The sequence below is a fragment of the Thalia democratica genome, chromosome 7 (assembly GCF_965202585.1).
Source record: "Thalia democratica chromosome 7, ktThaDemo2.hap1.1, whole genome shotgun sequence".
In the NCBI taxonomy this organism is placed as follows: domain Eukaryota; kingdom Metazoa; phylum Chordata; class Thaliacea; order Salpida; family Salpidae; genus Thalia; species Thalia democratica.
The window spans coordinates 7,502,003-7,562,950 of record NC_139171.1 but is presented as its reverse complement, the minus strand read 5'-3'; the positions used below and the strand labels follow the sequence as shown (position 1 = coordinate 7,562,950).

The following is a 60,948-nucleotide window of genomic DNA, read 5'->3' as shown; positions in this document are numbered from 1 at the left end:
AATGCTTTTTTTTATTTTTGTTGAAGTGAAAAATTTATATTAAAAATGATATTTTCAAGGTCCAACGCTTTTTATGTTGAAGCCTACCCATATCTGTAAAGCTTTCAGAAAATTTAATTTATTTTTATTTGAAAACTGTTAAGATTTTAAATAAACAAAAAATTAAATGGTCGGTGATTGTGAACAAAACACGTATAAAACTTGAGCCAAACAAATAAACTTGTAAACAAACTTTAACAAAAATAGTTTGTTGTTAACCAAAATATTTACTAAAAGCTCGATTAAACAGTTATGTTGATTGAACTCAATTTGTTAGTAACCTGATAGGTTAGCGTAAACAACGCTTTTTTGTATTTTCTTTATACATTTGATCTCTTTAGAAAGTTAACAACTTTCGATAGATGTTTTGGTAAACAAACTTTTAAAAATAATTAAAAAGTCTAAATCTTTGTTAAAATATTAGTTAAATAGAGAGCTCACCTTTTTGTTAAAAATATTTCTCCGAAAAAGTGAGAGAATTTCAGTGAAAAAAAAGAGAATTTATCGGCGGCGTTTCACTTTCAGTTTCGTCAGTCGCCGCGTATATGCATGACAACGAGCACAACCAGAACTTGCTTGACAACGAACCTAATCAAGGTCTGCCTAGCAACGATTCGAGCGATAACCTGCTTAGCAACGAGCCCAATCTAAAACTGCTTGGCAACAAACCCCGTGGAAATCTGCTTAGCAACGGTGGAAGCATGAACACCTGGCAACCGATGGTTCCCACGGCGAACCTGGGTCACTCGGGCCACCCCTTCAGCCCAACTATGACGTCACTATCAGCCCAGCTGCAGCCCCCAACTAGATCAGGTTTGTTGGATTATTTATTTTGATTTAAACTTTTATTTAACGTTGATCGCATGCTATACTGTTAAGTTAATGTATTATTGTTGTTATAGTTGTCTTAAACCGGTTTTTTTGAGCTTTTTTTCAAATTTATTTATTTGTTGCTTAATTTCAATGTTAATAAGATGACGGTTTGTTGCTTAACTTGCAGACATGTTTGCTTGTAAATTAGTTATTTTAATGTTTTCTAATGTCCGAGTTGATAGAGTTAACTGAATTAATACTGTTAAGACTTTATCGGTTTTTCAGAAGTACATTTTGTTTAATAAGTTTCACCTTAAATTTTTTTTTCTTGTTTTGTTATCTGAAATTAAAACTTTTTTTGAGTTAAACTTAGGATTGAAGAATAAAACAAATTCCGGAAAACACATTTAGGAAGAAAATGTAATTAATACTACCTAAAAATTTTTACATAAAATCTAAAAAAAATTTCTAACTTTCAAATACTATGTCGTTTTGTTTCACAAGACTTAACTTTTTTATTTCAGTTTAAGTTAGAAACATAGGTGAAAAAGATATTAACTATAAACATTCAATATTAAAAAAAACAACTTGAACAGTAATATTTAAAAGTATAAACGTTGACGCGATAAAACAAAGCTATAAGCTCTTTAGTTATCTTTAATAAAAATAAGCGCGCATAAATTTATATTTTGTTCAAAAAAAAAAAATCTAAGTTTATCAAAACATATCATCATTGCTTCCTAGGACAAAAAAAGTTGATGATGTTTTTTTTCATACAAAGTATATTACACAAAGCTAATCAATTTACTAATTCTCAAAGCTGATTTAACACAAACATATAACAAAAAAGGGAGCATTAAGTAAAAAAAGCAAAATTATAGTCATAATTTTTTTGCCAACAAATGATAGGTTTTCTATTCAAAATAAATATGCTTTCATTTTAACTAAGTCAAACTTGTTATAAAAACTTTTTATCATCTTAAATTTCTCCAAATTGAAATTTACAGCACAACTCTGATTGTTCACCAAATGTTCCGCAATAGCAGATCTTTTTATTGAATTTTTAGTTTTATTAGAATTCTTTTCTTTTTCTTTTTCAGCTTTTTCAAATGAACTAAGTGACTTAGTATAGTCAAAACTTAAAATTCTTTCATTCTAACTTTAAATTTGTGTCATTAAAAAAAATATATTAAAAAACTCTAAATACCTAAAAAATTAACTTAAAATATAAAAGTTTACGCGCTAAAACAAAGCTAAAAGCCCTTTAGTTATTTTTCATAAAAACAAGCGCGCATCAATATCTGTTTTTTTCAGAAAAATCAAAGTTTATCAAAACATATTATGATTGCTTCTTAGAACAAAAAGTTTTAGAACAAGTTGATGATATTTTTTAAATACAAAGTAAGTTACACAAAAATAATCAATGTACTAATTATAAAAGCTGATTGAATACAAACATATAAGAAAGGGAGTATTAAGTAAATAAAGCAAAACTATAGTCATATTATTTTTGCCTTTTCAAAATACATATGGCTTCCATTTTAACTAAGTCAAACACGTTACCATAATTTTCATTTGTCTTAAATCTCACCAAATTGAAATTTTAAGCAAAAATCTGATTGTTAACCAAGTGTTCCGCAGTAGCAGATCATTTTACTGCATTCATAGTTTTATTAGAACTCTTTTTTTTCTCTTTTTCATCTTTGTTAGATAATTTTTATTAACTTTAAACTAAGTAACTTAGTAAAGTCGAAACTTTAAAAATCTTTGTATAAAAACTTGAGTATTCTGCGGCACTAGCCTAGAAGAAACACTGAAAAATATGACACACTTAAAAGATAAAACTGTGCTATTTTAAGATACTTAAAATTTTTTTCAAACCATAAGCTATCTTCTATAGTTTTGACTAAATTTAATATTAAAGTAGGTTTACTCGTTATTTATTAAACTTTTTCTTGGAATATTGAAGGAAAATATACAGTTTTTAGATGCTTGTTCTTAAATAAAGAAAATTTTAACTTTTTTTTCAAAACTAAATAAATTTGAAATAAATCTTGTACTTAAAGTGTTATTTTTACAGATTAACTATATAAATAAATGATATTAAGTAAATTTATTTTAAGTAATAACATAAAATTTCAAAAAAACATATAAACTAAAAAAGTATTAAGTTGATAATAAAATTATCGACTTAGTCATCCTTGAAAATTGTATAACTTATCAAAAAAGTTATGTTTGTAAACATACATAATCACATTAATTAGCTTAAATGGGAGAAAAGCACGGATTAAGCTATTTAGACGTGTTTAATCGGGTATTAGGTGACCTAATTCCACATAATTCTGTTCATTTGTAGTTCAGTTGCAGCCCGAGGCACTGAGGGTAGGAGCTAGCTCAGCATTTTTTAAATGTAAATGGAATTTTTTATTAGAAAATAAAGAAAAATAGTGTTATGTTGCAATTATGTTTATAACAGTTATTTTATTGAAGTTTGAGACATTTGTGACCAATTGATTAGGACTGATTTAATTTATTATTCTTTGATTAGTAGAATAATTAAGTCAGTCCCTTGTATAAAGAAACCTGTAATAAGGATTTATTAACAAGATATTTATATAAATTTTCCTAAATTTAAAGTTAAGTATGTTTTTCCCCAATAAATTTGATGTTTCATGCTAGCTTTTTAATACTACCAAATATGCAACTACCAAACTAGTTGAAACCAGCATTCTAAAAGCACACAAAAGTTTTCCTACTACTTTTATATTTTAAAGCAAAATCATTAGCATAAATTCCACTGTTATTAACATATCTTATCCTGCTCAGTTATTATATGAAATTTTAAACGCAGGAAAGCGCTCAGACTCATGCTAATCAACTACTGTCTACTCGGCCGTGAATAACATATTTTAGCGCTAATATTTATGCATAAAGTTTTTTTTAATTTTTAATACTTTCTTTATATTAAAAGTTTAAATTATTATTTTGTTTATAAGACCTCTTTAGTTTTTAATGTATTTCACAATCGAAAAATTATACTTTATATATTTTTATACAGAAAATTTACTTAAAAATTTCAAATAGTTTTTTATCAAAACTTAAATTTGATAATTTTATATATAAAAAAGTATCTTAAAAGTAAAAAAATGTTTTACTATTCAAAAGCATAGTTTGGCAAAATTATTTGCAAAAAAATCTTTAATGTTGTCTATGTCTTTTTTGTTATTACTTATTTCCTAGACATATTTTCGAGTGCCCTCGAAATCTTTAAACGTTATCTTAACATACAAAATAGATTAACTTGTATACAAAAAATTTATAAGCACGAATCATTTTTATTTTCGAAAATTTAAATTTTGTATATTTATTGAAAAAAGTATCTTAAAACTGATAATGAGGTTTACCAAGCAAAATTTAATTATATCTCAGGTTATCTTACTCAAAAGAAGTTGTTAATTTCATTAGTATCACTTATTTTCTGGATAACCGTTTAAGCAGCATTCTAAAAATAGACAGATGTGCTTATTTATTTTTATTTTTCCTAAAAAAATATAAAATCATTTGTTCTAAGTTCCAGTTTATAAACTACCTTATTTAAATTTAAAACTCATGGAATTTTTTTGATTTATGCTAATAAGCTGCTATCTACCAGACCGTAAACAATATTTTTCAGCACTACTAACCTTCACATGAAAACTCCTTAAATTTTCATTTTTTATTAACATTTTCTAGATTACCATATATACATTTTGAAAGCTCATATTTTTCTCTCGGAAAACTAAACTCGGTAAATTTTTATACAAAAAAAAAATGTTTTTAACTACCAAATTTTTTTTTTTTTTGTTCACAAGAAGTACATTGAAACTTTTTTTTTAAATATCACTTTAATTTTCAAGATATTTGACAAAATTTATTCCAAGATTTATTATCACTACCTTCAAGGATATTTTTTATTATTGTCACTTCCAAGATATTTTTTTTATTGTCACTAACTTCCAAAATATTTTTTTTATTGTCACTCACTTCCAAGATATTTTCTCGAGCACCCTCAAACTGGTGTCGCGTCGACTCGTTGTTATTATGACGTCACACACGTCAAAGTAGCTGTTAATTTCGGGGTTGGGTCATTTAAAAAGTTTTATTGCGAACAAAACAATGTTTTTATCGAAATGGTACATTATTTAAATTGAATTTTGCTTGAGAGTTATGTTGTCGTATTTTCCGACAAAGTTTAGTATAAAATTTTAAGCCAAGTTTTTAAGTTGGGAAATTAAAAAAAAATAATTAAAACATTTTTAACTAAAAAACATTTTGCAATTTTTGTCTAAATGTTTCATTTTCAATTTTTTGCACAACATGTATGTCTAGTTTTTCTTAAAAATAAAAATTTTTTTTTGCTAATTGTTCCAAAATATTATTGCAAACGAGAATCGTGAGACAATTGTTATCTATTTGTAATTTTTTTAATCGATGTTTTTTCTTCCATTATCATTAGTCAATTAGTCTTCTACTACTTGCTACACAAACAATTGGAAACTGCTTTTAATTGCTATTTTATTTTGATCGTTTGTGTAGATAAGAACTTTATTTAGCTATCAAATTAATGTTACAGTTTGGACAGGTGTATTGTTATTTATTGTATAAACTTGACAGCAATTAAATTTTTTGTAGACAGAAAAACTAGCTTTTGTAAAGTCACACCTTTTAATGATATTTTTTTGGTATGAATGAAAAATACTTGATGACTGAAATAGTTTAATCAATTATCTGCTAATGACCGGACAAAATAAACGAAACTCTAATGTATTTACTAATTTATTCATTAGTTTTAAAGAATAAATAGAATTATTCTAGTTTCATAACTTCTTTATGTATAGTTTTTAAAATCAAATAAGTTTATCATTTAATAATAATTAATGTCTACTTACCTAAACAAAATTTTAATAAAAGTATAAATAGGTAGTGAAACTATCATTCAGTTTTTAGTTAAATATTAAAAAAAAATATTTCCTGTTCTTTCTAGATCAGTTAAAGTTAATTAATAAAAAGTACAAATTCCAGACAAACTATTTGTTTAAACTTTTTACCAGTAAAAAGGCAGTGCTATTCAGTTTAGAGAATATTTTTAAGCAACAAATTTTACACAGCTGTAGTCTTAAAAAATAGAAGTAAACTTTTAAAACTATCAGCATGGCTAAAAAAAAGTCAACCAAACCCAGCGACGTTTTTAAGGAACCAGCTAATGGACCAATAAAAAGAAAGAGGAGACGTGAGTATTGTTGAAATTAATAAACACACATATCAAAACACGAAATCGAACGTATTTTTAACCACTTTTTGTGAGTCACGGACTTATTCGAATACGCGAATTATTATTTTTCAATTTTTCTCCTTTGTATATCACGTAGGTGTGATTACGCTCGTTCGAAAAAAATCCTCGAGCTTTAAGACAAAAGGTGAAAATCTTTAAAAGTACTAAAACCCAGGTGGGTAGAGATTTTAAGCGAGAAAAATAAAAATGCGCGCAGAATTCCTTAAAAAGGCACTTGAGCGAGATGACGGCCAGTTTAAAACCAACATGTTTTCATTTCGGAAATTTTTGCGCACATTAGCGCAGCGCGCAGAAAAAATACATTTCACGACGGGCCAGTTTGAGTTCTCTGCTAATTGAGAAAGTTATTATCACAACAAAATTAAAACTTCGTGTTTTAAAACCCTACCTGGGTTGAATTTGGAAGTTCTAACAACAAGTTTTTGTTGATTTGTGATTTTTCGCTTTCTGTGTGTTGGACTTAAGAGTTTTTCTTGTTGTGATTGATACCGACTTGTAGTTGTTAGCTAGTAGAGTAAAGTGGGTACTTTTGAGGGTTTTAGTGAGTTTAAAGTTTAAACTTTCTTGCCGATATTCGGTTTGATTAATTAGAAGCTGTTAAGTTAAAACCGGTTGATGTTTAGTCAACAAAGTCTATTTTTTGTCTACAAAATTAATTGATTTTAATTAACTTCTTATCTATGTTTTTGCAAGTAATTTATCTAATAACATAATATAAAAGGGTAACTGTTAATCTAATTTAAGTTAGTAGAATTTTTTAAAGCTATTTAGTTTTTTTAAAACCTCGTTTCTAAAGCTTTAAAATAATAAGTTTAACCAAATCATAGTATTGAAAAAACGCGTTAAAAGTTTAACTAGTTTTATAGTCACAATATTCAAAAAATATTATGGATTTTAAGTTGTAATACAGCATACGTAAAATTAATTTTTAAGCATGATTGAACATAACTTTGTTAAATAAGGGCTTTAAAGTGTTTAAATGTAAAATAACTCAAGCAAGTATATGTAAACACAAATTGCTAAATTTTCTTTTAAAACCGAAGTAAACTGTGACTTAACGAAAATCATTAAACTTTACATCACTGTACCGTTTTATCTAAAATGTTTGTTATTAAAACAACAAAGTTTTGATTTACAGTTTGAAATGTACTATGACGTTTTGAATCCAAGTATAATGTTACCTTCTTCTATCATTTGCATACGATTATTAAAAATTTTCATCTTATTGTGTAGTCGCACTAACAGTAAGATACTTGTTTATAAAAGTTGATAATAAAAGCAAAACTTAATGGGTATTCGCAAAAAAGGTCTGGTTTAAAACAAATTATACTTCTTTTAATAAACTTTTTTTGTCCGCTGTAAAAGTTTAATATATTTTTAATTTTTTTCACTTTTTAACGGATAATGTTAAACTAATTTTGCGTGTTTTTATGTTTAATTACGTTGATTAAAATCTAACTATGACGTCACACAGGCCAAGGAGGAGTGAACCAGTTGGGAGGGCAGTACGTGAACGGGCGGCCCCTGCCAACGGCGGTGAGGGAGCAGATAGTCCAGCTGAGCGACTCTGGGGTGAGGCCTTGCGACATCGCCAGGAAGTTGAAGGTTTCGCATGGATGCGTCAGCAAGATACTTGCGAGGTTAATTTAATATACCATATATGTAAATTTTACTTAAATACTCTTAAACTATTCGTGCAATATCTCTAGAAAGCTGATAAGCTGTCGTTTTATAAAAAAAAACATTTTAAAATTATTTTCCAGAAATTATGTTCTTGCTAAACTTTCAGCAGAAAAAACTTTAAACTTGCTTATAATTTCCATGAAATACTTCAGACATTATGAAAAGGGCAGACTCATAAATATTCTGTATATATTTTTCATTTACACAGCGAAACATTTGAGATTTATTAATTGTAATTTATAACTCTGAACTTCCAGGTATTTCGAGACGGGGAGCATCCGCCCGGGCATCATAGGGGGCAGCAAGCCGAAGGTGGCCACGCCGGAGGTGGTGAGCAAGATATGCCAGTACAAGGCGGAGAACCCGACCATGTTCGCGTGGGAGATCAGGGACAGGCTGGTGGCGGAGAAGGTGTGCGACAACGATAACGTGCCTTCTGTCAGCTCGATAAACAGGTTTGTTGAAATTTAATATTAACTATGTGAATTTTAAATTAACTGTTTTCATTATGTAAATGTTACTTAAGTGTGTGATAACGATAATGTACCCAGTGTGAGCAGTATCAACAGGTTAGATTAATATTTATTATATAAAAAGTAGTGTGTGATAATGATAATGTTCTTAATGTGAATTCGATAAATAGGTTGGTAAATGATTAATTATTATTATTAGTTAATCTTGATAATAAGTTACGATAACGATAACGTGCCCAGTGTGAGCAGCATTAACAGGTTAGATTTAATTAAAAAAAAATATATATATTAGATAAAAATTAATGTGTGATAAGGGTAGTGTTGAATAATAAATAGGGTAAATGGTTAATTATTAATATTAGTTTTGTTTTCTTAATAAGTTGTGATAATGATAATGTGCCAAGCGTGAGCAGTATTAATAGGTTAGATCGTGTATACATTGAAGTTTGTTAGTAAAATTTAGTTCATTTGAAACATAAACAGTTAATAACTCTTATTAGTAATGAAATGTTTTTCAAAGTTAGAAAAAGAATAATTTATTTGTTTGTTATGGTAAGAATATTGAAAACCTAGCAAACCACTGTAAAAGTGAACAAATGATATTTGTGAAAAATGTTTTTAAAAGTTTTTAAATGACTTTATTGATATAAAATGAAGTAATGGATTTGTAGGAAACATTTTGTTTAAATTCATATAAGCGAGTTAGTAGATTGATTAAAAAGCTCTATGCTATTTTTACAATATCCATTGTAAAACTGAACAAATAGCATTTTTGATCATTTTTTTAAATGACATTTCTGATTTAAAATTAATTAGTAAGTACTTAAAAAACATTTGTTTAAACTTATTATTATAAGCAAGTGAGTGGATTGATAAAAAGTTCTGTTTAATTGTTACAATAAGATTTATTTTGTAACATTAATAAAAGCATCTAATAAACTAAATAAATATATCATCATTATTCTGTTTATCAACGTACTTATAATCGTTTGAGTTATAAGGTTACTTAGTTTTTTTAGCGGCAAGTTTTTTCTTAAAGTTGGTTAAGCTAGAAAAATCACTAAGTTGAATATCACTATTTAAAAGAAAAATAAGAAAACTAATTATAGCATGCTACTGTGAAAGTTTTAATTAGAACAAGTTTTGAAAACTATTAACTTTAATGTAATACGTAGAAAAAAAATCTTACGAAAAGTAAAAAAAAAAACAACGCATAAACATCATTTTGAGCATAAACACTAAGCTTCTGTTGATTGTATCGAAAAAGTTTGTTTACATTTTCCTATAAATAATCTCTGATATGTTTTAATTGAAATTATGAACGGAATTAAAACCCTAACCGCCGAACGTAATCAACATAAACACGCAAACTTGAACTAATCTTTTTAAAACACTCAAGTTCGACTTTAAAAGTTTCAAAATTGTTATACGTAATCGTTTGTTGCTTAAGAATGATTAATTTTGTGATTAAATTTTTTTTTTAAGAAATAGATCTACAAAGTAACTTAATTCTATTCGTAAATTAAAAAGAAATTTTTAAATATAAATCTTTAAATTAAATGTTGGGGTTTATAGCGTAACATCATAACCTTAAATGTATGATATTTAAATCTTAAAAGTTAATATCGCAGTACTTAGTGTTAATTTAAACTATCGACTCGGAAGCAAATATTCTATGTAGCTATTCAGCCTTACATAATTTGCTCATGCATAACGAATACATTTATGTATTTACCAAATCGAGTAGTTTAGTTATTTAATAAGAATAAACTAAATAAATATGTACATTAAAAATATATGTTATAAGCACAAATGTTTTTTTAATTTTATCCAAAGTACGTTTGCAACGATATGTGTTAAAACAATTAAGTTAAATTTTCGGTATTTTTATCAATATAGTATTAACATTTTACCTTGAAATTTAGTTGTTAATCTCACATAAATGCATTTAATTCTTAAAAATTAAAACTTATTAGTTTTTACTTATTAAACACTGTTAAACCGAACATTTATACAGGTAGCTAATCAACCTTTTAGTAAATTGCTCAAGCATACAAGCTTTCATTCAAAATTATAGCTGATGAAATACCTGTTTATATGTCATACTAAAACCGATAATAAGTATTTTGTCAATCAAATAATATTAAAACAAAAATATCGTCGCTTATTTATGTCAGAAAAACAGATACATGATATATAGACTTTTAATAAGTTATATACTTTCGATTTTTACATCTGTCGGCTAAAACTTTTCTAAAAAGTAAGTTTTTCTATTTATCGTTAAAAATGCAACACTCACACTTAAACAAAAAAAAAGTGCAAATATATTTATATTACAATGTTCGTTTACAAAATATGTTTATGAAAATATCACAAGTTTATTTCATGTGTACGAACACTTTCGGCAAAAATTTTCGTAAAAACAACTTTTTTCTATCTAGATGACTGTTTATGTTAACAACAAGTTGTAACTTATACAAGAAAAAGTATTGCAGGTTAATTTTATAACAACATACTTTATACAACAATCTTTTCACTAGAAAAGTATTAAATAAAACGAACTAAAATAGTTGCAACTCATTTTTATTTTTTTTTCACGAGTGTATTTTATGTAAAAAAGTTATTTACAGGATTGTAACAAAAAAAAAAAAACGAATTGCAAATTCATTTATTTTAGAATACTAACTTAAAAAATATTTCTAACAGGATTGTAAGAACGAAAACGAATTTCAATAAATGTAGCTAACATTTTTTTTTTCACAAGTGTATTTAATGTAACATATGTATTTACAGGATTGTAAGAACGAAAACGAATGAGAACAACTCCCATCAGAATCAACTGAACGGTGTATTGACTCCTTCCGCTTCTAGAATGGGTAAGTTGAAGCAATTTGTACAATTAGTTTGTTATTAGAAACTGTTTAATATAACTTAAATAGTTTATATAGGTTTTTCTTTAGGCTAAAAAGATAACAAATACCTTTAGTACTTAGAGTTGTTTATATATAACAATCCCTTTTTTATCGTATCAAAATACTTTAATTGTATTAACTTTATGGTGAGTTATAATTCCACAAAAAAAGAGCTCAACTGAAAAGGAGAAAATATTAATACGTTTGCATGAAACACTGTGTAGACTAAAAACTCTTAATTCAAAATACTTTATGCAAATCATTGAACTACAAAATATTTTATATACATTCAAAATGTTTAAATTAGTATATTAAAGATTAAGGCAACTAAAACTTAAAAAATAAGTAAAATTGACTTAATAAGCATTTTAGTACTAATAATTTGTCCATAAGTTTATAGAAATAAAGGAGGTAAAATAGAATAAAACCAAAAAGTTCCTTATTGTGTCTTAAAATTGTAATGTAAGTTCATAATGTAGTTTAGTATTATGCAACTATGTTGTACTAACAACCTACTTTTAAGACTAAATTCTCGGTTAACCAAGGTTCTAGTTAAAAACACTTTTCAGCTAAATTTAAACAATATTATGTAAATGGTTAATGAATACTGTTAGTTTCTATTAAACTTACAAAAAAAGCATTTGAAAAATTAATTCAGGTAAATTATTTTTTTATTATTTAAAACTTACTATCATCACAGCTAACCTGGCCAATCCTGACAGCCAGAACCTCCACCACTCCATGAACAACATTCTGGGAATTTCTCAGCAAATTTCCCCCCAAAACCCGGTTGTTACGTCACAGTACGACCATTACTACCCCCATCACCATGGCAACCATGGTAACCACGATCCAGGGAATTATTATCACCACGGTACAATGGGGAACATGAATTCGGTATCTTACACCAGGAATCAAGGTTTGTTGAAAATTGTTTTTTTTCAATAAATAATTTTGTTTTTTAATTTTTATTAAACATTTATTTCAATTTACAATCATTAAATTTAAACTCAAAGTTAAGTTTTTTAAAGCATAAACTGTTTCTATTTTGGGAGCGTTAACGGGATGCCATATACTAAAATTCATGTTTAAAATCAAAACTGATTATAAACCTTAAATCAAAAACTGTTATTTTTCAAAGCCTATACCATTTTATTAAACAAACTATTTTCAAGTCATTGTTGCATAGCTTAAGTTTTATTTAATTTTTGTTCGAAAATTCCAAAATCAGTGGGGTAAAATTTGGTACAGATATATTTACAGATGTCTTTGTGGTTATTGTTTACAGTTGGCATATTCTTCGAAGTGCCGCCATTTCTGAAATAAGTTCAACATTTAAACGTTTTTAAATCCTGCATTCTAAAAGCTGTTTTTTAAGTCTCAATAATCTTTAAAATAATAGTTTTCGTCCTGTTTCAAGAAAACTTTCAAATTAAGTGAATACGAAAAGTTCATAAAAATTTTAAATAGAGTACAGGCTTTTGTAGGTACTTACAGACGTCATTGTAGTTATTGTTTATAGTGAGCATACTCTTAAGGCACTACTTTTTTTATAAAAAGCTCTAGGCATTATTGATTATCTTGATCTTCGTAACAGTGAAAACTAAAAAGTTCATTAATGTAAAATCTAATAACTTTAGGAATTTGTCATCAGCTGTACCGTTTCTAGTTTTTCTAATTTCATGAGATTACCACATAACATAAAGTTTGTATTGACTAGTACTAAATTAAAGAATTCCTTAAACAATGAACAATAAAGACACTCACAGACGTCATTACAGTTATTATTTACAGTAAGCACACTCTTAAAATCTCAATTTTTTATCGAAAGTGGCTCAGTTTTATGTAAGGTTGTAATAAAATTTCACAATTTTGTATAACGTAGTATTGAAAGTTAAGGAATTCTGTAGATATTAAACTTATACGTTGCAAATTTGCAAAAAGTTATGCCATTTCAAAATAATGTTTTCATATAGCCATTTAATCATTATAATTTAAGTTACGTAGTTTGCCAACCGTATACTGAACAAAAACTAGAGAAAATAAAGCTCAGCTACTTCATGGAACAGTATACAATTTACACGCTAGTAAATTACCAAAGCTAAAACTTTAAATTACCTAAAAGAATATTAAAAATTTTTTTCAAGACTAAGTGTAAAGTTTGTTTAAAAACAGAAAAGCAGACAAAAAGGTGGCCTAAATGAAGCAACTATAAAATGCATTTGTTACAGTTTATGAGTTTAATCATATATATGTACTTCTTTTGACAATTTAATACAAAACTTTTACAACTAAAATTATTTAATAAAAAGTAATATTTTTATTGATGTCAGCAGTAGTAAAAAAGGAAAAAAGATTGATTACATCTTATACCAATGAAGTTTATAAAAGTTACAAAAAATTAATAAAGTTTTTAACAACTTGCAAAAACTTTAACTAATTTTTGCTAAATACAAGTATTTTTTAACTGAACCAAACGACATTAACAACACAATAACAGCAGCAAAAAAGTCAACAATTAAACAAGTACCCATTAAAGTGCTCATGTTTTTAATTGATTCCTAATGTTACTTTCTATTTACTTTTTTCTCGTAATGGCCATCAGCATTTAGGCTAATTGAACGGGCAGGGTTAAAATAACGGCGTGGCAACAATAACCTAGTAACGGCATGGTAACAGTTCTCATAGTAACCAAAAAGAGATACAATTGACTAGAATAGAGGTAACTTGATCGAGTGGTGTTTATACTGTAAACAAGACGAAAATGTACCCGCTCTGTCATAAGACAACTTCGGTACTTTTTAATTTTCTGGGAAAGTTTCATTTTGGCCACCTTTTATTTCTGTTTCTTTTTAATTTGTAACTTAACCCGCCGTTTTCAATTTTAATTTTCCCTTCTCATGTAACATTTTTCAAATCAATTATGAATCTGAGCTGTTGAAATACTGCTAAAATTTAATTGAAAAACTTCAGCTGACTACCTTTAATTGTTTTACATGTAATTCAAACCGCGAATTCAAAATATTTCACAATCTTTCTCATGCAATAGTGTTCTGAAACTTAAGCTCTTAAAACGTTGTTACAATGGAGGAGATCACCAAAAACTTATTTTTATTTTATTCTAATATTTATTTCTATTGTGTTGCGGTTAAGAAAAATCCTGAGTGATCACCAAACAATAAAGCTGGAAACCCAACACTGAAAATAGAATTGTAAAAACTTTGCAATGAAGTGCGTATTAAAGTTTTATTGTTTGATTTATGAAAAAAAAAGTTATTTAAAAATAAAGTTTGTCCACGTTTCACATATAAAATGTAGAAAAACATAAATCTGAGAGAGATTTACATTTTTTAGGCTTAAGTTTATTTCAAATGTGCTTAGTAATTGTCATTTTCTATGGCGTTAGTAATCAATTCAAATTAAAGTCTTACTATACGTGTTGGGACCGTTAAAAATGGTTAGTATAATAATTAATCTTTCTAGACTTCAGCTGCTTATAAAAGCCAAAAATACAACTCATAACGCCTCGCCTCTAAAAGTAATAGTATTATAATGATATATTTATTACTATCAAATTGTAAATTATCTTTAGGATTGTGTAAATTTATTCTCGGGTCTGTTTTCTAATGTAAATTTAATAGTCCTTAAAATCTAAAAGATAACCTAAAAATTTCATTAAATACAATGTGTTTCAATTGCTTATTAATAGATATTATAAAAGTTTATAAAATATTTTTAAAATTTTTCTGCTCCGAAAATTCCACAGGCGAGTCATAAAAACAACACACCACTTGGTGAGTGGCCAACTTATTGTTTGTTGTGTGTGCACAAGAAATCAATTTGCACTCATCTCTGTTTGGAATTGATACAAACTTGTTTTATTTGAAAATTCTTGGAATTATGCCGTGATAATTACCAACGGTCACTGTAATAATTAAGACTAATATCTCATCTTTAATGGAGCACATCATTGAAGTTGAAGTTTATTTTACAACATTCTTTTGAATCTGTTTTTTATTGAAGAGATGTAATTTATAAATAGTACTCTAATGTTATTAGTTATGTCTGAATTCGCATACCATTGGTTTTTTTCCAAAGACATTTTGTAGGTAGTACTTAAAATGATTAGTCATCTTTAAGAATCTGAAGTTTAAGTGTTTTATGTAACCCTTTAAAGTTAAGCGTGTGCTTTTAGATTTTAACATTTAAATTAACTTGTGTTAATCTAAGCTAAAGAACTAGGCACAAATGGCTTCTACATAAAACAAGGTAGTAAGCTTTCGGAAGCTTTTGGTAGTTGTTTGATTGATTTTTTTCAATCTAATTAATAAACTTGTTTTAGTTTGATCAATTTCGATTGAGCAAATCTTCAAGAAGTCAAAAACAGATATTTGATATGACATAAAAATAAAACATTAATTAGACCAGTGGTCGGCAAGCTACTTCGAATCCGTGAACCCTAAATCAAAAAATTGAAATTCTGTGCACTCCAATTTGCATTCTTTAGCGTCGCTAGTATTTAAGAATATGTAAACACTTTTAATCGTATTTTACTAATAATTCGGTAATACCCAGTTAATTTTTACACTCTGACTTTAAATTTACCAATTTACCCTATCCATTTCAATAAACTTTTAATATCGATAATCTAATTTTTACAATAATATTTTACTTGTATCACCTAGGTCTAAAATACTAACTAGAATTTTTACATATTGTAACAGAATAGAACTAGGAGAGTACAAAAATGGTCGTTTTATTGACAACATGTCAGATATCAAAGTTGAATATGTCTTAAATGTAAAAAGATTAAAAAAAAAACTTTAATTTACATTCTGCGCGAAAAAAAAAATCATTTACCCCAAAATAAGTTTCATGCACCCCTAAAAACTCGTGCACCCTAAAAAAAATTTCATGTACACTAGTGTGCACCAGTGTACACCGTGCCGACCACTGAGTTGGACGTTAGATTTGAACAGCTTTATTCCGGTGCATAACTTATATAAAAATATAACAAAACACAGACATTTGTTAGACAATCATGAATGTGCAAAAAATTATAAAAAAAAGAACTTTTCAGTCTTAGTTAGAGCGGAGAACTCGTTTCAGCTACATGTTCTTGAACCTTTATGCATTTAACCTTTAAGGCCCTGTTTATGCATGCAGAAAAGATCGTATTCCAAACTAGACTTTTTAAATCATTATTTTAAGTAATTTTAAAGTAACTAGTTTCTCGTATTTTTTTTTTAGGTGTAGTTTTATTTTCATTTTTATCGCTGATTTATTTTAATTTGATTTTAATCTAACGAGTTTTATAAGTACAACAAAGTCTTACAGTATAAGCATTTAGATAATTTTCGCATTCGATTATTACGTCATTTTACATTTTAAAACTTTAAAATGCAGTATGTTCTTATTACAATTTCAATTCAGTTTAATTTAGTAAGATATAATTTTTGAAAAGACTTACTTCGAAAGATCTCAAATAATTTTTAAGAAAGTACGTTAGATTTTAAATACAGAAAAAAAATTATATAAACATAAAGTTAACAAGTATTTATTTACAGACAACAGAGTGAGGTACCCGCAAGTGACAGCCAGTCACCCCGGTGGTTACTATGGCAACAATGGGGGGATGTACCCTCATATGAAGAACGAGCAGTACCATGGCAACCAGTTCTCCCACCAACACCTACCACAGCCACCAGGTCACCTGGCAACAGCTGACCACCATGGTTACGGTCCCCAGATGGCGCAATTGCATCCTCACCACGGCAACAAGGGTATGGCGGGCCTACAGCATCCCCCGCATCAGCAATACCCCCAACAACAAGATGTCGGGTTGCCGGTAGCAACGACGGTTGACCCCCGCAACCAGGTCACGTGCTTGAGTGACGTCAAGAACCAGAACGTGACGTCATCACACCAGCAGCAACCAATCAGCGTCGCGGAGACGAAAGCGCTTCTAATCGACCAGCAAGGTCACCAAGGATACCCGCCGCAGGTAACCCAGCACGACAGCGGTTGTCGTGGCAACGGATGCCAGTACGACCCCCAGCAGCAGGTCCCGACCACCAGCATGTACTCCACCGCCAACCAGGTCAGCCACGGCATGGTCAATAGCAACGAGCCGCTAGTTGGCCACAACGCGGCCCCTAGCATGTGCTGCATGACCCCTAGCAACAGCAACGGTCGCAACGGGTCCCGCCACAGCAGCGTTTGCAGCCACAGCAGCAGTGTTGCTTGTTACGATGGCCTCAACAGCGGCCTTGTGGTGACCAACAGCGGCCTTGCTGCGTGTCACTACTGCGGGACTGACCAGTGTGCGTGCACCTGTCAGTGTTGCGGCATGAACTTGCAGTTCTGCAAGTGTTATTAGTAATTAGTGTGCACCTATTAGTAGTTAGTGTGCACTCGCTAGTTGCATGCTAATTGTTAGCTTGTAGTGCACTAGGCTGCCATTTTGTTTGCTTTCATATGTTCGGTGGTCACCCAATAAATTGGATTAGAAATTGCGTGTTTTTATCATGAGTTTTGTAAATTGCTTTAAACTAACCACTAATAAAAAAATGTTAATTGATTTGCTCGGTTTGCTCTTCGAATTACTAACAAATTGCTTTACACTAACATCTAAAAATTGATCATGAATTAAAACTAGCAAACACTAAACAAAATGTCATTGATTGGACTGCATTAAAGGCTACGTTTCTTATAATTGTTTAGAATGTAAATAACAAGATGAATCTTAAGAGCTTATGTTTAATACAAGCGGAAATTGAAGTAAACCTAATATGATTGTAATGATTCAAAGTTTACAAAAACTAGTTTCGTTATTCAAAGTCAATTTATCATCATAAAAGTTAAAAATAAATTTAAAACTAGTTATTTCGGCTTGATTTAGGCATAGAAAGATTAATCAGATTATTGATACATTTCCTTTAGTTACTTCTTGTAACTTAATAAGTTGGGTAACCCTTTGTTTTAATTAAATTAAAACGTTGCTAAGACTCCTAAATAAAGATTACTTGACTTTATACGTTTTTTTTACATATTGTATTTAGTTTAACATTAAAATCTTTTTTTTTCGATGATAAAAGTTTTATGTTAATTAAATCTGCTTTAAAAGCTTTAAAAACGGAAGTTTGATTTAGTAAAATCAATGAATATAAATTAAATTGACATGAAAACACATAATCGATTATTTTGGGTTAAACTATACATTACAAAAGTTTTAATTGAAAAAATAAGATATGATAAAAGTTAATAAACAAATATTTTTCTACAGTCAGAGTAAACTATTTAAATTTAAGCAATAAGTTTAGTAAGTACAAACTGCCGATAGTTCCTAAATAGGCTTAGGTTTTTACTCACAACAATTTGAAGGAACCATAATAAGATTACAGTTATTCTATGGAGTAGTGAATGATAATTATTTAGTGCTCGTATAAATTTAGTTTATAAATAGTTACTACGTAAATAAACAATTTTTTTATAGAACAATTTAAATGACTAAAAATAAAAAAAAAGAAGATACATTATATATATGATAAAATAATACTCTATATTTAAAAATGATGTTTTTTTTTAAATCAGGTAGGCAAAACTTAGAAAATATGATTAATTTTTCTTTCTGAATACTGAAATTATTGCACTGGTTAATTGAATTACTTATAGTAATAAAAAAAGAGGAAAAACAAAACAACTCGTAACGTATGTCTCTCAAGTAGTTATAAATTAGTTGAAGGTTAATGTTGTAGTGAAAACATTAACTAATTGAAAAAGTAAAGAAGAAAGTATAAGTTTGAAAACTACTAATGGCCATTGTCTCTTACTTTATTTTTAATTACTTTTCATGTCATTAACGGTTTTTGAATTTCGACGGTTCTGTTTTTTATCAATTTTGTTATTTTTTTTCTAACCGCTTATTATAAATTTTCCTAAAGTTAAATACAGCTAATTGTTATTAATAATACAGGTTTTATCATGAGTGCAAGTCAGCATTTATCATCAAAGTAATCATTAATATTTATCATGCATGTCAAACATTTTACTAAAAAAAATTGCTTGAAAACTTAAAATTTTTCACAATAAAGTTAGCTTCAAGTTATCACTCAGTAAAGGATCAAAAGCCGCGTAAACCGATAAAAAGTATCACTTCATAAAAAACCCAAAACTTCGTTCAAAAGGGCACAGAGGGGGAATTTTTCTTTCTCATTTCTGTTTACATGACAACAAAGATTCGGGGGTCGCGCCGCTCTCGTTGGCCCCAATTAAAAGAAATTCTGTTTACTGTAAACAGATGTATCTCCCCTTCGAGTGTCCTTTTAACTGCCTGAACCCTTGGTTGCTAAGAAACCGCGTTGTCAAGAAGTTTCGCTGCTAGGTAGTTTTCGGTTGCTAAGATTTTTTTTTTTGGAAGTTTCGTTGCTAGGGATCATTAGCCCGTGACCTTTCGGCGGGCTAATCTTCAAAGGTGGTGGCGTTGAAGTGCTTCGCGCGCTTTTGGAGGATTTCCAATAAACTTTTGAGATGGGTATCGGATTAAAAAATTTTTTAAAATATACTTTCAACTGACTGATGGGTTTTTTCTTGATGAGTGTTACTTAGCAAGCTATCTATCTAGAGAAGATTTTTGTGCAATATTAAATTACTCACAAAAAGCAAAGCAGGTGTTTTTGAAGTTTTTAGATCTCTGAGATATTTTAAAGTTCTGTAGAGTTTGATAACTTAAGCTCAAAATGAAACATCGTTTTGAAATTAACTATCAAAAATCAAAAGTTGTGTTTCAAAATTACTAAGTACGTGTAAACACAAAGAAAATGAAAAATAGCAAAAGTTCATAGATCAAAATTAAGACTTAAAGATAATTCAAAATTAAGACGTTCATTAAAACTTTTAGTTTAGATTTTGGGTTACTATGTTTTTCAACTTGAAAAGTTATAATTTCAACTGAAGGCAATTAACTTACAACAATAGAAGTTATTCAGATATGGTTTTGTAGCTCTTGTGTCAGTTTAACTGATAAAAAACCACCAAAGTAAACTTAAATTCCGAAATGTTCCTAAAAAAGTCATGTTAAAGACTGTTAACAAAGAAAATAAGCTATCAAAGTTGGTAAAAAATAAACTATTAATACGTTTTACATACTGCAGTTTTGCTTAGAGATCAGGTTTAGTAACTGAAATGAAGTATGTCTACCAGAGAACTCCAATAAGTTGAGTTCTATTAGATATTTTTATATGTAAACATATATTTTTTAAAGTTTAAAACAGTGATTGTTTTGAAAGTTAACTGGAATATATACATACAAAAAACTACAACAAATTAGCTTATCTGAAATCTAATCTTTTATGAGCAACAAATAAATTCGACGAATTTTTCAACTTAAAAGTCAAATAAACAAAAAAAAATAATGCCACTTCAGTATATTATTGGGTATTTAAGAATTTTTCTTAGCGAAGTTTATAAAGCTGCGGCCATTTTGAGAAATTACAAAAAAAAGAGTAGACAAGATCCTAGCACCTAATTTAAATTAAAATGTTACTTTACAAAATCAACATTTATTTTTTCCGAGAATTTTTAAGTTTTAAGAAGTTTAACTTTTGACTGAGTTTGGGGTCGTCTGAAAAAAAAAGTTTGTCAAGGTTTTTTTCTAAAAAGCCATTGACCAACTACTTAAAATGAATCGAGTTTACCACAGTTACAAATTGACAATAAAATAGAAATTATAAATTATTTCCATAAAAGTTTTTTCAAGATTTTTATTAAAACCTGATCATTGAACAAATAATTAAAATGTATCGCAATCACCATAACTGTCATTTTGACAAAAAAAAAAAAGAAATTTCCTAAAAACTGTAAAAAAGTTATTTTTACCCGAATAATCCGTGTAACGTGCGTCTTGATTTGCGGGCATCTAAAGTGAAAGCGCGGTAATGCATGAGATTTGTCGCGCATGGGCGATTTCGTCGCGCATGAGTAGCTACGTCACTTTGTGTACCCGGTCTGGATTTCCTGTGCCCGTTAATTAAATTCACCGAAAAGTTCGAATGTCGAATTATTATCATGTCCTGTGTTTTTGTGCGCGGGACAATCAGGGATTAAGTTTTGGTTGTTTTGGGATTTTTGTTTGTCTTAAGTTTTTAAATAGTTTTTTAAAATAAAACTTTCTTATAAATAAAAAAAAACACCGGAGGAAAATAACTTTTGTTTAGTTGTTTGTTCACCGTGTTTAAATAATGATACTTAGTTTTAAGCTTTCAAACAAAAAAGTCTGCTAGTGATTAACTTTGTTTATTTTTTAATTTATAAAAGTTATTCATCGACTTAAAAAGCAGTTTTAACAAAAAAAAGTGCATGAATTAATATCTTTGCATTAATATTGATTAAACTTTTAAAATCAGCTTTTTCTATGAACTTTACTTATGATGCATTTTCTTTTGACTCGTAAACAAAACTAAAATATGAATCTATTTAGGATTAGTCTTTGTTATGTTTAACTTTAAAAATGTAAAATACTATTTTTATTACATTTTTTAAATTATTTTTGCTTTTAACAAACATACTTAAAACAAAAGTCATCTTAATGTATTATATTATGATGTTAGTTTTTATTATTCAATTTTAATACTTTGTTATGCCGTCTTTAATTTTTCAGGATGGATGAAAGGAGAATATGATCTAGTATTTAAATATGTTTCTTTTTGGCATACTTACAAAGCACTTTTATAAAACTAATCACTAATGTTTAATATTAACTACAAACAGCAAGACGTTAATGTAAACATGTTTAGACATTTTGTTGTGCTACAATTGTAATACTTTGTATAGCTATCTCCTATTGTTTAAAAATTCGTTTTAGACTGTTCATTGTTTAACTTATATCATGTTGTATTTTTATGCATATAAAAGTTTTATTGTAATAACGTACTTTTAACAAAAGAAAAATTATACAAAATAATGGTGCAATTTTTTTTAACTTTTATTATAAATTTTAATTTATTTGTCAAGCGTCTGCATTTAATGAATGTGCATGAAAAAACTGAACTTGTTTGATTTTATTAGTTTCGTTATAACTTAAAAATTAAGCTTTTTTTAGTAATTATAGTATGTAACAACAAAACTTGAAGAATTTTGAGTTTAAAAGTTTTTGATTGTCTATTGTAGTTGTTTTATGACAAACGCATAAAAAAGTCGATCATTTACACTAAGTGTAGGTACTTATAATTTTGATGTTACTTAAGTAGTTCAGTTTTTTCAAGATAAACAAAAAAACTTTAGTCATTATAAAATTTTTACGAACTAAACAAAATTTCACCCTGATTTAAAAATACATTTGTTATTAGTACATACATTTACTAGTTTTAGTTTTAAGTAAAAGTTAAATCTTTAGAGTGTATAGTTAAATGTACTAAATAAGATAGTATTATAGTTTTTACATTTTCTAACTAAATTCTAATTAATCATTTAGTTTAGAATAAAATTGAACTTATTAATTAAATAGAGAATTGCAGCAAAACAAAATATTCCAAATATTCAAACTTTATTATCGAACAGTAAAACACACCTTTTTATTTCACACAAAATGAAAATATGTCCCTGCATTCTCTCACAGGTAGCACAATATGGCGATTACCGAAACGTGCAAATTAGCATCGCGATGACAAAAGCCGACAACTCAATAGAAACAGCAAACAACAAAATACCCGCTTCGTGTAATTACCAAGGTAGGAGTTTTTAGTTACAATAGCGTTTTATTAGTATTTTTAAGTTCAACATTTAAAAGTTTATTAATGTTTTGTCAGTAGAAACATTTTAGTTGAAAACATTGACTGTAAAAGTTATTTTAAATTTTATTATGAAAACATTGCTCTTTTCATTACTTTTTAGTTTGAGTTAATGTTTAAACAACTTCTTAGGATCAACTATTTTCAAAAGTAATAAAATAACTTAAAAACTTTTAGGTGTTGTAACCAACGGTGATTCTTCCAATTTGAAGTTGTTTCCGCCAAAAGACACTGAAAATATTGAACACTTGAAATGAATGGGAACTTTGTTAAAACTGACAATTTCAATTTGCTGCTTTATTTCCAAGTCGTATAAATATAAGCCTATAAGCTGTAAGATATAATTATTAATAACGAATAACATGTGTTAATATTTTAAAATGCTAGTCAAGAGTTTGAATAAGATAAAACTAATTTTTACTTAAAGTTTTTATGATTGTAGCAAAAAGTAAGTTATGTGCCTTTAAATTTCCTTGGATTTCTTAAATATGTTTAGGAAACCTTAAAACCTTTTTACTTTTATGCTATTTTTATGCTTTGTTTTTTCGTTTTACTTACAAGTAACTTTACGTGCTAAAATGTTTTCTATGCTACCAACACAAGTACTTTGTTTTATGTAACTTCACAATAAAATTTCAGATTATGACAAACATATGCACTTTTATTTAAAATTTCTTCAGTTGTTTTTATTTGGTTGTTCGTTCGAAAGTTTTACAGTTTGTTTTAATTAAAAAAAGTGCTTTTTAAAGCATTTTTGGTGTTTAGTTATTGTTATTTTTTAAGGTGGTTACTATATTAAACATCTGATTTAAAGACTTGAAGCTATTTATCACAAATAACTACATTTTAGTATTATTTTACAACTAGTTCTATAGAAAATTAAAATGTTTGAGTCATACTATACTTTGTTCTTAGTTACTAGTTAAAAAGAAGTTTAGTTTATTTGTCTGTATATATAAAACAGGCAATAGACAATTCTTTATTTTTATCGTACGAAAACTGATACTGATTTAAAACCTGTAGTATCGGAGTATTATGAAATGAGTCAATGTAACAACGGTTTACTACCGACCATTGAAACATGTTTTTGAAATGTTTATTTTCATAGTAGTGCACCTTCAAAGTTTAAGACTTAAAGCTTTAAATATTAGTAAAGTCTCCATTTGATTTAAATACAACGGTAAATGATGTCAGCTAACGGAATAAAAATAAAGTAAGTACCATGTGCTTAATTTTTAACAAACTTGAAAATTAAAGTTTATATGGTTAACTGGTTAGTTGGTTAGTTGGTTATATGTATATTTATATAATATATATTGTATTAAATTATACTTAAACCAAAAAGAAATTACGACGTAAATATGTAATATGACTGATACTATAAATAAGTATGAATAGAAAAAAAAACTACTAATACTAGAAGTAACCTTTTTTACAAAACGTGACAGTTGGCTTTTATACACTGGCCAATAAAATACATAAATGTAAACTCTGTTTACTTACTAGCTAGTTTCGCATATTCTTTCAATAACAATTTTAAAATTATGTAACACTTAGTAAATAATATTTAATTAAACATAAAATTTGTTATATTTAAAATTATTATAAGGATGAAAACAATTTAGACACTTAAAATTATAAACTAGAAAAAGAAACAAGTTTAAGCTATTTCCAGTATTAATGTAAAAGAAATAGTTATGTGTATTTGAATTTTAAGTGTTTTAAATAATTAGTTTTTGATGATGGTTATAATGCAAAAATTAAACGAAATTTTATTACTTGAATATATATTATATAATTGGTATATTATGGTATATTTTATAATTAGATAGTCCTGGACATGACGTTTAACTGCTAAGGTGTATGAATTGATAACCGAATTTTTCGTGCAACAGGTCCTTAGACCAAACTTTTTGAGCGTTTTTTGTCGTTCAATAAACAATATATACTAATAATATTATGTTATTAATCACTATATCATACCTACAATTGTCGCTAATAAGTATGTATATAACTTGCTTTATAATTGTATTCATTTTCCATACTAAGTTTATCAAAAATGTTTTTATTTCACTTTAGGAATGATGATTTGCTGATACGAAGTTACTTTTGTTATTTAAATACAACAACATTTACAAATAATAACTTCTATTTATAAAAATTGTTTTTGTTTAATTTAAACTTCGTTATTATGCATATACTAACACCAAACATAGCCCTAATGATTATGGAAAATACCAACATTTTAACAGACTAAGTAATTCAGATGACATTAACTCCTTATCGTGTAGTGCAAAATTTCTATTAAAAAAAAACTAAATAATCTAAACCAGGGTCGGCAGCCTTTAGTGACTCGCGGGCCAACTTTCATAGAGAAAATTGCTCGCGGGCCGCACTATTTAGATAAAAGTCTTCGAGGGCCGACTTATTTTGAAAAAATTGTAATAATCCTTATAAAAATACTGATATAAACCAAAATATGATAATAAAATCAATAACAAAGCAGTAGTAAAGAGTTTTCATTAAAATAACAGCCTTATTTTAAGTTGTTATTACAAAATCTTTTATTTTTAACATTTTAAAAAGTTATTTTTAGCTAAAAAGTACCTCACGGGCCGTTTATTTTTGCTTTGGCCGCATATTGCCCGAATAAGAACATCATTTGGTTCGCATAATAACCGCTTTTGGCCCGCGGGCCGCAGATTGCTGACCCCTTGTCTAAACGAAATAATTAAGGTTTGCCTACATTAAAAGCTTTAGTTTAACAAAAAGTACGGCGACTAAGCTAATAAAAAGTTCTGGTCATTAAATCTTTAAAATGCTTCTGTGAAAACATATTTATTTTATGTACTTTCTTATGTATAATTGCGAATTTCTAAAGTAATCCAGTTGCAATATATTACAAGTTATTAAACTTTAAAAGTTTTCTTTTGTATCATATAGTTTGCAAGCTAATGCTTATATATGATGGAAAGTATATTTTAATAACAACAAAGTAACTTAAGAAAAATGAGCAAATTTCGTTAAAAGTGTTGTGTCAAAATTTAACTAAAATACTTTTTATTTCTGTTAACTTTTAAATGCAGTAACTCTAGTATAAGTTAAAGCTTTCAAATCTGAAAATACTAAATAAACTGTTAAGTGTAGGGATGTAGTCATAGTTATTTTCTTCCTATATAATACTAACCTTCTAAACGAAATACACAATATTACGTTAAATGTTTTGTACTTAAATCATATCGCCTGTGATTAAATTGGTTGGTTTAAATCTAGCGATAGTAACTAAGAAAAATATTTTTAAGCACAAAGAAATTTAATTATGTGATTTATATTTCCGCTTAACTATTTTTATCTTAATAATTTGAAAATAATGCTATTAATTTTGTTTCGAGGTTTTAAATGTAAATCTACCAATACACTTCGGCCCAAAAAATATTTTTTCTGACAAATATCTGTTACTTTTATAAGCTACTGTTTCTTAAGCTTACTCAAATCTGTCAATTAATTTCCGACAATTTGTTTATTTATAAAGGTTTTTAATTCACTGTTTTAATAAATCAAACCAAAAATAATATGTAGTGGTCAAATATACACTAAAGTTTTTTTAAGTATAAATATTGAATTATGACTAAAATAAATTTCTAAAGTTACTAAAATAGTGTAACAAATATTAATAATTAACATTCTGTTTTTTTTTTATATATATCTTTTTACAATCATAGAGATCATAATTGTACTTACGATTAAAATAAAAATTACTTTGTGAATTGCGGCCTCTAAAATGTTTTATTAGCGTTTGATTTGTGTAAACTTTAATTGTAGTAGTTTTATTAATTATCCTTCATCTTTGGGATACTTCTTTTTCATAACTTTTAATTTCGGCTGGTCTTCTGTAGTCCTTAATATTTAGTTAAGTCTTTTTTTGATTATTCAAATGTAAACTTATTTGTCCGGCGTACAGTTATAATCGTAGCATTCTGAGATTTCTGTTTGGTCTGTTCTAGAGGTTTTAAAAAATCACAAGGTTTTTGCAATTGTATTGTCAAGCACAGTCGAACGATATGATTGCGGAAAAAACATAAAGTTTTAATTTAAGTACTTTGAAAGTAGCAAAAAATAATGTATGATTTTGAGTATGCTTTTATTTTAAATAACTAGATTTCATTTTTAAGTGGTAAGAAAACCGTGTAACCAGGCAGTAGTGTAACATTTTACCTAGTATAAACCATTTGTTTAAAAATAAATAGTAGTCGAAAAATTAAAGATTTAAAGCAAAATCTACTTTAAATTTATTCTTAGTTTTCTACAGAAAAAGATGTTTAAAGTTTCAGGCTAATTGTAACAATATATTTTTGAAATTCAAAAGTTGAAATGTTGTAAAACATACTTTAGTTAAGTTATAAAAAGAAAATCTTCAGTAGAGTATTTTTCATAAAATATTTTATACTAAAGCTTGAAACTTTTAAATTACAGTTTTTTAAAGAGCGACTATATTGCAGTACCTTTTAGTTTACTTGTGTACATAAATTATTTATAGAAAAAAAAAACTCTCACCAAACCTTAAAATTTAAATAGTTATAAGTTTTATGTTTCCGTTTACAAAAAAAAAAAACCTTTTAAAAACTGTTAGTTTTTAGAATGACATTTAAAATTTTTTTTATAGACCAGTTTGGAGTTAATTTATTGTTGTACACAATCTTCAAATATATTTTAAATTTAATAGTGTAAGTTAACATATATATATATATATATATATACATACGAGTAACATTACTTAACTACTTTTATTTCATTTTGTAATGTAGAATTAAATAGTAATTAAGACCTTTTCAAGACAAAGAAATAGTAGCAGCTATTTTTCAAAATTTTGTACTATATATTTTTTTCTCGATAGCTTTGAAAACATGCTTTTTAAGTGTAACTTAGTTTTTTAGACTTTAAGGATTGTTTTAAATAAAATGAAAGGTTAACAAAGTTCTTTACGATAACATTTTATATAAACTTACATTTAAGTTTACAAAAACATATTAGCTTTCGTAATATTTTTATTTTTACAGTTTTTGTTTACTAGAGAAAAAAAAAAACAATATTTGAACCTAAGTAAAGTTGATTTTGAATTAACGGGTAACTAATCAATTAGTAGAATACGTTACATAAAACAAAAATCTTTAAATCTAAAGTTTATATAAAAGTAGTAAAACAAAAACTAAAAGTCCAAAGTTTTTGTTTACCATCTACCATGAAAAAATACTACCTTTAAACATCATATATTTAATACAGAACTAGAAACAATAGAAGAAATAATTTTCATGTTTAAATAGAAACTTTTTTGTTTTGCATGATAATTTTTATACAACAAATACAAATAATACTTTTTAGAAATATCTTCAAATTAAACAATATCATCCTTGAATTTAAATTACATTTACAGTTGCTTTAAAATACTTCAGAAAATATTATCAATAAAAGTTTTATACATCTTTACGTAAAAATTGTATTGTTATTTTCTTGCGGATTTTTGTGTAAAATAATAAAAGTGTTTTTATGTACTTTTAAAATATTTTAACACTTTTAAGAGCATATTAATCTGTTTACAGCCATATGTTGTTTTAAACTTTAACTCCAAGAGTACTACTTTTTAGCGTGTACTTATTTACAGAGTCTGAAAAAAAATATATATACAAATGCAGTGTAATATTTAGTAAAACAATACTAAATAGATAAGTAAAAAAAAAAACTCAAACGATAAAATTTCTCTGTTTTATTTAAAAGCACTAAATATCTTACTTAAATTATGTTATAACAACAATTTAATAAATATAACAAAAATAAATAATTTATAAACTAAGTAGATATTCAAATATATAAATATTAAAACATTTCAAAACAACAGAAATGACGAAAATAAATCCCACTAACGAAGTCGCAAATTATTTTTGCAAATTATTTGATAATCTTAAAAACAAATGGCTTAACTAAATATAAGATATGTAAGAAAATGCAAACAGTTTTACCTTAAAGTTTTTAAATTAAACAAATATGAGACTTAAAATCAAACAAAAATTTCAATAATTATTTTTTCTAATACCAATACTTAATTGAAAAGTCTGAAACAAAATGTCAGACTGAAAAAAAATAAAACATTTTGCTTACAACATTTAGATTTTTAACCTAAATATCACTTTAACATCTACATAAGTTCGTTTAAGTGCAAAACATTCAACGTGTCTTATGTAAATGTTACGCAACACTAAAAGTTTGCTTTAAAAATTTTATACTTGCACTTGATAAATAACTTTGCTTACGAAACTGAAAAAAAAATCTTTGTTGGAAAATAACATACAAACTTTAATAATTTTCTCGTGTACTTTATTTATTTGATGTTGCTTACGTATTAAAAAGTAAAAGGTTTTTTAAGCTAAAAACATTATTGACGTTTTCCGTATAATGTAATAAAAAATATTAAAAAAATATTTTTTAACCGGTGAAATTAGTTTAAGAAGTAAATAAAACAAATAAATTTTGAGCTTTATTATTTTGAATGGTATTTTTTATAAATATTTTATGTCGATCTAAGTACTGCAAACTGGAATTTTATCATTAAAGTTCAGTAATATTTTGGTTAGTAGTTATATAAAAAAAAAATTACTAAACTTGTTTTTTTACTTACGATGTTGTTTAAAAGTATTTTTACCATAAAACTTTATTAAACATTTCATTTTAATTACGAAAGGTATGCAAATTTTCTGACTCAATATTTTTTCAAATTAACAACACTTGGGATTGAAGTTTAACTAGTTATAAAGAATTTCATGGGAAAAAAGAAAAAATAACTTCGAATAATTTAAATGCAGACAGCGCTGCGTTTATAAACCAAAAATTGTCTGTATCTTGTTTTGTAAAATAAGATAAGAAATGTTTATTCTAACTAAAAATTTTCAAAAGTCCCAAACCTATTTTTATTTTCTGTTTATAGATTATTTAAAATGTTCTTGTCTGTTAACTTTTTTAAACTTAAAACAACTTAAAGTTGTTCTAAAATTAAATTGCTTAGCATAAATACTTTACAAAACACTTAACTAAATACTACCTTTAAACATCATATATTTAATACAGAACAAATTTGCATACCTTTCTAAATTAAACTGAAATGTTTAATTAAGTTTTATGGCAAAAATTTTCAAATGTTTTCATCAAAAACACAAAAGAAAAAGAAGAATAATAAAAGTAAGTAGTTTTAAATAATGAGTTGTACGGTTTAAAGTTAAAACATATTAAAAAATTAAAGTAAACGATTCGTGCAGAATTTTAAGTTAAGTGAACAACTGTTTTTGAACAATATAAAATAAAAATTACTTAAACGTTGTAACTTTCTTAAATGTAAGAAATTATATAACAATTATACTTGTTAATTTTGCAATGTGCGTCCATACATAAAATAGAAATTCTAATTTAAATAATGTTTATATTAATTCGCTGACAAAACAAAATTAGCACTAAGTAAATACACGTAATAAATAGGTTTTAATTTTAAGTTGTGATTGAAAAAAATTTATTTAGCATTTTCAACAATTCCTAAATAGTTTTAAGATTATTTAAATCTGAATATTTTACCTTTTTTTATTCAAAAAAGTACAAGGTTTAGAGTTATAAACATTGTTTGTCCGTAAAAGATAAAATATTTATTTCGTAGTTTTATCAAAGTGTTTTAGATATTTGAAATTTCGGTTTTACGTAACAAATAGAATTGTTTCGTAGCAATATGAAAATGCTTATTCTTTTGTTCATATTGTTTAATTATTTCTAAAAGTATTTAAACACCTAAATTAGCTTTATTTTTTCATGTTTTAGTTAGTTTTATAAAATGTGTATCAAAAATGGAAGGGCATTTTGTATGACAAACATAAATATGACATTAAGAGTTGTACTTAATTGTGCATAATTTTGAGTATTTTAAAAAGGTTTTATTTTTCATATTTTACTTTGTATTGATAAAAAAAGAGTAATCAAGCTTGTATTTACGCTAGGTTTTGCATTTATCGGTAGATTAAAAAACAAATAAAAACGGTCTCACTACTTTTATAAACTTAGATATTTTGAACGAAGTATTTAAAAATAATTTTCATATTACAAAAAGTAAAAAAAAATGTTTAAGTTCGTCTATGTTAGACTTTGCTATACTGTGAAGGTTAAAATTATTATTTTATAACTAATGTGGTCTAGCTCAGGGTTTCCCAAAGTGGACCAAGTGACCCCCAAAGGGACCATGACAGGTACTTAGGGAGCCACAAGCAGCAAAGGGGGAATAGGGGGGCCATGAGCAGTAAAGGAGCCATAGGGGGCCATCAGGCCATAATTTGAAACTTACACTAGATATTCTTAGGTTGCAGACGAAAAGCAAAAAAAAAAAGAAAAAAGGTTATTGTAATCTTGTTTAAGGGGGCCATGGATTTTTCAATCTCTAAAAATGGGCTTATGCAAAAAATGTTTGGGAAACCCTGGTCTAGCTACTTTTATATAACTATATTTTTCTACCTGACATATTATGATTTAAATTCAGTTCTAGTTAATTCCTTATATTTTAAACATAGTGTTTAAAATATCTTAGCGCGGGAATTTCTAAAAGTTAAAAATCTTATTGAAATATCTCTTTATTTGTTTGTTAAAAGTACTTATTCTTAACAGGTTATATCAAGGTTTGTTTATATAAATATATTTTCAATGACCATAAGTTTCTAAAAAGTTGGTAAGATATTTTTCACATAGCTATAAAGTAATTTTTAAGGTAAGGTATTTACATAAAAGAAAAATCAAACACTTTTCCCAGAACCGTTTTATTTGTTATTGCGACAACGTATGAAGTTAAAAAAAAGTATCAAAAAAATCAGAAATTTATAGAGTTTTAACATTTACAATATTCTGAAAAAGTAAACTATTTATAAAATATTTTTTCTTATTTAAAACGATTCGATTAAAAAACTTTTGTTTTATAACTTAGGAAAATAACTTAAAAACGTTTTATAAACCAAATATTAATGCTTAAAAATAATATTTATTCAGTTATAAAACTCTTTATTTTTAAGATATTATTTTAAAGGATTAAATGTTTTATGGCAGTCTAATTGAGATAAATTTATGAAAGTAGAGAAAAAATTTATCGATTTTCAATTTTGGAATTGATTTGAGGAAAGTGACTAAATGAAACTTTTATAAAACATGTCATATTTACATAATAAAATTTAATAAAACAGTAATTAAAAAAAAATACTTTTCACGCATATGTAATCTGATTACAAAAAACAAGTCTAAATAGAGCTTGCATAGAAAAAACTCAATTGTTTACATTCATAGCAGTGGCGTAGCGTGGTATTTTGGTCAGGGGGTGCGCAAACTTTTTTCTCAAAAAATCCTCTTAATTAAAACTTTTGTAATTAGCTATAATTAAACTTTTTATAAGTAATATAATTGAAATAAATTTATTAAGTAAAATAAGTTCGTTAACTGTTTTAAAAAATATTTATATATTACAAAATTAAACAATTAAATAAAAGTATAAATTTCATTAGAATTACTTATACTTGCAGAAATGTAAACTTACTAAATAAAAATTGTTTACATTACTTATAATAAACTTAATATCTTTAAAAATTAATATATTCAATAAAACGAAAGTATCTGTTTTATTTCCCAAAAAAATATCAATCTCTTTAATATACAATACAACAGTGATAACAACACCTCATTGCACATAATTTTAATAAAGTTACACAGAAGTTAAAATAGACCAACTTTATAACTGTTATTACAGTTTGTTAAAACTTTGTAACATAATTAAAAGTTTAATTATTTGATTGTATTTGTTTAAAATAAAAATCACAAACAAAGTTTATTTCTCATAAGCCGACACGCTTATCTTGTATGTTTACAAAAGTAAAGTTCAGAAAACTAGCAGTAGTCTTAACAATGTAGCATAAAAAAAAATTGTAAAATTGTTTAATTTTTCTTTAAGCGTGACGTATTTTTGTAAACTTTTTGTAGAAAAATAATCTGCCATAAGGTTATACTACAGCGGTGCGCTATATTAATTGCGTACTTTTTGAGTCTAAATTCTTATGAAGTTAATAAACTTATAAAATTTTTCCTTATGGAGTTTTTCATCAACATCGGTGCGCATTTGCAATTACGCACCGAATCAGTATATTAAGTAATAACATGTACTTTCCTTACTTGTCACTAACTGGTATTCAAAATTTCGTTTAACTTTTTGAATACTAGATAAACATAGTTGAAAAAAGGCAAATTAAGCAGAAAAAATAAATTATAAAGGATAAAGGTATTACATTCTTTTTTTTACATTTTTATTTTTTTGGGTGGCACGCATGCGCCAGTGTCCCTCCCCACGCTACGCCCCTGATTCATAGGTATTTTTGTTTTTAAGCTTTAAATGCAAGCTAAATTATAGATTTATACTTAATTGTTTTGGTGTTGGAATGCTTGTTTGTAATATAAAATCAAAGTTTTATCGAATGGCATTGATTTGAGAAAAGTGGCTAAATGAAACTTTTATGAAAATTATTTTTAAATTATTTTATTACTATTATATTTACATAATCAAACTAAATAAAACAAAACATTTTCAAAAATACTTTTCACACATGTATAAACTGATTATAAAACAAGTCTAAATAGAGCATGGATAAAAAATACTTATATATTTTTTCGAACAGTTTGTTTTTCACTATAGGGTATTTTTGTTTTTAAGCCTTTAATGCAAGCTAAATGATAGATTTGTATTTTGTTTTTTCGGTGTTAGAATCATTGTTTGTAAAGTAAAGTAAGTAACGTGTAACAATTTTTTCTTACAAAATTTTTCATTTGAGTTTTTTGTCATCCTCCTGAAAGCGTATTTTTCTTTTGATTTTCTGTAGCGTTTAAGTTTACTTTAGAAACGTTTTATGACAAAAAATATTTTTTAAGATAAAGAATTAAAAAAAAAAATTGTAAACTTTACAAAAAACATGATATGTGTTAAACTTTCAGTTTAAATTTGAAATCTTAGTGGTTTAAAATACAAAAAGCTTAAAGTAGTTAATATAGTTTAATAATTTTACAAATAGAATTTAATTGGATAAGACAAAACTCTATATGTTTAAAATATTTTTAAATGACAGTTGTAATAGTTTTTTTTACTTTTTGGCTATATTTTAATAATTAAGTATCATGATATAAACAACAAAAAGTTTTTATTATGTAGTAGTAAATGCAAATCAAGTTTTTTGTATTTTTTTTTTAAATTGTTAAACATCCAACCTTGACGATTGAATTGTTGAATTATTAAATGCATTCATAACTTTTCAAAAGATTGTCTAGACCCAACAATTGCTACTAATTGTTTTTTGCTGTTAAAACATATATTATTCATTAAATTAGAGACAGATTGTAATAAACCTTCGAGGAGATAACAATTCAAACTGTTTTTTTTTTCTATCTTTAAAACTTTTACCAAATTAATTTCTAAAACTTATACTCTCTTGATATAAATTGTTACTTTTAATAATTAATCTAAACTTTTTTTATGCATAAACATTAAGTTCCTAAAAACCACAGTTAAAACTCATATTTCCGTAAATAAAATTTTAACGAAAACATTAAACACTTTTTACTATAAAATTTACATAAACAGCTGTTACTTGTTTTTATTTGTGCTTTTTGACAACAATGAAGATTTTGTACAGTTTGTCATTTCACCATTTCTTTTTGTCACGGACTTCTTCGAAACTATTTCCATCTGACTAAACCTACTGACTATCGTGATGCGAGTAGTCCTTAATAAAAAAATAAATGTAACTTAGCTTAGTAAACTTTTTAGAATTTAAATTTACTCATTAAATTTAATTATTGTTTATAGGTCAGGGGTCAGCAAACTGCGGCTCTAAAAGCCAAAATCTGCGGCCAGTACATTAATTATCAGCCTAAAAGTAGTCTTAAAAGTAAAAGCATACTTGTAGTATTGTTAATAATTTAATTTTTTAATTATCTCAATATATTTATTTTTATTTAAAAATATCAAACAAACGTTTTTCTCACCTCCATCGTTTAGTAAAGTCTGTACCGAAGAAAGTATAAAATAAAGGATTTAATAAAGAATTGAGATATCCCAGTAAACTGCCCATACTGCTCAGAATAATGCAAATGTGTTCCTGTTTAATAATTAAATATGTAAACAAAAACAATAAATTAGGGTGTTAGAGAAAACGTTCTTGAAAAGTAATTTATGTAAACAACTAACAGCTTCAAAAAAACTTTCTTGTTAAAATCTAATTGTTGAAGAAAATATTGAACACAAAAAATTTTTAGATTTACATTTTAATTTTAAATAGTTGAAAAATGCTGCATTAATAATGTTTGGCTAGCCTTTGCGCTTCGTATTTCTCAGGTTGTTTATCAGTTTATAAAAAATCAATTGAAAGTAAACTCAAATATTATAAAAAGTTTTACTTAAAGAGAAAATAAGTCAAGTTAATTTCACTATTTTACTTTTAAGCATTACTCTTAAAGCTTTAAAAATGTATATAAAAACAAGGCTTTCTAAAATTAACTTTCTGGATTTTTTTTAACTTAAAATATTTAACAGTATATTTATTTTCACAAATTTTAACACAAATAGTGTTATTCGCTAAACAATGGGAAAATAGATTATATAAAAATTTATATACGACTTAATTTTTAATTTTTTCTATCAAACATAAAACTACCTTGTCTTCACTAATTGGGATTCCCCTTAATCGAAAAAGACGCCAAACGTGTTGAGGAAACCAACAAATAATAAAAGTAGCCACTAAACTTGTGCACATTACATTTACTCTATTTCTATTGTCTTGTTTTGTTTTACACTGAGTTTTTCTAAATTTTTTTATTTTTGTTGAATTTTGTTTTGGCATCTTTGTTTGTTTTACCTGTAAGTATAAAAGTTTTTATAAGTAAACTGAATAAGTAATATATATATATATATATATATATGATTGTATGATTTACTTAAGCAAAGTAGGTAAAATGTTTTAACTTCAGAAAACAGTTTGTTTAAACAAAATCTATGGTTTTTAATTACTAATTACAGATAAATTCCTAGAGTTTTAAATAACCTTCTATTAGTTCTAAGTAAAGTAATTACACATCTTTTAAATATTGACATATGTAGTGCTGAAGTTTACAAAGTTAAGGAAAAACGTAACACAAGCCATAACAAAAACTTCCACTAAAACCATTTATGTGTAGCAATATTATGTTTAAACTACAAACTAGTAAGAAAAGACTGTTGTGTCAAAGTATACCTAAAAAAATTTGTTACGGTAACTCTTTTAAACATGCAAATAGTTCATCTTCAACAAACTGTAATTTTCGTAGAAAATTCATTAATTTCAAAAAATGTATTTTAGTATTGTCTAGATATAACTAACTCATATTGATTTATATTAAAAGTAAAAATAATAACTCAACAAAAAATCACATGTTATGTATAGACTTTTAAGAAATCAAATTTAATTATAATAACCTCCTACGAAGTATTGAGAATTGATTGAAAATTTAAAAACACTATAAACTTCAATAGCAATATAATTCATATAATATTCATGAAATTGTGATAAAAAAAACTTTAACTTTTTTAGCACTTAAAATTTGCAAAACATGTTATATTTTAAGTAATTTAGTACTATAAATATAATAACCTTTTAAATTTTAAATTTTATCAGGTTTTAAACTTAATAAAGTAGTAAGATACCTACACAAATAATTAAAGGTTACTTTTTTAACCCTTTTCTTTATAGGTCCGTATGATAATTTGTTATTAAAACTGGAAGCAAATATAACAATGCAAAAATGTTTTTCTTTTGATTTCTACAGCTATAAGGTTTTTAAACTGCTTATAAAACTAGATATTTGTACAGTAAACTGTTAAATTTTAATTAAACTTATGTTTTGAACCTTTTTCATAATAAGTCCGTATGATGTCGACATTATGAAAATTGGAAGCAAATATAAAAAAACAAAATTAAAAATGAGAAAGTTTGTCCAACTTTGGGGCGCATCGAAATAATTGCATAATTTTGAAGCAGATTTTGTGCTTAATAACGGCTCAGGGAAACTCGATGTGTTGAATAAAAATTCAGATTCATTATTGTTTCTTATTTCTTGATTTTTACTGGATTTGCTGTAGACGTCATAAAACGAATGTTTGATTACCAAACTCATTGAATTCTCCAAGTTTTCTTTGCTTCTGTAAACATGTTTGTTTATAATAAAACTTTTAACAATTTGAGTTGTATTTAAGAAACTAACTTGCAACTTTTGAAGTTTATTTCTTTCAGTTTCTCAAAATCTTCCAAGCAAAGTGTGTAGTTTATTGCCAAAGAACACCATTTTGATGTGTTTAGTTGATTGTTCGAAGATGATTTACTAAAATCCAACCTTTAAAACATTATTTTTAAGATCGCTGGTTGTATATTAAACTTTTGGGTAGTAATTAAAAAAAGAACAAAAATCTGTACATTAGTTTTATACACTTTTTTTTTAAGTTTTGTTGAATATTTTCTGTGCAGAAATAGTTGATATGTGAACACAAAAAGTTTGCTACCAAACTTTAATAAAATGTTTACATTAGTTGACTAAATAAAGTATGAAGTTTATTTAAAATATCACAACGTTTTGTTGATACAAGTTTTTTTTTAACTAATTTATATAAACTTACTTGCATCTACAATTAGGTTGTACCCCTGTGTTGTTTGTATTTCTAATAACTGGTATGCAACTTAGTATAGCAATTATCCAAACACATAGTATAATAACAACTACTGATGATTTTTTTCTGAATTTTCCAAGTTTTATTGAAAACGAATGACAAACTGCTATGTATCTGTCTAAACTCATTACCTGTTTTGTAACTTGTATAAAAAAATTATACATTTTTACATCAATAAAAGTAGAAGAAAAACAGTAAAATTTAGTATCAATAACTTGATTCTTTATTTTTAGCATTTTGAGTTGTCAAGTTAACGTTATTTTTTTTAGTAGTCTTTTTTTTTCACATATATTTTTATATCGGTTAAAACGAAAAAGTATAATTTTATTTAATTTCATAATTAGCTATCAGATTAGTTTGTAACAAGCGTAAAATATTTAAAATTAATATTTTTACTTTATGTACGAACAACATACTTGTTTATGTAGATTTGTTTATTTTTAGCATAGATAAAACGCAAAATATCGCTTAAGTGATTTAATGCAGAAACATTACAAGTTTTCAAGCTGTTTATTGAATAAAAAACAAGATCAATAAAAAAAAATGAAAATTATTACTAACTACTTGTTTGATTTTAAAATAAACTTGTTATGCTAAAATTATTTTTTGTGTTAAAAAACTTTTTAATTTAGAAGTTAGATCACTTAACATACAATTAGTAATTTAATTAAAATAGTTTATTGAGTGAGAATAAAAATTTCAAGCGCAATATAATTAGAAAAATGTTTAAAACTTTTAAGTTAAACTTTAATTAATTTTGTATATATCTATAAAATAAACGAACTTCAAGAAAATTGTTTACAAACAAAAAAAAAAAATTGAAAAACAAACTTAAAGTTTTCCCAAACAAAAATTTGTTTTATAATTTTTAATTCAGATGTCTAACCAAATTTAGCATTTTAAGTATTTTTTGATTTAATATTTTATTTTAGTTAAATAAAACGCTTCTTTTTTCATTAGACGTAATCGAAAAATTTTGTTTTAAATACTAATGTAAATATTAGTCAAACTGCAAAGCAGTCACAATAAAATAAACAAGTTTATTCCGAAATTTTTATAGAAAAACATCTCAAAATAAATTGAACTAACTGACATGTTCAAAATACAAAAAAAAAATAAACATTTATAAAATTATCAACCTACCACGAGAAACAATACTGAAGCGTTGTAATTTAGGTGAATAACTGTTTCTTTTGCAACACAAATAAAATCAGGTAAATTCCAACTTTGACAAATATCTTCATAAACTTTAAACGGAATTGTCAGTAAAAATAGTGAATCTGCTATTGCTAGTTGTAATACATACCTTTGAAATAAAAAAACATAATTTGTAAAGTGATACCATTGAATTAGTTAAGTTGATTAAAATATTAAGAACAAATTTAAGGAAACATTTTTTCTTCGTTAAGACATAACTCTAATTAAAATTAAAGGTTTAACTTAGTATTGACTATTTTTTAATCAGTTAGTATTTTAATTATTTGAATTATCTTTTTAAAGTTTATCAACCAGTAAAAGTTATACGCAGACGAACATTTGTAAAACTAATCAACAGATTTTTTTTTTACAAAACGACTCTAAAGTAAGCGCGATTGTGTACTAAATATAAAAAACAAAAATTAGTTACATTTTGTAACAAGCGAAAATTTTTTTAGCTTGGCTCAAATTTTTTTAATATTAAAACCTATTTATAAAAGTTGTTGCGTAAAATCATTTAGTTTATTAAAGTCTTTGGCTTTAAGGTTTTACGTTAATGTTTTTTATAAAAATTACAAGTTTTTTTGGTTTTAAAAGTTTTAACTAAAGCTATTGAAAAATTGATTTCATTTAATTATATTTTTAATGTTTAATTAAAGAGATAAATTATTGTTAATAAAAAAAAAATTATAATTAGATTTAAGCTTTTTATTTTGCTGGATTTTTCATGCTATAATTATATCATTAAAGATTTTTAATTGTTTAAATGTTTATTAGGCGCAGTTATTACAAAGTTTTAAGTTTAAAACCACTTTGTTTTGTTAAAGTTAATGGAGTTATAGTTCAAATTACGTAAACTCACATATGCAGAACAGATTTTTTGTATTCTTTTAAAATTAAAATTATAAAAATACTCAGTCCATTACCAATTAGTCCGAATACACAAACAAACAACGATATTATTGGTTTGAAACCTACTACTGTTTGTGCAGTGTTGCCATAAACATGATTATCTGTTGTATATTTAGTAGTTTATTTACGTTTTATGAATAAAAATTAAATATTGAATAAGTTGTTTTAATAGTATTGTGGGTATTGGATAAAATATTTTCGTTTTAGTTAAGCTAAATAAATAAAAGCTAAGTAAAAGTAACTCAAGTTTTGGAATCTAATTAACATTTTTGTTTTTTTGTACTAATCCGAAAAGTTGTTTAAATTAAACTCCAACAAAGTGTAGCTTTTATACTATTATTTTACTTATTTTTTAATAATTAATAATAATTATCTTAGGTAAACTTTTTATAGATTTCAGAAGATATGAAAACATTTTTTGTTGAACTTAATTTATTTGGTAACTTTTATACTTTATCTTTAACACAAAAAAAAAAAAAAAACTTACTTTGTAAGTTTTCAGCTTCCATAATGAAATCATTTATATCTAGATGATTTATATTTAAAATTAATAGCTAATTACGTATTTGTAATCATTATTTTACAAAATAAATTTTTAATTAAATTAAACATCTTATACTTTTATGAAATTAGCATATTTTGTTATAAAAAAATATTTCGTTGTAAAAAAATGTATAAAAGTCTACTTAAAAAATACAATTAAAACAATTTCAACGAATGTAATAAAGTAGTTAAAAATTAAATAAGAAAACTACAAAATTTATTTTAATACTTTAACTCAAATCTAAAACTTGTCTAAAAGATTCATAAAGTTGCTTAAAAAAGAACTTTAAAGACTTAAGTAGTTATATAAACATTTATTTCGAACTATAAGTTTTATTAATTTATTTAGTCTACATAAAAAACAAGAATATTATTCTGTTTTTTAAATCAAGCAACTATTTTAGAAATTTTATACTTTTTCTCTGCTTGGGTAACTTACACAAAATAAATTTCAAATTCTAGTTGTTGTAAGAAATATTTATACTTTAAAGATTTTAGACAAAGTTGTTACATGTTAGCTTTACTTATAAACTTTAAAATTAGTTTAGCGTAGAATCTTATGTTAACTTTAGTTTGTTGTTCTTTAAATTTTCGATACAATACAGCGTCGTAAAAATAATAGTTTTGAAAAAAAATCATGTATTTGTATTTTCTACAAAACCTTTTTTCCTTTTACAAAGTTATTTTTTCAACATTCCAACTTCTCTACTCTTTAAAAGTTTGATTGCGTTCACTGTGATAGCGTAAGTGACTTTTAGCTATACTACAAAAATATTTTTAATATTAGCACTTCGGAAAATATTTCACTTAAGCGTTTAACAAAATTTCTACCAAAAAAGCATTAAAAAGGTTTAAATAGACGCAACTAAATAAATTTTTCACCTGCTTGTTACAGATTATAATAGCATATAAATATGTGTTAGTTAGTTGTTTTAAATACAAATGAAAACCTTAATAAATGTATATTATTTAATTTGATTATTTGTTTTAATTAAATAAAATGAAAAAAATGAATACTTACAGTCTTTTTTCAGTACTTATTAACTTTGAATTTAAGTATGTTAAAAAAGTTTTTTTTTAATAAATCAATAATCTGTTTTATTAGCCTTAAACTATTATTGCTTTAAAATGTTAAAAATTTTATATTTTGAACATTACTTTCGAACAAATTTTAGAACTTTTTTAAACTTAATCGATAGCTATTCTATACAAAACTTGTAACAAAAGTTGGGTAAAAGTTAGGTTATACAGACAGTTAAAAAAAAACTATAAAAAACGTCTATAGTTCATAATTAACTTTTATTTTCAAACAAACTTTAAAAAGTTTGAATTTTTCGTAGTTAACCGACTTAAAATTTATAATTATGTTTTTGTTTTTCATCGCTTAACTATCAGTATATATAAACTTTTTAAGCAATCGTTTTTTACCTTAACCAAACATTTTATATAAAAAAATGATTGTTACTTAAAAAATGGTTAACACTAGTTTAAAACTTACATTTAAGAATTTAGATTTAAAATAGAGCTTACTGAAAATTAACATGAATATATTTTTTACGTTATTAAAGCTAAGTTTAGTTAGTATAAACCAAAAAGATGATAGAGAAATCGTAATGCTTATTGGCAAAGGTCTAATATTTTATTTCTTTTTATTTATACTATAACTTGAGTAAACCTAGGATTTTAACTAAAATATTATACTTCAAAAAAGTAAACAACAACTTATTGCTTTAAAAATCTATACTCACAAAACACTTTTTTAGTTTTTTAAACATTTTCTAGCTTTTTTTTTTCAAGTACAATAATTTTTTTTTTATTTACTTGAAGTAACATAAAGCTTTAACAACTTTATGAATCTTTTAGACAAGTTTTAGATTTGAGTTAAAGTATTAAAATAAATTTTGTAGTTTTCTTATTTAATTTTTAACTACTTTATTACATTCGTTGAAATTGTTTTAATTGTATTTTTTAAGTAGACTTTTATACATTTTTTTACAACGAAATATTTTTTTATAACAAAATATGCTAATTTCATAAAAGTATAAGATGTTTAATTTAATTAAAAATTTATTTTGTAAAATAATGATTACAAATACGTAATTAGCTATTAATTTTAAATATAAATCATCTAGATATAAATGATTTCATTATGGAAGCTGAAAACTTACAAAGTAAGTTTTTTTTTTTTTTTGTGTTAAAGATAAAGTATAAAAGTTACCAAATAAATTAAGTTCAACAAAAAATGTTTTCATATCTTCTGAAATCTATAAAAAGTTTACCTAAGATAATTATTATTAATTATTAAAAAATAAGTAAAATAATAGTATAAAAGCTACACTTTGTTGGAGTTTAATTTAAACAACTTTTCGGATTAGTACAAAAAAACAAAAATGTTAATTAGATTCCAAAACTTGAGTTACTTTTACTTAGCTTTTATTTATTTAGCTTAACTAAAACGAAAATATTTTATCCAATACCCACAATACTATTAAAACAACTTATTCAATATTTAATTTTTATTCATAAAACGTAAATAAACTACTAAATATACAACAGATAATCATGTTTATGGCAACACTGCACAAACAGTAGTAGGTTTCAAACCAATAATATCGTTGTTTGTTTGTGTATTCGGACTAATTGGTAATGGACTGAGTATTTTTATAATTTTAATTTTAAAAGAATACAAAAAATCTGTTCTGCATATGTGAGTTTACGTAATTTGAACTATAACTCCATTAACTTTAACAAAACAAAGTGGTTTTAAACTTAAAACTTTGTAATAACTGCGCCTAATAAACATTTAAACAATTAAAAATCTTTAATGATATAATTATAGCATGAAAAATCCAGCAAAATAAAAAGCTTAAATCTAATTATAATTTTTTTTTTATTAACAATAATTTATCTCTTTAATTAAACATTAAAAATATAATTAAATGAAATCAATTTTTCAATAGCTTTAGTTAAAACTTTTAAAACCAAAAAAACTTGTAATTTTTATAAAAAACATTAACGTAAAACCTTAAAGCCAAAGACTTTAATAAACTAAATGATTTTACGCAACAACTTTTATAAATAGGTTTTAATATTAAAAAAATTTGAGCCAAGCTAAAAAAATTTTCGCTTGTTACAAAATGTAACTAATTTTTGTTTTTTATATTTAGTACACAATCGCGCTTACTTTAGAGTCGTTTTGTAAAAAAAAAATCTGTTGATTAGTTTTACAAATGTTCGTCTGCGTATAACTTTTACTGGTTGATAAACTTTAAAAAGATAATTCAAATAATTAAAATACTAACTGATTAAAAAATAGTCAATACTAAGTTAAACCTTTAATTTTAATTAGAGTTATGTCTTAACGAAGAAAAAATGTTTCCTTAAATTTGTTCTTAATATTTTAATCAATTTAACTAATTCAATGGTATCACTTTACAAATCATAATTTTTTATTAAAAGGTATGTATTACAACTAGCAATAGCAGATGCATTATTTTTACTGACAATTCCGTTTAAGATATATGAAGATATTTGTCAAAGTTGGAATTTACCTGATTTTATTTGTGTTGCTAAAGAAACAGTAATTCACCTAAATTACAACGCTTCAGTATTATTTCTCGTGGTAGGTTAATAATTTTATAAATGTTTACTTTTTTTTTGTATTTTGAACATGTCAGTTAGTTCAATTACTTGAGATGTTTTTCTATAAAAATTTCAAAATAAACTTGTTCTTTTATTGCGACTGCTTTGCAGTTTAACTTATTTTCACATGAGTATTTTAAACAAAATTTTTCGATTACGTCTGATGAAAAAAAGAAGTGTTTTAATTAATTAAGATAAAAAATTAAATTATAAAATACTTTTAATGCAAAATTTGGTTAGACATCAGAATTAAAAATTATAAAACATTTTTTTTTTGGGAAAACTTTAAAATTGTTTTATCTCGATACAGAGATGTTAAAGGGGGGTAATAGGATTAGTAAAGTAGATTAGTACAACAATCAACACAACACTTATATTTATTTACATAAACTAAACAACACAAAGATACAATTACATCACTCTATACGAGAACTAAAGTTAAACACACAAGAAAATATTAGTTCTTAAATCTAACGTGCTTAAAATGCATTTTAACTTAAAGCACACTTGCCGAATGCTCTGCCGAAACTTCTACTGCTACTGCAAGTAATTGCAAGTCAAATTCCGTTTTATAAGCACTAAAACAAATGTAACTCCTTTAAGTAAACAATATTGTTTATTGTTTAAGAAAATTGTTTTAAGAGTTATAAAAATTGTTTTGCAAAAGCTTGTTTTGAGAATAATGAAAATTGTTTTTATTATTACAAAAAATTTCATATTTATTCACGAGCTTTAAAATATTAAAATGAGATGCTAATATCATTACAGTTTTTCAATTTTTTTTTATTGCAATATTTTTTTTTTGTTTGTAAACAAAGTTCGAGAAGTTTATTCATTTTATCGATATATAAAATTAGTTAAATTTTACCTTAAAAGTACTAAACAATTATATTGCACTAGAACCTTTTTATTCTCAGTCAACAAACTATTTTAACTTAATAAACAGTTGTATGTTTTGTGATCTAATTTCTAAATTAAAAAATATTTTAAAACAAAAATGACTTAGAAGTTTATTTAAAAATAAACAAGTAGTTTGTAATAATTTTCTTTTGTTTTATCGATATTGTTTTTTTAAACAGCTTAGAAAACTTGTAATGTTTCTCCATTAAATCAATTAAGCGTTATTTCGCGTTTTATCTATGCTAAAAATAAACAAACTTACATAAACAAGTATTTTATTCGTACGAAAAGTAATAATATTAATTTTAAATATAATCTGCTTGTTATAAACAAATCAGTATTATTAGTATTTATACTAATTATGAATCTATATAATATTATATTTTTTTTAGCCTATAAAACAAAATATATGTATGCAAAAGAGACTAATTAAAAAATGTAACGTTAACTTGACAACTCAAAATGCTATAAATAAAGAATCAAGCAATTAATACTAAATTATATTGTTTATCTTCTACTTTTAATGATGTAAAAATGTTTTTTTATACAAGTTACAAAACAGGTAATGAGTTTAGACAGATACATAGCAGTTTGTCATTCGTTTTCAATAAAGCTTGGAAAATTCAGAAAAAAATCATCAGTAGTTGTTATTATACTATGTGTTTGGGTAATTGCTATACTAAGTTGCATACCAGTTATTAGAAATACTAACAACACAGGGGTACAACCTAATTGTAGATGCAAGTAAGTTTGTATAAAATAGTTAAAAAAAACTTGTATCAACAAAACGTTGTGATATTTTAAATAAACTTCATACTTTGTTTAGTCAACTAATGTCAACATTTTATTGAAATTTAGTAGCAAACTTTTTGTGTTCACATATCAACTATTTCTGCACAGAAAATATTCAACAAAACTTAAAAAAAAGTGTATAAAAATAATGTCAGATTTTTGTTCTTTTGTTTAATACTACCCCAAAAGTTTAATATACAACCAGCGATCTTAAAAATAATGTTTTAAAGGTTAGATTTTAGTAAAGCATCTTCAGACAATCAACTAAACACATTAAATGGTGTTCTTTGGCAATAAACTACACACTTTGCTTGGAAGATTTTGAGAAACTGAAAGAAATAAACTTCAAAAGTTGCAAGTTAGTTTCTTAAATACAACTCAAATTGTTAAAAGTTTTATTATAAACAAACATGTTTACAGAAGCAAAGAAAACTTGGAGAATTCAATGAGCTTAGTAATAAAACATTCGTTTTATGACGTCTACAGCAAATCCAGTAAAAATCAAAAGAAAACTGAAAACACTAATAAGTCTGAATTTCTATTCAACACATCGAGTTTCCCTGAGCCGTTTTTAAACACAAAATCTGCTTCAAAATTATGCAACTATTTCGATGCGCCTCAAAGTTGGACAAACTTTCTCATTTTTAACTTTGTTTTTTTGTACTTGGTTCCAATATTCATAATGTCGACATCATACGGACTTATAATGAAAAAGGTTAAAAAAATAAGTTTATTTAAGTTTAATAAATTGCTGTACACTTATATAGTTTTATAAGCAGTTTAAAAACCTTATAGCTGTAGAAATCAAAAAAAAAAAAGTTTTGCATTATTATATTTGCTTCCAGTTATAATCAAAATTATCATACGGACCTATAATGAATAGGATATTAAAAGTAATCTATAATTACATCCTATCCGTATCTTACTATTTTAATAGGTTTAAAAACTTATAAAAATTTAAATTTTAAAATTAATTATATTTATACTACTAAATTATTTAAAGTATAACATGATTTATAAATTTTAAGTGCTAAAAAAATTAAAAATTTTTTCATCACAGTTTTATGAATATTTTATGAATTATATGACTATTGAAGTTTATACTGTTTTGAAATTTGTAATCAATTCTCAATACTTTGTAGGACTTTATTGAGGTAAAATTTGATTTCTTTTAAGTCTATACATAACATGTGATTTTTTGTTGAGTTTTTTTTTACTTTTAATAAAATTTAATATGTGAACTAATAAAATCTAGACAACACTAAAATATATTTTTAAATGTTGTAATAAACTTTAAAAAATTAATAAATTTTCTACGAAATTTACAGTTTGTTGAAAATAAACTATTTGTATATTTAAAAGAGTAACCGTAACAAATTTTGTCAGGTATACTTTGACACAACATTCTTTTCTTACTAGTTTGTAGTTTAAACATAATATTGCTACACATAAATGGTTTTAATGGAAGCTTTTGTTATGGCTTATGTTACGTTTTTCCTTTACTTTGTAAACTTCAGCACTACATATGTCAATATTTAAAAGATGTTTAATTACTTTACTTAGAACTAATAGAAGGTTATTTAAAACTCTAGGAATTTATCTGCAATTAGTAATTAGAAACCATATTTTTTGTTTACAAACAATGTTTCCTGTAGATAAAACATTTTATTTACTTTGCTTAAGTAAATCAAACAAATATATATATATTTTTATATTTATTACTTATTTCAAATTACGTATAAAAACGTTTATACTTACAGGTAAAACAAACAAAGATGCCAAAACAAAATTCAACAAAAATTAAAAAATTTAGAAAAATTCAGTGTAAAACAAAAGAAGACAATAGAAATAAAGTTAATGTGATGTGCACAAGTTTAGTGGCTACTTTTATTATTTGTTGGTTTCCTCAACACGTTTGGCGTCTTTCTCGATTAAGGGGAATACCAATTAGTGAGGATAAGGTAGGCTTATGTGTGATAGAAAAAATTAAAAAGTAAGTCGTATATAAATTTCTATTTAATCTATTTGCCCATCGTTTAGCGAAAACCCTGTACTATTTGTGTTAAACCTTGTGAATATAAATAAACTTTATATATTTTAAGTTACAAAAAATACCAAAAAGTTAATTTTAGAAAACCTTGATTTTATATACAATTTTTAAAGCTTTGAGAGTAATGCTTAAAAGTAAAATAGTCAAATAAACTTGATTTATTTTCTCTTCAAGTAAAACTTTTTATAATAATTGAGTTTACTTTTAATTAAAATTTTTATAAAATGTTAAACAACCTGAGAAATACGAAGCGCTAAGTCTAGCCATACATTATTATTGCAGCATTTTTCAACTATTCAAAATTAAAATGTAAATCTAAAAATGTTTTATGTTCAAATACTTTTTTAAACAATTAAATTTTAACAAGAAAGTTTTTTTTTAAAGCTGTCAGTTGTTTACATAAATTACTATTCAAAGAACGTTTTCTCTAACACCCTAGTTCAGGGTTTTTGTTTACAAGTTTAATAATTAAACAGGAACACATTTGTATTATTCTGAGCAGTATGGGAAGTTTGCTGGGATATCTCAATTCTTTATTAAATCCTTTCTTTTATACTTTCTTCGGTACAGACTTTACTAAACGATGGAGGTTTGAAAAACGTTTGTTTGATATTTACAAACAAAAATAAACATATTGACTTTAGTATGAAAATTAAACAAAACTAAAAATTTTTAGGAACACTCGAATCACGATAGTCAGTAGGTTTAGTCAGATGGAAATAACTTCGAAAAATTCCGTTACAAAAAGAAATTGTGAAATGACAAACAGTACAAAATCTTCATTGTTGTCAAAAAGCACAATTAAAAACAAGTAACAGATGTTTATATAAACTTTATAATAAAAAGTGTTTAATGTTTTTGTTAAAATTTTATTTACGCAAATAAGAGTTTTATTTTTAATGTTTAGGAACTTTATTTTTCTAAAAAAAAAGTTTTGTTTATTGATTGAAAGTAACAGTTTATATCAATAGAGTGTAAGTTTTAGAAAAAAAAAACTGGTAATTTTTTTCAAAAATACAAAAAATAAGATAGTTTAAACTATTATCTAAGGTATAAAACTAGCTGTTTTTAAATCAATGAATGAAATATATATTAACAGCAAAAAACAGTTAGTAGCAAGTGTTGGGTCGCGACAACCTTTTGAAAAGTTATGATGAATTTATCAATTCACAATCTTATTTTTAAGGTTGGATGTTTAACTATTTAAAAGAAAATGTATATACATAAAACTTGATTTGCTTTTATTACTACATAATAACACTTTATATTGTTAATCTCATAACATTATGTATATTTATTAAAAATGCAGGCTAAAAGTAAAAAAAAAAAATCTAGTTTAATTGTCATTAGTATGAAAATATGATAAACATATAGAGTTTTATCTCATTCAATGAAACTATATTTGTAAATTCTATAATCTATCTTAATTACTTTAAGCTTTTTGTATTCTAAACCATTAAGACTTCAAATTTAAACTAAAAGTTTAACACGTATCGTATTTTTTGTAAAGTAAAGATATTTTTTAAAATTCTTTATTCCATAAAGTATTTTTTTTTGTCATAAAACGTTTCTAAGGTAAACTTAAACGCTACAGAAAAATCGAAAAAAAAAAGAAATTAACGCTTTATAGAGGGTGACAAAAACTCAAAAGAAAATTTATGTAACAAGTTTAAAGAAGAAAATAAATAAACATTGTTGAATTTACTTTACAATAAATGATTCTAACACCGAAACAACAAAATACAAATGTATAATTTAGAAGCTGAAAAACAAAGTACCTTATTGTAAAAAAAAATGTTCTAAAAAAGTATATAGGTAATTTCTATCAAAGCTATGTTTGAATATTTCTTATAATCAGTTAACATATGCGTGAATTTTTTTTTTACTTATTATCTTATTGAATTTTATTATGGAAATATAGTTTCATTCATAAAAGTTTCATTTAGTCACTTTCCTCAAGTCAATTCCTAAACTTTAATTCGATAAATTTTTTCTTTACTTTAATATACTTATCTCAATTAGACTGCCATTAAACATTTAATCTTTTAAAATAAGACTCTAAAGTATTTTTATCAGATCTATTTTAATAATAAAAAGTTTTATAATTGAATAAATATTATTCTTAAGCATTAATATTTAATTTATAAAACGTTTTTAAGTTATTTTTCTTCGGTTTAAAATAAATGTTCTAATTTTGGTGAAAATTGAAAAATGTTTAATAAAATGTTTCATTTTTCAGATTGTTGTAAATGTTAAAACTCTACAAATTTCTGATTTCGTGATATTTGTTTTTGATTTCATAAGTTGTCTTAAATATAATAAAATGATTCAAAGAAAAGTGTTTGATTTTTCTTTTATCTAAACAGTCCACACTGAAAATTAATTTATCGCTCTGTAAAAAACAATTTTACCAACTTTTTAATAACATTTTACCATCAAAGATATATTTATATAAATAGACCTTGATACTTCAACCTGTTAAGAAAAACTGTTTTTAAAAAACAAAGAAAAAGATAATTTATTAGTAATTTTTAACTTTTAGAAATTCCTATACTAAGATAATAGAAACGCTGTGTTTTAAATATAAATATTTTAGAGGACTAGTTTAAAGCATAATAAGGCAGTTTTTTAAGGTACAGTTTTTTAAAAGTAGCTAGACTATAATAGTTGCAAAAAATTGTTTTTAAGCTTCAATGTGTAGCAAATTTTAATATAAACAAACTAAAACATAGTTTTACTTTGTGAATATAAAACCTATTTTTAAAGACTTTGTTCTGTTTTAGAAAATATCTGAGTTTATAAAAGAAGTGAGACCGTTTTACTTTTATTTTTTCAAATTGCCGATAAATGCAAAACTTAGCATAAATACAGGCTAAATTATTTTTTGTATCAATACAGAACTAAATCTTAAAATAACTGTTTTTTTTTTAGTCTTTGATATTATGCACAATTAAGTACAATTCTAAACAACATAACTTTGTTTGTAATTCAAAATACCCTTCCATTTTTGATACATATTTTTTAGAAATATCTTTCAGAAAAAAAGTAAAGCTAAATTAGCTGCTTGAATTTTTTTAAATAATAAAACAATATGAACGAGCGAATAAGCATTTTCATTTTTCTACGAAAAAATTTTATTTGTTACGTAAAACCAAAATTTCAAAGGTCTAAAACACTTAGATAAAACTGCTAAAAGATTTTTACGTAAGTACATAAAATACTAATGTTTTATCTGCAACGGACAAAAAATGTTTTAAACGCTAAACCTTGTAAATTTTTAGATCAAAAAAAACATAAGATTTAAACTTTTTTAAACTTAAAAACTGTTAAGAAGTTGTTGAAAATGTTGTAACTTGAAAAACTTGTATTTACTTAGTGCTAATTTTATCTTAACAGCTAATTAATATTAACATTGTTTAAATTAGCGTTTTCGTTTTATGTATGCACGCACAGTGCATAAAAAATAAAAGTAACTATTATATAATTTCATCCATTTAAGAAAGTTACAATGCTTAATTAATTTTTATTTTAGATTATTCAAAAACAGTTGTACACTCAGCTCAAAATTATGTACGGATCGTGTATTTTATTATTTTTGAATACATTTTAATTTAAGACCTTTCAACCCATTATTAAATATAATTTCTTTTATTGGTCTTCTTTTGCTTTTGTGTTTTTGATGATAACATATGGAAATTTTTACCATAAAACTTTATTTAACATTACAGTTTAATTACGAAAATTGTGCATATTTGCGAACACAATAAATTTTATCAAATTAACAATTCGTAATTGAAACTTAACTAGTTATATAAAATTTCATGGGAAAAGTTAAAATTAATTTCGAAGTAATTTAATTGCAGACAGCACTGCGTTTCTATAAAAAAATGTTTGTATTTTGTTTCAACAATAAGATAAAAAAAAATTTAACTCAAAATTTTATTTTATCTAAATAAAAACTCTAACTAAAAACCTAAAAAAGTCTCAAACTTGTTTCTATTTTCTGTCAATAGCTTATTTAAAAGTTGTTCTAAACTTAAAGTTGTTCTAAAATTAAACTGCTCAACATAAATAGTTTACAAAACACTTAACCAAAAACTACCTTTGAACATCATATATTTAATAAAGAATTAGATACAATAGAAAAATTTATTCCATATTTGAAAAGAAGCTTTTCTGTTTTGCATAATCATTTTTATACAACAGGTACAAATATTGCTTTCTAAAAATATCTTTAAATTTTACAATTACATCTTTGTATTTTAAATTACTTTTAGATTTACTTTTAAATACTTTAGAAAATATTATCATTAAATTTGTAAATATTTTTACTTAAAAAACTGTGTTGTTATTATTCTTGCGGACTTTTTTTGTAAAATAATAAAAGCGTGTTTATGTAGTTTAAAAATATTTCAACATTTTTAAGATTATTTTAATTTGTTTACAGCGCTATGTTGTTTAAAACTACAGTGAAAGCCCTAACTTTAAACATATTAGTGTGTACTTATTTACAAAGTCAGAAGAAATATATATATATATATATATATATACATGTACAGTGTAATATTTGGTAAAAAATTACTGAATAGATAAGTAAAAAAAAGGAAACGAGTAAAACTACTTTATTTAAAAAAGAAAAGTATTAAATATCTAACTTAAATTTTGTTATAATATTAAAAAGAAATGAATTTAGAAACTAAGTGGATGTTCAACTATATAATTATTAAAACATTTAAAAAAAAAGAAAATGACGAAAATAAATCCCACAAGCGAAATAGCAAATTATTTTTGAAAATTTTTTTTATAATCTAAATACGAATTGCTAAATTAAACATAAGATATGTAAGTAAATGCGAACAGTTTTAACTTAAAGTATTCAAATTAAACAAGTATATAACCTAAAATCAAACAAATAAAACATTTTTTTTTCAATATCAACACTTAATTGAAAAGTCTAAAAGAAATATCAGACTAAAAACATATAAAACATTTTGCTTACAAAATTTAGATTTTTAACCTAAATATCACTTTAACATCTACATAAGTTTGTTTAAGTGCAAAACATTCAACGTGTCTTATGTAACTGTTACGTAACACTATAAGTTTGGCTTTAAAAGTTGTATACTTGCACTTGATAAATAACTTTGCTTGCGAAACTGAAGCAAAAAATGTTTATTGGAAAATAACTTACAAACTTTAATAATTTTCTCGTTTATTTAATTTATTTGATGTTGCTTACGTAGAAAAAGTAAAAAAAAATTTCAAGCTAAAATTATTATTGACGCTTTCCGTATAATGTCATTAAAATTTTTTGGTTAAATTTTTGTTAGCCCGTGATATTAGTTTAAGAAGTAAATAAAAACGAATAAATTTTGAGCTTTATTATTTTGAATGCTATTCTTTATAAATATTTTATGTCGATCTAAGTACTGCAAACTGGAATTTTATCATTAAAGTTCAGTAAAATTTTGGTTAGTAGTTATATGAAAAAAAAAGTTTTAATTTATTACTGAACTTATTCTTTTTTACTTATGATGTTATTAAAATTAAAAAAACAAATGTGGTAAACAAAAACTTGGCCCTTTTAGTTTTTTTTAATTATTTTATAAAAGCTATAAATATAAAAATTTGTTTTATGAAACGCATTCTACTAATTGAAAAGTAACCCGTTAATTTAAAATCAACTTTACTTAGGTTCAAATATTGTTTTTTTTATAATCTGTAAAAACAAAAGTATTACCGAACATAACTTATTTTTGTAAACTTTATTGTAATGTTACAGATCCTATTATCGTATAAAACTTTATTTAGCTTTTTTTTTAATTGAAATAATCATTAAAGTCTAAAAAATTTAATTAAAATGCAAAATGCTTTTAAAGCTATCAATATACAAAAATATCTGATATACAAACTTTGAAAAAGGGCTTTTACTATTTTTTTGTCTTTGTAAAAATCTTAATTAGTATTTAATGATACATTAAAAATAGAAATAAAAATAATAGTATTTGTATGTAATTGTACATGTTATTTTGCACTAATTGATTTCAAAAATATTTTAAGATATTATGAGCAACAATAAATTAACTCAAAATTGTATTTCAAAATCGTTTTGAAATGTCATTCTATAAGATAAACTGACGATATTTCGAAAAGTTATTTCACAAAATTTAAAAACACGAAACTAAATAAACAGAGTTTAGTAGGAAACTTTTATACAAACTTTAGTAATTTTCTTCTGTATCTAATTTATTTGATGTTACTTACGTATAAAAAAAAATGAAATCATTGTAGAAAAAAGTGACGTTTGGAAAGGAATGATTTTTTATTTTTAAAAAACATTGCTATATATTTTTAAGCGTTTGTTTTATTATTGTTTGGTGAAATTAATGGTTTCGATTTAATAAAATTAAACCTCTGTTTTATAAATAATACATACACTATTTTTACGAAGTTTAATATGTTTTATAACAAATAATATTTATTTTACATATCTTACTAATCAAATCAAAATAAAAAAATTATTTAAAATATATACATTTTCACACATAAATACATAACACATACAAAAATAAAATAAATATATTGATTCAAATACACTAAAATCAACTTATTTTATTCCCTAAATTCAAAAAAATAAATTGTTTGTTTATTTAATAAATAACTACTATTTAGTTTTATATTTATAAGAAAATATATTGATCTTTTTATTTCATGATTTTTTCTGTTTGAAAGATACTTTTTTTGAAATAATCCATTTAATTTTAAATTAAACTTCTAAAAAAATGGTAGTAAATTATTAAAATAATTATATAAGTTTATTTCGTACTGAATAGATTAAAAGTAATGTTAATTTAAAAGATCAACAAACTTAAAGATTCATTTAATGTTTCAAAATACAAACTAGATTAAAAAAATACTGATTTTAGTTTCATATCAACACTTAGAATACTAAGAATATTCGCATTATTTAAAAAATATAATTAACTTGATTTAAGCTTAAATAAAATGCTATACTGTTAAGTTAATAAAGACTTAATTTCTTAAAATCTATTTTTATTTTAATTAAAAAAAATATTTTTAGGAAATTTTTGAATAATTCACTTAAGTATTTCAAAAGCTGATAAATAATTAAACGAATTAGTTTTACGATTTTTTATTATTGTCATTAAATTTGACTTTCCTTTACATTAACTGAAAAACAATTCACATGATAAATTTTGAGTGAATAAAATTAAAGATCAAGTTCTTTGGTAAATATATTAAACAGAATAAAAGTAAGTTTACTTAAAAACTTCAGCTACACTTCTTTCTCTTCTTTTTTTTAAATTATTTCTAAAATTTTATTTCGTTGATGATGGCCGAAATAAATACTGGCTAAAATTTTAAAGTAATTAAAATTATTCATTACCATCTGTTGCAATCGGATTCAAACTATTTTAATGAATAAAATTACTAAGACTAAAAGTAACACTTTTATATACTTTAAATACATTTTAGTTTATACTTTAAATTACTGATGAAATAAAATAGTCTCTCTAAAACACATTTTATATATCAAAACTAATAATGATATATATAATGTATTTAAACAAAATGGTTTATTTTAACAAAATATTTTTAAATCTACCCAACAACTTTTGAAAATTTTAGGTTATAATCGGATACAAATTACTTTAGTGATTAAAAATATGTTTTACAACAAAATAACTTTTATATATTAAACTTTTATGCATTAAAAATTTATAAAAACACTTATATAAAACTAACTTCTATGCTTTAAATTGCTAATGAAATATACACTAAACTCTGAACTCTAAAGCACATTCTAAGAATAATAAGTAATGATAATTTCTTTAAAATATTTAAGCTAAAAAGTTTATTTCACCAAGTATTTTTAAAACTTAGCCAACGATTTGTTCATAAAACTGATTTGTTTTGGTTTTTATAGTATGGTTATAAGAATATAACTAGTTGTTACGAAAAAAAAAATATTTCAAAAATTAATAATTTACAAAGAGTTTATTGGTAGTGAGTTATACTTTTAACTTTGCCCATATAAGTTTTTATCCCTATTCTTATACTGCTTCTTTTAATGATATGTAATGTAAGCGAAGTTGAAAAAAGTTTTTTAAAAACTTCAAAAAAAAAAGTTATTTATATTGCTATGATTACTCAAATAAAAATATTTAAATGAGTTTGCGTAATATTACCCACATATGAATTAGAAATACAATTTGTTCTACCTTTTGAGTTTTTGTAAAGTTTTATAAGCTCTTACAATGCTTAATAAAGAAACATTTAAACATTTTAAAGCTAAATTTTTACCAAAAACGTACTGTTTACTGTTATTTTGTTTAAATTTATGCTTAAATGCATATTTGAAAAGTTTATTTTCAATTTACATTTGAGCTATTTCGCTTTAAAACTGTCTTAATGTCTACCAGTTGTAAAAATTTATTACGTTTAGAGCTAATTAAAATACAACACTGTTTTCAATGTTTTAAATTGAAAATTAAGTTATTAATTGTATTTATCCTTAAACTTTTTTGAGTTCGGTTCAGACGACTTATTTTATATATTTTTCAAAAGTTTAGTACAGGGGTCGGCAAACTGCGGCCCGCAGCCAAATTCGGCTCTTTAAGTAAAAATGTGCGGCCCGCGAACTCATTTTCTGCAAAGGTATACATTTTAAAAACAATAAAAGTTATATATTTTGTAATAAAAACTTACATTTAGGCTCTTAATTCAACAAATACTTTTTATTAATGGTCTAATATTATTTAAATGTATTATTTCTAATCTTAAATAACATTTTTCTACTGATTACTAAAACTTTTTTAAATAAATGCGGCCCTCAAAGTTTTTTTTTCTTAATAGTGCGGCCCGCGAGCAAGTTTTTCTAAGAAAATTGGCCCACGAGTAACATAAGGCTGCCCCCTGGTTTAGTAGCATTTATTTGTTTAACATTTAAATATAATTTAAAAACAAATAAAGAACGACTCATTTAATAAAACTAGTCAATTTGAAGCTAAAAAAACTTGATCGGTACGCAATAATTTCAGATACACAAGAAAAATGTTTCATTTTTATATAAGAATTAGAAAATGCGAAGTAGTATTTTATATAGACTATTGTCTTGCGTTTATCCAAAGTATTTTCTGTAAGGTTTTGCCTTTGGAAAATAACTTAGATAGTTGTTTTGTAATCTTTTTTGAAACACTATCTAAATGGTTTAAAATATCGTCCAAGGTCAAGTGAGAGTAAATAAAAATAAATATGCTTATTAAGTAGTTAAAGTTTAAAACGATAAAATGTTTGCTTAAAGCAAAGTTTTTTTAAATTTTGGTAACATTTCAAGATTAACATTTATAATATAAATAAAAGAGACTTTAACAAACCATGTTCACATTTATATTCGTTTGGTGTATTACTTGATTACTAGCTAATATTGTATAGTAACATTTTTTATCTAAACAATCACCAAGAATTAACTTTTAAAAAGTTCTTTGTAAACTAAAACAATCTTCTCTGTATCGGCTTTTAAATTTAGTTTATTAATTTAAATCAAGTTAAACTAGTAAAAGTTTAAATACGAGAATTTTATGGTTATACAATCGTGTAACTTAATAATAAGTTCACTTTTTTTTTCGAAATAATATGCATTTTAGTTCAGTGCTACAACAGTTCTACTAAACCTCTTTGTATCTTTTTTCTTATACAGAGCATTTCTTTAAATTTGTATTATTGTGAACATTGTCAAAATATTTACTTTGATTTCAATAATAAGTAATTATTTATTACAAGTGTGACGAAAGTAGTTTCCATAAAACGAGACTACTGATAATACTGAAAAAATAGTAAATTTAGAGTTTTTAAACATAAAACAATTTGTTTTAAATTTTTGTTAAAACATTCTTGTGATAATACTTAAATTTATCATTGAAAGTTGTGTTGTGTAAAAAGGTAGTAAACTATACTTAGATTATTGCTTTATGGTCATAAATAGGAATAAAAAAGTTACTAAGCCAAAAAATTAATCGTACTTAAAAGTAAAATAGTTTAATATAAACAAAAAAGATACTTGATATACATATTTTGTAGTCGTTTAGAAATGTTGTTTTTTTATTCTGTTACTAAATTTATCAGACTTCAAAACATAAATTATTCATAGACAGAGACAGTCTTTTGTAAAATATTTGATCTTAATTAAAGCTAAATTGAACTTAAAGAACTCCATTCGACTCCATTTGTATGCTGAAAAAAGCTACTGTACTTTGAAAACGATGTTTATGTTTTTATGTAAAATTTAAATATTTTTGATATACAACTTAGTTTTAGCTTTTTGTCGTTTTTTATCCTATTTTGTACAGTTAAATTTTTTTAAATGCAAAAGTTTGTAAAAATTAATTTTTTTTTTGTCACTTACTATATCATCTTTTAATGTATGTATATACGTTTTAGTTCGTTATAATAAAACTGAGAATATATTAAAATTTTATTCATGAGACACCACTACTGTTATTATTTTTTCAATATGGGTTAATTTTTGTAAAGAACTTGAGTCACATCTAAATATATTCTTAAAAAAATATCCTTTTATTACTCGAAACGAAAACCAAGTAAACTACTAATTTAGCTCATAAAATATGAGCAAAAAAGAGTGTTTTTGTAGTTAAAACTAACTATAAAGTATCTATATCAGTTTTATTAGCCTTTTTAATTATTTCGATGAACTAGTCACATTATTTAAAATGCTTAAAACTTCTATTTAAAAATTTTAAAGAATTATTAATATTTTGAGTAACTTTTTTTATTATTGATATAATATTACGCCCTTAATTTAAAAATCATAAACAGTGTTTTTCTTTATGTTATTAATTTTATTTCAAAAAAATTTTTGTTGTAAATAATAACAATGGTTCAGAAATTATTTTTAAAAGAGTTTCCCCTTTTTTTCATTTTCTTTTAACATATAGAAGTTCGTTTGTTTTTTCAGTTTAACTTTTGTTTAAGACTAAAACGTGGTATCTTTTATGATAAGTTATAAATATTTAAAGAGTGTTTGCATTGCAATAATTGAGCTATACGTTAGACATAAAAGTTTTAGCTTTGAGAAGTAGAAAAACTTGATTTAAAAAAAAAAAAGGCATTAAGCAAGAAAAAAAATAAAAAAAAAGAAAAAAAGAAATGTTTATTCACGACATTATATGCTTAAAGCACTTTATCGCATTTAAATGTTGATAAAGATTTTTTAAATAAGATGTATTAGTGACTCTTTTATAAACTTTAAGTGGATTATTCCAAGTTTAAATAAAATGCATTTAAGAAAAACAGCTAAAGGTTTGTGTTACTTCAACTGAATAAAATAAAGTTATTGTACTTGAAATTTTAAAAGCTAGAAAATACTTAAAAAACTAAAAGAGTGTTTTGTTGGTCTAGATTTTTAAAGCAATAAGTTTTTGTTTAGTTTTTTAAAGTATATAATTTTAGTTCAAATCCTAGGTTTACTTAATTTTTAGTATAAATAAAAAGAAATAAAGTATCTTTGCAATAAGTATTACGAATTTTATATCATCTTTTTGGTTTATACTAATTAAACTTAGCATTAACATGGTGTAATCTTTATTCACTTTTTTTTTTATCAGAAAGCTCTATTTTAAGTCTATTTTTTTAAATGTAAGTTTTAAACTATTGTTAACCATTTTTTAATTAAGAACCATTCTTATCAATTAGAAATTTTGGTTAAGGTAACAAACGATTGCTTATAAAATAGTAAAAATGTATATATACTGTTAGTCAAGCGGTCAAGAACAAAAACTTAATTATAAATTTTAAGTCGTTTAACTACGAAAAGTTCAAAACTTTCGACATTTATTCGAAAATAAAAGTTAATTATGCATTATTGACGATTTTAATTGTTTTTTAAATGTCTTTATAAAATATCACACTGTATAACCTTAACTTTTACCCAATTTTTGTTACGAGTGTTCTATGGATTGTTATCGATTTAGTTTAGAAAGGTTTTAAAATTTGTGTGAAGTGATGTTCAAAATGTGAAATTTTAAACACTTTAAAGTAAAAGTAGTTTAAAACAATTGAAACTAATTATTGGCGTAATAATAAAAAATAACTTATCAATCTAAAGTAAAAGTAGATAAGTACTGAAGACAGACTGTACGTATTCATTTTTTCATAGTATAAACGTAAAACAAATACAGTGCTTATTCACTTATCCGGACTTCATTATTCGGACGCTCACTTATCCGGACACTTTCAGTCAGAGGAAAATTAAAAAAAAATTCATTATTATATACCAACATTATTGTATGATATACAAATACTTAGCTTAATGCTGTAAGAAAATTTTAAGTAATTTTAATTTCTACAACTTTGTTTGTTATTATTATGTAACAGTACTACTAAAGATTACATTCTAAATTTGTTATAAACTAGTTTAATAATCAAAAACCTTTGCATGTAAACGTTAAGTCAGCCAGTTTAAAAATCTTAGAATCAATGCTATTAAAATTAAAACATCACTTGTAGTATTTTTTTATTTATACTTTCAGAGCTTTTTGATTATGAATTAATTTTAAAGTTGATTTTTGTTTTTATTTTATAGGAGTGCTATTTGATTTTTAATTCAAGTTTTTCTACCTTTGAAAAAAAATTAATAAACCAAAAACTTAGCTTTTATTATTTAAAATTTTAATATTTATTTCACAATTACTAAGTATTTGTATTTATTATAACACTTTAATTATTTAATATGCATTGTATAATAACAGCAGTTGTAATATTTTATGAAAAAATATTTTTTTGTAGTTATCCGGATTTTTGGTTACTCGGACATGTTTACAGAACAATCTTGCCCAATTTGTCCGGATAAGTGTTTAAGCACTGTAGTTAAAAGAAAACTAAAAAATTTAAAAGGTTTATTTTTGTCTACTTAAACCTTTTTAATGCATTTTTTTGTAGAAATTTGTTAAACGTTTGAGTGAAATATTTTCCGAAGTGCTAAAATTAAGAATATTTGTACGGTATAACTAAAAGTCAGTTATGCAATCACAGTGAAGC

General features: G+C 24.7%; 1 protein-coding gene across 1 annotated transcript; it reads left to right on the top strand.

Moving 5' to 3' along the window:
* The first annotated feature begins 592 nt into the window (after nt 1–592).
* Nucleotides 593–23,678, top strand: LOC145840373 (uncharacterized). Its single transcript, XM_082947618.1, has 8 exons — nt 593–852; nt 7,659–7,824; nt 8,125–8,322; nt 11,134–11,216; nt 11,953–12,171; nt 16,820–17,352; nt 22,867–22,978; nt 23,216–23,678. The coding sequence occupies exons 1-8, from the start codon at nt 741–743 to the stop codon at nt 23,293–23,295; spliced, it is 1,503 nt and encodes a 500-aa protein (XP_082803744.1). The 5' UTR covers nt 593–740; the 3' UTR covers nt 23,296–23,678.
* Nucleotides 23,679–60,948: the final 37,270 nt, after the last annotated feature.

Coding starts and splice junctions, on each gene's coding strand:
- LOC145840373 (XM_082947618.1), top strand. CDS start 741: ATGAACACCTGGCAACCGATGGTTCCCACGGCGAACCTGGGTCACTCG. Junction 853..7,658: donor GCAGCCCCCAACTAGATCAG/GTTTGTTGGATT, acceptor GACGTCACACAG/GCCAAGGAGGAGTGAACCAG. Junction 12,172..16,819: donor ATCTTACACCAGGAATCAAG/GTTTGTTGAAAA, acceptor ATTTATTTACAG/ACAACAGAGTGAGGTACCCG.